This window comes from Diospyros lotus, chromosome 3, assembly GCF_014633365.1.
Source record: "Diospyros lotus cultivar Yz01 chromosome 3, ASM1463336v1, whole genome shotgun sequence".
Classification (NCBI taxonomy): Eukaryota; Viridiplantae; Streptophyta; class Magnoliopsida; order Ericales; family Ebenaceae; genus Diospyros; species Diospyros lotus.
Genome location: NC_068340.1, coordinates 6,043,719 through 6,115,807, shown reverse-complemented (window position 1 = coordinate 6,115,807; position 72,089 = coordinate 6,043,719). Strand labels below are relative to the sequence as shown.

Sequence of the window (72,089 nt, the reverse complement as noted above, 5' to 3'; positions counted from 1 at the left end):
CCCCATTAATGAACCTCCATAAGCATTTGAAAACTTTTAATGCAAATATTCACATTTATAATGGTAACACCTTGTTACTCATATAAAAGAACTTAGGGGGCGTTTGATACGGGATAAGTTTTTAAATTCTCGGGATTCATAATTCTTGGGAATACTTTTGGAAATATTTGATTTTCAGGATTTATGCAATTCTATGTTTGGATAAATTTAAATATTTTCAGGAATGTTGAGTATTCTTTTTTGAGAATTTTATATTCTTATGTTTGGTTTAAATGTAACAATCTTGGGAATTCATGTTTTTTTTCCAAAATTACCCTTATTTAATTTTTTATTTAAAAATAATAAATTTCTTTTACTATATAAAATAGTGAGACTCACAATATCTTTAAAAAATAAAAAAAAATGTTATTTTTTTACGCATTATGTATATATATGCATGTGTATATATATATATATAATATATATACATAATATATATGTTTGTATGAATATCTACTTTAATATGTATAATATTTTATAATAAATAATATAAATATATTACATATATATAATATATAATATATTTGTATGAGGTTATAAAAGGGTAAGGGGTGTTTTAGTCTTTTTATTTGTTAAAAACATTCTCAAGTCCATAGGAAACTTGGATTCCCAACCCCCCTATGGAAATCTTTTTGTGGGAAACTTGCTTTAAAATTATTCTCAGGAATCCTATTTCCTAGGATTCTTTTTATAAAAAAATTATACCAAACATAGGAATACAGATTCCCAACCTAACATTCTCAAGAATCTTAAAATTTCTCCTATACTAAACGCCCCTTTAAAGAAAAGCTCAACCAAAGTATAAATCATCAATTCATGGAACCTCCCTAAGCATTGGACGTGAATGACACCATTGTGGTGAAGATACCCAATTACTCCCCAAACAATAGTCTAGAGTGCCAACAACATACTTATGAGTCAACCCTTATTTTACGTGAAAATTGGTATTTATAGTGTCAACCCTCAATTACTAAGCAATACAACTCAGTAGAGTAATATTGGTCAATCGAAAATTGTGAAAAATGCCGTAAAGCACAACTCTGTAAAATATGAGGAAAGGAAATAGTAGCTAACTTTGTCCAGACAGTACATAGATTTTGATGTGCTAGATAGGACGTAGATCGCTCTTACTCCCTAAAGCATCTATTGTTGCTCTCTATTCATAGAAAATAAACCATAGCCTGCATAACCAAATGATTAGCAATCTGCCAAAGTCTCTTACCACTCTACTCTGTCGTATACTCTCGTCTCCTATCGATGCAAAGGCCATCCAAATTTCTTCAAACGACGAAAGAAATAAAACACTTAACGGGAATAGGGACAATCGAGGAAAATATGGTTGTGTCGCTTCGTTGCCTCTGTAACGCCTTGTTTCCTGAGCGCGTTAAAATTCAGAACGTGTCGACGTTTGATTTCGGCCGACCGTGATTCGTTTTGGGCCGCGGTGAGTCAATCCAAAAAAATATCGAGAAGGAAGGAAGAAAACCCCCCCCAAAGTTCCAAGCGTGTACACCAGAATCTTTTACGTGGTTCGGTCAGAACGATGCCTAGTCCACGGCCGCCATCTGATTATTCTCCCAGAGTGGCGGTATCTGATTATTCTCTTCTGTCCTTCCTCCTTGCTCCTCATGGCCCCATTTATTTCCATTTTTCTTGAGGGACTTTTACAATCTAGATAATATATAAAAATACAGTGTTTGTATAATGGGGGACAAATAGTTCTTACCGCCTTCGCAAGACCGGGAGTGGGATCCTCATTACGAGGGGCATGGGCTGTTACAGATAAAGTGATCGGACCCTACCTCTGACTTCTCAGCAGCTTTGCCGCTCATGCGAGCTGGAGGTTTTAGGCGAGCGACCTGGATGGTCCAGCGATCTGGAGGATATTTCAGGAGCTCGTTAGTCGATTGCTCCGAGCTCGTTGGAGGATTACCGGGAGCTCGCCATACGCTCGCTTTACGAGTTCCGGATCTTTGATGGAGGCTGGACCTTCCTTGACGAGGTCGTCCGGGCCTTCTTGGCCTTGGGTGATTGGGCCGGTCTATTGGACCGAGTCTGGCCCATGCGGGGTGATGCGGGAAATACATATAACAGAACGATTCTGGGATAATTATTATTTTTTTCAATACTACTAAAATTAAACTAAATCATTGCTCTTATCCATCCCAAAATTTTCAAACATCTATCTCGAAAGAGAATCATCATAAACATTAAATACAGAAGGTAGAATCGAACCTAATATCTTAACATTAATCATAAATTAATTCTTACATTCTCATTAATCATAAATAAGGTACATCATCATTAACTATAAATGAGACTATACATCATCATTCCTCAAAACGTTAAGAATTTAAAGTGCAGAACTTAAATACATGGGCTACATAACATACATTCAACTTATCATGCACTTCACTAAGTGTCATTTCATGCGTCATTCATTCTCGTTTCTACTACAATTTCCATCTGGAACGTTTGAATATTCCAGGGGCAAAACCCAAGTTAGATGATGAACCATTTAAGTAAGGGAACAAAACATTTAATATTCATGTATGTATGCAATGCACATAACTCTTATATTTGGATCGACTGCATCTTAAGATTACCTGTCATTTTTACAGTCTCCCTCTCAGACCGGGGTGTATGGGTACATTATTGGCAAAGTAACGGAGCCAATACCTAATCTTAAACCCATGCAACATATGATTATGAATCTCATCATGCTCAAATGCATATTTCATATATCAAACATTGAAATGCAATCTACATGACATACTCACATCAAGACATGATAACATGATAAAATTATTTATATAAAATTAGGTTTTGGGGTCGAACAACTTACAAATCAAACATTTTCATAAAACTAAATCCAATTGAGAAGTACTACTTACCTTTTCAAGCTTATCAAGCTACCTCGATACTCGCGTCTTGCCTCAAAATACGTGCATCGCCTCGATTTGCGAGCCCGACCTCGATTTTCATGCCAACCCTCAAAAGTTGCACCAATCCCTTTATCTTGAGCCCAACAATCTTATAAATTATATTTAATCACTAAGTATCTCAAAACATTAATTTACTTATTTTTTATGCATTTTCTTCCATTTTCTTTTCTAAAAATTCAAATAAATACCTTCGGGACTATTTTCTCCAATCTTTTTTCACAATAATTCATTAAAGTCTAAGAACATCAAAGGAAAATTACTGGACTTACCTCAAACCCTCGTTTGCATGCAAAACGAGACTAATCGGTACAAAAATCGAGATATCGAGAAGTCAAACACCAAATCTTTTTGCACAAACCCCCATAAAATATTTTTCTAGAATTTCTGAGATTTTTTCCAGCCATCCATGTGCCTGCACACACCCTCATGCGCTAGGGCAAGTGGCTGCTCGTGAAAACCAGCGCGTGTGGCCCATGCGCCGGTCGTCTTCTCCAGCAACGGCTAGCTCGCAATGCTGGTTCTTTCCACCACTTGGTTCTCCCTTTTCCAGTTGATTAACATGACATGCCTAGATGCTCCAAAGGATGGCCGGAACACATCCGATTTGCCGGCTAAAGGCTCCGTCCGCCCGTCCGTCTCTCAACTCCGGCGAGCCTTCGAACACTCTTCAAACCCTCACCAAAACGCTTAAAAGTTTCCAGAACTCATCTTCTCCTCATGGGCAACAAAAGTCCCTTAATTTTGACTCCCAATTTGAAGCTCCAATTCTTCCATTTTCGGCCATCATGGAACCCCTATTTATAGGCATCTTCGATACTTCAAATGCCCGAGATCGGCCAACTCATGAGCCTTAGAGCATAAACCTCCCCTAGTTCGACCTCGAACGAGCCTTATCTGATCGAAATCGCCACTTGCAGGCTTGCGACCAACCGACCATCATTCTAGTCGATTTTTTCTCTAAATCTAGCCACCCTGGTGGCCCTTGTCGGCCATGATTTGACCCAAAGGTGTCCCCAACCAACCCTCGTGGGTTCCCAGTGGCCAGTTTTGGCCATCGCCGACCGACCATGTGCTGGTCGAATTCCCATTGGCTAAGCTTTTGCTTAATTGCATTTTGACCCTTCTCACTTTTGGCTTTCTCATTTTAGCCCATTTCACTTAGCCCTTTAACATTCCATAATTTCACTTAAGACCCTCAAGTTCTAAAACATCAATTTGACCCTCGAAGATTCCAAAAAAATGTCATTTAGACCCCTCTCTATTAATTTCAGAAAGTTGTACTTAGGCCCTAATATTTGTTTTGGCCGTAAACCCTTTTTGTTTCTTCCTGAAACTACTAAATGGTTGTTTCTTATGAAAAATCGAAACCCCCTCAAGCTTTCATTGACTTCCTGAAAGTCGCCTATAACAATTCGGTTTTACAGCCTAAATGACAACTGCATTTTAGCTGCAATGAAAATCGTTTCGATTATGTTTTCTTTTAATACCATAAATCATGCCTTGAAATGCTCGTCAAAATCGAATCATTTTCCTTAGATATCTCGATTCCATGGCACTCCCTACAGTCGATTCGGTACTTATAATTGCTATCAAGCCAATTTTCGATATTCTAAACTTACTTAAATTACATGGTAACCTCATAAAAATATGGGTTCTTACAGCCTCCCTTCAACGAAAACATCTATTTGAAAAAAACAATAAAAGTTAATACAATCAAAAGTAGATAACCACTCTTTAATTGCTAATAAAAAAAATAAACATATGTGAAGGAATACCTAAACTATGCCATACTAAACTATATCAGGGAACACCTGAGCAGTGTATCAAAAGACCTTGCAACGCAGAACGAATAGAAAAACACCGCATTCAAAACTAGCAACCACCTCAATTTATCCCTATGCCAACCCTAGGAAAACTAGGCATTTGGTATTGAATAATGTCCAGAGATGGTAGAGAAGCTATCTCTAGCCATACCCAAGAACCATCAGTAACGATTGCTAAGACTTGCATGTCAATTGAGATATCCAACTATCGAGGCAATTGGTGAGAAAAAAATATCTATGAGCATTCCGATGCAACTGATCATGCCACAAGAAGACTTTTTGACCATTGCCTATCTTCCGTCCTAATTTATACCTTATCGCATTACAGAGTGAAAGAAATTTCCTCTAGTTCTAGAGGCACAAGTAAGACATCGAAAGCAACCAAAAATAGCTATCTTTTACTCGATACGTGTGAATCCACTTAACCTATAACAACTCATTGTTACCTAAGAGCAATCACCAAATTAACTTTGCAACGAAGGCTTGGTTCCAAACAAATAAAGGTTTGATACCCAAACCCCCCTATTTTTTTAGATAACACACACCTCTCCAAGCCTTCGCCTTTTGAGAGCAGCCTCATTGACACTCTATAGGAAGTTACGCACTAGTTGTTCAAGTTTTTTGATCACATGCTTAGGCAAAATATGAAGACAAGGGCCAAATATAAATATATGGTGGTAAGGACAAACTGAGCAAGGAGGAGTCGACCCCAAATGATAACAATCAACTGTGCCACAGACACACTTTATTCTAAACCTCATATGTAATGGGCTTACAATTCCCATATGATAACTTAGTGGACAATAACAAGTCATTTGCAAACATGAGCATCACCATCATCTGCTTGCATTTATAATGAAACTAGAATCCAACAGACTGAGTATACTGACATACAATGCCATGGAAGACCTACATTCCGAGAAAAAAATAGGTAAGGCAATAAGGGATTCCCCTACCTTAAACCTCAACCTCCAAGAAACAAGCCATGCAATTACCCGTTAATTTTAACAGAATAACGGGAAGTCATAATGCACTCCTTTATCCAATCATAAAATTGAGAGAAGTATGTATAGATGAATATGTACATGTATGTATACGCATATAGGTGTGTGACTATAGGCATGAACATAGAAAATATATGTAAAGTTCTTTATGAGAATTTATTCGTAAAGAAATGGCTTATTAAAAATGAGTTTGCAAGTGATTTTGTTTGTTATGAGTTTGTAGATGAGAAGTTGGACATTCAGCAGAGGGATCAAAATTATACTCTTGTCCGTACATAAACATTTTATCTATTATCATTTTTTTTAATTTAAAGTTAGAAAATTATTTTTCACATTTTTAATCTTCCAAACCCTAGAAAATTGAAATGGAGAGCCCAAGTTTAATTTCACACAATCCCGTGTGCTTTAGTTTTTATCAAAGACCCAACACCCACGTATATTAATTAAGTCAATAACCTAAATAAAGTATTTTATATTAATTTAAATTTAAATATTTCAAAAGAATCCAAAATACCAAAAATATATAGAAACATGGAACCCGGCTCTTTTATTAACTTAATTGATAGATGCCTTTCATAAACAAAAGTAAAATATTGATTTTTTTTTTCATTTTTGCCAAGTTATAGGTAATGAAATGGGAGCCGAGTGAAACTATGATTTCATCCTCTGTGGCACCCAATCTGTGATGCACATAAATGATTTGCAGATATTGTTTCAATGTTTTCGAAATATTTCTTGTTTTTGAAACTCCAAAAATATATATAAAAAAATGTTTTTGATTCATTTCTATAGCTCTAAAAATATTTCAGATCGTTTCATAATAAACTAAAAAAATATCAAAAATATATTTCCGTCCACGAGCGCTAGTTTGTCTCCGACCAATATATGTTAATTCTCATTTGAGGACCTAGGCTGCCCTAGTTTCTACTCTCAATTTCTTCCATCATACCCTTATCATCATTCCCCCTTGTCGTTTGGTTGCTTGGTGTCATCATCAATTCACAACTCCAATTACTCAATGTTGCCATGGATTCACAAACACGAAACAATGTTTTCCTTGCTCGATGCTGTCGTCTTTATCTAACACACACGAATCGATTCACAACTCTAATTGCTTGGTGCCACCATTGATTCACAAATACAAATTGAGATAAGTCATTGTCAATTTACAAACATAAATCGACATTTCCATCCTCGTTGTTGTTGTTTTTGTGCAACAATACATCACAACTCTAATTTCTCGGTGCCACGTCTCCAGGCAACACAAATAATCAATTCAGCTTAAAAGGGTATGATTTCTTTTATTTTTCTGTTTTTTTTGGTCTGTTTCTTGCTATTATTTTGGGTGATTCCCATATTGCTCCATTTTGGCCTGAAAAGGTTTGATTTGGTGATTCATGTTTGCAAGCTAATGATTTTGCTTTCATTGTGATAATTGGATTGTGTTGTTATAATCTTTTAGAATGATTTGGAACCTGTTTTTGCTAAGATTGTTAATTTGAGGCTACCCCTTTTTTTTCCCCCCTAATATAGGATTGTTAAACCTTATAATTTTATGTTTATGTTTATTTAAATACATATTATAGTATTTATGTTTATATTTATTTGAATATATTATGAAATTTATGTTTCTTTTTAAATTGAATATATAGCTATTTGTTATAATTTTTTATTAAAAATTATATTTATAAAAAATTCTTTATACTTTATTGTTTATGCTTTTTTTACCTACATTTCTGTTTACTACTTTTTTTAAAAAGTTATTTTTTTTTTTACTTCATATAAAAAATATTTTCTCTTCTTATTTCTATTTTCGTATAACTTAACACCTCATTTCAAATTATTGATAAAAAAAATTAATCAAAAGTATGATATGACTATTTAAATTTAATATTATAGTGATATTTAATATTAATATTTATATAAATATATAAAATATTAACATAAAATGTCAATAAAAATATCAAACTTCATGTTTAAGGAGTAATTTAAAAAATTAAACAACCGACTCTTAAAAAGACAAAAACGCGCGTGACGCACGAAATCATAGAAATTGAAATTTACCCACAAGAAAAAGCTAGTTTTCTTGAAAGGCATCTTATCTTTCATTTCACTTCACTCGTATCTTATTTTTCATCTTTTCCCGAAGGAGGAGGTAGCATAGTGCCGGTGTTTGTGTCTGTCAATTCAGAACATAATTTGGAAGCTATCTTTCCCCATGCCATGATATACTTTTTACACACTAATTACAATTGCAACCAGGAGCCAACCTGGAGTCTACCGTTTTTTCTTTTGTTAATAGTAATAGTGTCACGTTCTGTGTGACCAGGGGCGGAGCTAGCATAGGCCCAGTGCAGGCCATGGCCCTCACTGGGCCTTTGCCCTCCATTAATTTGGCCCACATTGGGCCTTGGCCCTCCATTAACCTTAGCCCTCCATTAATTTGGCCCTCACTGAGCCTTGTCCCTCCATTAAATTTTGCCCTCACTGAAAATATCTTTTGGCTCCACCCCTGTGTGTGACCCTTGAGTGATAACACTAAAGATGCATATCAAGAATTAATGTTATGTGATTAATTTGAGATAGGACTGAGACGGACTTCACCTTACGATGTTCAAGTGGCGAAACTAAGAGCGGACACCACCTCGATTGTTGGCTTAAGTGGCAGGTACTGAGAGTGGACACCACCCTAGGTGCCTTTGAGAGATAGCGTTATTGCTTAGGTGGAAGTTGATTTTGGGGATAGTGTTTATTATTTTGTGGCCAGGGTTGTGTTGAGATCCGAAATGCTTTTGAGTAAGAGCATAATTCCTAACATGATATAGGGGTGATATCTGGGTTCATGCGTTGAGGTTGTCCTTCTTAAGCAGGATAGTGTTATGCTAATGTATCGATGAGGTTGTGTTGCTTTTAGAGAGATTGCATTTTCTCCGATTAGAATTAAGTATTATGTGAAATTCTCTAAGGTTGGAACATGTCGGGATTTGTCGATTTTATTCATGATTTGCATATATACTTGAAAATATTTTTGAACTCTCACTTAGATGTTTCATCATCTAATTTTGGGTTTTGTCCCTAAAATATTCAAACGTTCCGAGTGAAAATAATGACACTAAGGGAAAGGGCATTATCGAGATGTAGCCGTTGATTTCGTTAGTAATTGTTAGCATATATTTTGTCTATGCTCGAGGTATTAGTAGTTTTTGTTGAGAGATGAGTCTCTATGTATTTTATTTTGAAGATGTCATGTCAAACGATAGTTTGCATTTTATATTATAAATAAAGGAATTACGATTATATATTACCGAGGTTTCGATTCTGCTTCCGTTAATGTGATGTTATTACTAATCTTAGCTTATTCCTTTAAGTTGATACGCTGAGATAGTAAATTGGGATTGTCGAGGTTTGAATTATATTGAGTATATGTTGAATGATTGTCGGAAAAAAAAAATATCCCCGAAATTCCGAGTTAACGCATGTTTTGGAAAAAATGGGGTGTTACACTTTCTCTCGCTCTCTGCTCCCATAACCTCTCCGTCCCACCATTCTCTCTTGCACTCTTTCTGCCTGACACAAGTGACACCCCCATCTCTCTCTCTCTCACACACACACACACACATTTTCTCTTTCTCGTTCTCTACTCCCATAACCTTTCTTCGATCATTACCATTGCCTGCCATCGCCGCAAGCTCCACCGCCCTCCACCGTTGCCATCCACAATGCTTCAGCCGATGATCACGGGCTCATTACATCTCACTCTCACTTCGCTCTCTGTTGGTGGTCTAGTCGTTGCAACGCTTCCTCTGCCTCTTTCTCGCTCTCGGTTTAGTTCATTGCAAGTCGATCTCTCTCTTACTCACTCTCGAACCTTTCACTCTTGATCTGTTCTATGGTCGTTGACTTCGGATAGCTTGGTGGTCGGCGGTCGCTATTGTGTGAGTTGCCCAATGCCCTTGTCTTTCTCTCGCTCTCGCTCATTACCACTATAAGTTCTTTTCTTTACTGCTCTATTGGGTTATGAGTTTTAGACTTATAGGACTATTCTATGGGTTTGGTTTAGATATGTGCTTGTTACTCTACTTTTGATCAATATTGCATCAAATCGCGAAAACTGTACCAGACTGCACCAGAATTTGTGATGTAGTTTGGTGCGATTGTTGCGGACCAAACCAAATCGTGCGGTTTGATTTAATGTCAAACCGCACATGCGGTTTGGAGTGTTGAAAATAGCCTAAACCGCCCAAACCACACCGTGAGCACCTCTATCTAACACACATGAATAGATTTATAACTCTAATTGCTTGGTGTCACCGTTGATTCACAAACACATACTCGGATAAGCCATTGTCAATTTACAAATATAAATCGACATTTCCATCCTCGTTGCTATTGTTTTTGTGTAACAATACATCACAACTCCAATTTCTCAGTGCCACTGTCTCCATGCAACACCAATCATCAATTCAGCTTAAAAGGGTATGATTTCTTTTGTTTTTCTTTTTTTATCTATTACTTGGTATTATTTTTGGTGATTCCCATATTGCTCCATTTTGGCCCGAAAAGGTATGATTTGGAGATTCATGTTTGCAAGCTCATGATTTCAATCGTGTTGTTATAATCTTTTAGAATGATTTGGAACCTTTTTTTGCTAAGGTTGTTGATTTAAGGCAACCCTTATTTTTTTCCCCCTAATATAGTATTGTTAAACCTTATAATTTTATGTTTATGTTTATTTAAATTCATTATAGTATTTATGTTTCTTTTTAAATTGAATATATAGCTATTTGTTATAATTTTTTTATTAAAAATTATATTTATAAAAAAATTCCTTATATTTTATTATTTACTCTTTTTTTTTTACCTACATTCCCCTTTACTACTTTTTTTAAAAATTCAATTTTTCTTTTTTATTTCGTATAAAAAATATTTTCTATTTTTATTTCTGTTTTCATATAACTTAACACCGCATTTCGGATTATTGATAAAAAAATAATCAAAAATATGAATTGACTATTTAAGTTTAATATTACAGTGATATTTAATATTAATATTTATATAAATATATAAAATATTAATACAAAGTGTCAATAAAAATATCAAACTTCACGTTCAAGGAGCAATTTAAAAAATTAAACAACCGACTCTTAAAAAGACAAAAATGCGCGTGACGCACGAAATCATAGAAATTGAAATTTACACTCAAGAAAAAGCTAGTTTTCTAAGAAGGCATCTTATCTTTGATTTCACTTAACTTCACTCGTATCTTATTTTTCATCTTTTCCCGAAGGAGGAAGTAGCATAGCGCCGGTGTCTCTGTCTGTCCATTCAGAACATAATTTGGAAGGTATCTTTCCCCACGCCATGATATACTTACTTTTTACTCACTAATTACAATTGCAACCAGGAGTCAACCTGGAGTCTACCACTTTTCCTTTTCGTTAATAGTAGTAGTACTAGTAGTGGTAACTAAACTACATCGTCCTTGATTAAAGCCACCCAGCCAGCTAGCCTGAGGAGGACAACATGTCCCCCCTTACTTTTGGGTTCCATTCCAAATATTATATTTATAAATCAATTTGATAAATAATGTTAATTTCAAATAAAATTATTATAAATTTATTTATGTTATATAATTTATGCAAATTATTTATTAATTTTTTTTTTATAAGTAAAGCATTTTTCTATTTGTAATTGCAAGGCGACAACGTAAAAAGGGCTACAAAGGGTGATGTGAAAAATGAAAAAGTTGCTACCGACGACGAGACTAAAAGGAAAAAATAGTGAAAAAAGCAAGAAAAAGGGGGTTTGCTGAATTAATGGAATTCCACCACATAATTGTACCATCGGAGCAGTGAGTCTTCGTCTTTGTCTTTGTCTTCGTCGTTGTTTTCTTTTATTCCCCAGAAAAATTAAAGGAAGCCCACTCAGGTCTCTTAGAAGAAATCGGTTGTTGGGCTGTTTCGTAAGGCCTCCAATGGCTGAAATTATGATCTTTTAAAGTCATCATGTGGGAAACTAAAGGGGTAATACTTGGTGAGGATTTGTTATCAATAATTACAAGTTACATAGATAGATGATTATGGTTTCAGAAAAGACGTCACTACTAAAAGATCTTAGCCAACCATAATTAAAATAATTATATTTATAATACTATAATTATTACTTAAAAATATAATTATTATAATATTATACTTAAATTAGTAGAATAGATATATTGAAATAATACAAGATTGCGTAAAGAAAAAATAAAAGTACAATAATATATAAAGAGATGATAAAACTACTTAAAATAGATTCGTTGGCTCACCGAATATTCTAAATGCTAATTAGTGTTTATTTTTCAAGATACAATAGTTTACAAATTGAGAAATTAGTACAAATTTTAAAATCTTATAGTGAAATGAAACACTAGTTGAATACTGTTAAAATTAGAAAAAATTTAAAAATTTTATAGAATAATTCTTTTGAGAATTCTATATATATCCTTCTTTAAATTAAAAACCCTCTATAAAGAAGAAGAACTGACAAAGAAAAAGAGGAGGTGCTCATATGGACAGCTCAACTGATCACAGCTAGGGGCACAAAGTGCCTCCAATATGAAGTTTGGGACAAGAAAATAAGGAGGGGGAGGCCGCTACTGAGGAGCGGGCTGTTTCCCTTTTAATAATATAATTTAATATAATATAAAATTATATATTTATATATATAATATAATATCTTATATTATATTAATTAAATAATAATTACATGATATTTTAATATTATTAATTTTAATTAGCCACCTTACACAGTATGCGCATAGTATATGCATGGATAAAGATATTTGTACAGAAGGGAGTGTACAAATAGTTTTACAGAATTATGAAATGACCAAATTACCCTTAATTTATTCAACCCAACACATTCTCTCTCTCTCTCGCCTCACTTCACCTCGGCTCTCCTCTGTCTGTCTCTCACGCCCGCCTCTGCACCTCACCATCGCCCTCGTCGCTTGCCGATCGCCGCTGCCCACTACACCTTGGTTGGTTTTAGTGGTCGCCGGTTGCTAGAGGTTGCAACGGTGAGGCGACGAGGAGGCGGCGAAGAGGCGAGACGCAGAGGCGAGGCGACGAGATGAGGCCAGGGCGAGGCGGGCGGCAAGAGAGGGAGAGAAAGAGAGAAGGGGTGAACAAATCCTGATATATCATAATTTATCGCGTCTATAAAGGGGTTCTGTGAACTCCTTCTGTATGAATAGCGCGACCCATGCATGCATAGTCTACCCTTATAGTTCATAGCGTAGTATATTTTTTGTATTTTTTTATTTTTATAATAATATAAATTATATATTATAATACATATGTCTTAAATAATTTTTTATTTACTCAAATATCAATTTGAACATGTGAATATTTAAATATTCTAAAGTTTTCAACAAAAGAGAAATTACATTATCTCTGAGTCTCAGATACATAGATAGATTAGCAGGTAATTATTGAACAGACGCAAGCTGAGCTAAACTGAGCTGGGAGGAAGAGGAAGAAAGATGTGTACTAGTTGTCAGTTGAGTCGTCTATCAAGACGTTGGCTGGCTATTTACAGTTTTACCGACAATGTGGCTTAATTGCAATGGTTGTGCGGTTCAATTGGGTCCTCTTTGTATGAAAGTTAAAAATTCACTTCATGGTTATAAGCCAGCCGACTGTAACTCCTCTCCTCTCATCTCAAAGTACTTCATTGTCTTGGGTTGTGAACATGAAGAAGCTTGTTGATTTCTCCTCCTACCCTCCAAAATCTCTCTCTCTCTCTCTCTCTCTCTCCTTCCCATCACTTTGCCTTTGTCGTCTCGTTCCTTTACTCTATGCATTCACTCTCACTTTGTACATTATTATATGCATGAAATTAAAAAAAAAAGGGCGTATTTCACCGCTTCATCCTCCAAGGTGATGGCGAGATATGGTGAAGTCTATCCAAATCATCATCCCAAGTTCCCAACTGTTGATATCTTCTTCTTTTTTTTTCCCCTCTTAATCTCATTAACTAAAAAAGGAGACCCCATATTGCACATCTAAGTAAATATTGAAGTTTTATTTAACTGAAAATAAAAATATCTTATTAATATATTAAAGTAAAACAGTCTATTAAAGTATTTTGTTAAATGACCATCAATAGTAAATTTTTTTCCCTCCAAAACTTGCATCAAATTAATTGCAGTAATTAATTAATTATTAAATTTACTTTAATAATTATAATAAATTCATTTATTATATTATAATCTTGATAATGTAATATCTAAATAAATCTATAAAAAATTATTTAAGGTAGATAAATATTTGAATTTTTTAATACTAATTAATAATTAACTTATAATATTTTCAAGACTATCGAAGAAATCAAAATCTATATTTTTAAAGTTTTATTATCATTACATAAATTAAATTTTAAAATTAAAAATTAAAAATTAAAAAATTTAAAAGAATTTTTAACTAGCATTGAAAAATCCTTGGAAAATTCAGACATATAAAAGTTTTAATTTATATTTATAAATAAATATAATATAATAAAAAAAATACTTCTTATAATACTAATATACCCACTTTGGCATTAGATTAGATGTAGCAACATCAACATTACAGAGTAGAAAAGTGGAAAAAAAAAAAAACGTTAAAAACGTATTTTTGTCCCCCAACTCCCCCTTAATCACTTATGCTCCTTAAGTTGAAAGAGGATTGATTATATCCCTCAAGTTGCAAAAAAGGGATTTAGTACACCCCTTAAATCTCAAAATCATATGCATAACATACACGCATTTGGATAAAATTTTATAATAATATAATATATATTAATAAATTATACATAATTATTTATCAAAATTTTATATTCATATATACATACACATAGTGCACAGTAATTATTAAATATATATATATATATAGTGTCGGTCGCCACATCTTCCTTCATTGTCAATCGTCATCTTCCTCTTCTTCGTCGTCGGCCACATCATCTTCTTCTTCTCCCTGCATCACTGTCGACTTTGGTCGCCGACTTGTCGTCTTTAATGGCAGCTTTCTCCCTTCTTCTTCTTTTCCCTTTGACCTATCAGCCATTGCAAACCCACAAATAGGTTAGGGATGGGTTGACAAACTGTAACATCTCAAAATTTGAGAAATAAATAATGACTATTAATTTTGATATTTAAAGTCTTTATGGAGTATTTGAAAAATTAAGAGAAAATATTTATTTGTGTTATTTTGAGAAAATGGGTAAATAAGATAATTAATAATTCTTGTATTATGGAGACTATTGGTTAATTGTGAGTTTAAAAAAAATATTAAATTATTTAGAGATTTAAGGAAAAGTAATAGTTTATGTTATTTTGAGGAAATAGGAAATGTTGAATTATTTAATGGTATGTGGAAATAATTATTTATTGAATTAATTTAAAAAAAATATTTAATTATTTTATTTTTTATGGGTAGGAATTATTTGAAAAGAGTTAGTGGAATAAGTGAAAAAGGGAGTTAGGGGTGTAACGCCCCGTAAATGAAAAATTAATTTAATTTTGGATAATTAAATTTAAAAGAAATATTAAAATAATTTGTTGTGATTAAATAAAAAATAAATTATGTGATTTTAAGGAAATAAGAAATTAAAATAATTAATTTTGTTATTTTAGAAATTTCTGAAATTTAAAAAAAATTGGAATAAAATCAAAATGTGTGATTTTTAAAAATTTCGGGCAGTACTATAATTAATATAGGGGGTGAGAGTGTGATTTCTGGAAGTTAGGGTGGTTGGCATGATTTTGGAAATGAGACAAAATATCACTTTAAATTTAATGCAGGACATTATATGTTAAAGGTGAGCGTGTGGCACGAGCGATGCGAGGGCGTGCATGCGAGGGGCCGGTTGCGGGTTCGAAACACGGGGCGCGCGTGCGAGGCCGAGGCTTTGGGTTGATTTTTAATCAGCCTAGGCGTTGAAACGACGCCGTTTTGTCAATGAGGCGGTGGCCTCCAACGGTTGGCCGCATGCTGCCACGTGGCACCCCTCCCTCCACTCGTTTTTGGCCGATTTAATGCCCAATTTCGGGCGTTTCTCTTGCATATGAACAGCAGCAAAAGTGTGGGAGAAAAACAACGTGCGCGACAGGAATTTAAGAGATTTTGGGGGGCCAAAAATTCAGATTAATTCAAGTTTAATTCAAGGTTTAATTTGACAGGTATGTAGACAAGCTAGTAATTAATATTCTGTACGGTTGAAATTTTGTTTAGAGCCCAATTTTATTAATTTTGTTAATAATTGTAATATTGCAGTTAGTATAACTTTGACCGCGTTTGGTCAAATTGAACCTAAGGCTATCTTCGGAAAGGCAAGTTCTATATACCCTCATTGTTGATTCTTTCGTTATCAATTGATTTGACCTCCCTTCGTTGGGTTCGACTGTTAATAAATTATGAAATTTAAAACGATTTATTTTAAAATTTAATTTATTAAATTGGCCTCGAGGGTTTTATTCGTTGGTTGCCTACGGGGGGTTTGTGCTACCCCCAAGCCTATGGGAATGATGTCGTACTCACCCGGGGCTAGGTTCATAGCTGTCGGGTATTATTATTGGATTTTTGGTTATTTATTGGCTAGAGCGGTTGTGCAGTGGGAGCAAGGCTTAGCTGTTCGGTGATGGTGTGACTGTCGTACGATCTATCTTAGACCGTCAGATGGTCTCTCCTAGTCACGGATCGCTGACCGGTGTCAGGCACTGCTGACTAGCTCTGCCGTTATGTGATTATAATATGCCTGATTATGTTTTATTCTTGTTGCATGGTTTGGTATGCACATGGGTACGGACTGCATGTTGGGATTATCATGATTTGGTTATATTTGATCACAGACATTCTAGATTGGTCAGGTTGCATCCAGCACGGGCATATGCATCGCGTGTGATTTACTATATGGGCGGAGCGTGGCCTGATGCCCGGATGTATGGACGCCTTGTATCACGTTGATGCTCATTACGCCTTGCATTTTATATGCATTGCATGGTTACAAGTAGTATTTAGTTCTTGGACGAGAGTACCGTTCCGAGGGAGCCTATGGCTCGGCTGTCGGGAGTACCGGCAGGGATACGGGTGACGGGAGTACCGACCCGGGACAGTGCGCACAGGTTTGTTGGAGATCTATGTTGCTTTTCAAGGAAGCGGCAGGTTGGTATGGGACTTGGGTGCCAGGTATCTTATGTGGGCTCCAAGGACCGGTATGTGTTTTCATTATACGACACTGTTGCATTGTTGCGTCACATGGCTTGTGTGTACATGTGGGTTTATATTTGGGGTGATCTCCTCTTCTATTTCATTTACAGCCTTTATTTTCATATAAACTTGCTGAGTCTTGCGACTCACCTTACTTTCCATCATTCCAGGTAAGGGTAAAGTTAAAGTCGAGGGCGAGGACCGCACCACCTAGCAGCCAGCCGTGTCGGTAGGGTGTACAGTTTGCTGCCCCCGTCTTCTCTGATATTTTGTTAGGAGTTCTGACTCTCATTTTTAACTGTGCCGGGTTGTCTCTTGTATTTCCTACTCATTGGCACAGGTGTCTGTATATTTTTATATACTCTGTGACCGCTGTTCCAGCGGGGTACTTGTGGGCGTGCATGTATATTGTTTTACTTCCGCTGTTGTATTTTTTGTATGTATGCATGCCAGGGTATTTTTGTCTTATGTCTATTTTTCTTCCCTCCATGTAAGCGCTTTCGTTCGGATAGACCGGGTGGTTGGGATATCCAGACGGGGGTGCTTACAAGGGGTGTATATGTTAATTTCTAGAAGTTATGGGGTTTTAAATGTAATTTTTGGAAATGTCGTGAGGTTCCTTTAAGATTAATAAGGCGTGTATATATTATAGAATAAGCAGCAGCTGGCAGCGCGCGCAAGGAGGCAGGTGTGGTCGCGAGATCGAATGGTGAGGCAAGCGCTTGCGCTGGAAGGATTTTGGCTGAAACGACGACGTGTAAAACAACGACGTTGTTTTGGGCAAGGCGGTGGGCAACCACCAGCTGCCACGCGATATGCGCTGATCCACCTACTTTTTTCTCTTTTTAAGTTGCAAATTGAGGGTGAAATTGGGCATTTTGAGCAGCAATTTCTGGGGAGAAATTTTAGAGAGGCAGAAGCTCAAGCAAGCGCTGGAAATGAGGGAAATTTGGGAAAAATTCAAGATTAAACTTGGTTTAATCAAGGTTTAATTAGCTAGGTAAGTAGAGAAATATGTAATAATCATTTTGTACGGTTGAAATTTTGTTTTGGGTGTGATTTTATTAATTTTGGGAGTTATACTATTTTGTAGCGTGTATTAATTTGGTGGCATATAATCAAGGTTTAATTAGCTAGGTAAGTAGAGAAATATGTAATAATCATTTTGTACGGTTGAAATTTTGTTTTGGGTGTGATTTTATTAATTTTGGGAGTTATACTATTTTGTAGCGTGTATTAATTTGGTGGCATATAAGCATAGAAACACTGTAAATAGCTAAATAGAGGCAAGTTTTCTTCCACTTTTGCGATATTTTTCTATTTTGTGAACCCCTCGCCTTCCCTTAATTCGTTTCGATTTTGCGTATTAATTATATGAATTGAGTATGTCATTGGCATGATTTAATTTAAAATAAATAAGAGATTCATTGGGGTTTTATTAGCGGTGTGCCTACGTGGGTAAAAATTATTAGAAGTGGCATATGTTTAAGAATTTTATACGGCTAGATTATTCATATTACACGGTTAGATCTACTTAATGGAAGCTACGATTTTATTTATTGCCAAGAAACGTTTTACTTCGTAGCAGAAGTGCAAGAAAAGCAAGAAATAACCGTGTAAAGGCAAGCTCCGAACCTTCTTCTCCTATTCTTTAATTTCTGTGAGAATCTCTGTGGTTTCTCGTATTCTATCCCATCCCTTACGCTAAATCGACGCCTAGCATTATTTATTGAGTTATTATTCATTTGGTATGATTTAAATTAAATCCGGGACTTCTAGAATTTTATTTATTGTAAACCTACAGGGGTTTGTACTATCCCCACTCCTTTCGGAATGATGCTGGACCCAACTTGGAGACTAGGTTCTTAGGTGTGCGGGTTTATTTATGGTTCGGCTAGGGCTATCGAGCAGTGGAGCAGTGGTTGATTGTTTGGTGACGTTGGAGTAGACTATCGTACGGCCCTGATGTGGACCGTCAGGCGGACACTCTTAGTCATTGACCGTTGACCGATGCCAAACACTAGTGACTAACCTTGCCATTATGTGATTTATTGCATGATTCGATATGTTGTATTACTGTTCATGATTTGATATACACATGGGTACGAGATGCATGTTGGGATATTCATTTATTGAGTATGTTTGGATATGGACATTCTAGCATGGTTAGATTGTATCTGTCATGGGCATATGCATCGCGTGTGATTTACTATGTGGGCGGAGTATGGCCTGATGCCTAAATGTATGGGCGCTAGTGTATCAAGTTGATGCTCACTACGCCATTGCATTTTTATGTGCATTGCATGATTACCGACAGTTCAATAGTCTCGGACGGAAGGATCGTTCCGAGTGAGCCTACGACTTGGTTATTCTACAGCTCGGGTGTCGGGAGGACCGACGCGAGCATTCGAGTGACGAGAGCATCGACCCGGGACAACGCGCATATGTTTGTAGGAGATATTTGTTGCCTTTCAAGGCAACGACATGTTGGTATGGGACTTGGGTGCCATGTGTCTTGTGTGGCCTCAAAGACCGGTATGTGCTTTCATTATATTGTACTATTGTATGGTAGCGTCTCATGGCTTGTATATGCTTGGGGGTTAGTGTTTTGAGAAGAGTTTATTGGTTATGTTCAGCTTGTAGCCTTCCTTTTTTTTTTATGCTTGCTGAATCTCTCAACTCACTTTGCTTCCCATCATTCTAGGTAGTGGTATCGTGGGTCTAGGGCAAGAGAATTAGCATCTAGCGGCAGAGTCGGTATGGTGTACAGACAGTTCCGTCAGTCCCCGTCAACTCTGATGTCTGAGTATGATTTATTCTATTATTTTTACTGTACCAAGTCATTCCTCGAATCTCGTGTATGTCGACACAGGAGTCTGTATTCATTTATTTATCTTGTGACCACTGTGCTAGCAAAGTACCCGTAGTGCATGCACATGTGTGGCTTAGCTTCCGCTGTATTAATTCTTATGTATGTATACCAAGATAGTTCCTGTCTTGTAATTCATTCTTTCTCCTCCCGTAAACGCTCCCGTTCGAATAGCCTGGATAGTTTGGATATCCGGATATGGGTGCTTACACAAACTCTCTCTTCTTTCTATAATAAAGATTGTGAGAAGAGTTGTAGATGAAATCCGATTGGTTTCATCCTATGCTATGTGTATATATATACACATATATACACAGTATACACATTTCATTTATAGAGTGAGGAGAGTATCATTTCATCTCTCACATTTCTCAACTGCACATGATTTAACGCATGGTGTTGACGAAATAATGAGATATATAATAAGTTTAAAATTAAAACTTAAAAAATGTAATAGGTCTATTGTTGCAATTTGAGGGGCACAATCAATCCCCCTCAACTTAAGGGGTATAAGTGGTTAAAAGGAAAGAATTCAGAGATAGAAATATGTTTTTTAGCTAATTTCCACTAACTGACCACCCATGGCCATGGGGGCCATATGAATGATTCTCTCGGCCCGCTTTTGCATTTATTTTTTAAATACTCGGGAACTTTCCTCGCTTTAATATATTCCCAAATGATTTATTTTTTCATACTTATTTTGTTAATTTTTTCACAAATGAAAGGCAACAAACATTGGCAGGTATTTGACGCTTCTGAGTAAACATTGCAGTCATTTACTCAGCCCAAAAAAAAAAAAAAAAGATTAAACAGTGCAGTAGGATAGGCCTAGCTAAATAAGACGACAAAAATTAAGGTAATTGGGAGAGATGGGTCTACTTCTTGTTAAATAATTCTAATACCATTCGCTACCATTGGATCGCATGAATCACATAAAAATTAACATAATTTGGTCTTAGCAGAGCTATATAATATAATGATAAAAATTCACTCAATCAATGATAATGAACTTTTTCAATGAAAAATACTATAAATTCTCTCGTGATACAAAATTTCCAACGGATGACTCAATTACAAGCAATTTATCTTCTACATAAAAACTTTCATGTATATAAATTATAGTCAATTTTGACACTTAATAGAATTAAAAATACACTTTTTTAAAAAAATTAACTACACTTTGATAATTCATTCATAAATCATCGACTACATTTCAAAAATTATAAACATTTTATTTTTGAAGTGTACAAATTGCAATACCGTAATTAATTACTGTCTCCCTCAGATGGCATTGCTTCTTATCTGACAATCTTGATAACTCAATTACACCCTCTATTAAATTACTGGGATGCGACCACTCAACGTTAAAACTGATAAGCCTATTTGTAGACAAAAGCCTCTTCACATTATTCCATCCCCATTCGTCCTTCAATTTGGTTCTACATTACTGTTCAGGTTTGGTGTCCTTGAAACCAATTTCCACCTAATTAAGTATTTCAGGAGTTACCCTTTAAATTGCAGGATGAAAAATCTCAACCCCCTGCGTGCGTGCGTGCGTGCGTATTATGGCTTCCGCATGGCACTGGGTCATGCCAGATCACCCCTCCCCTCCCAATCCCAGGTGTTCATTCTGTGGCTCTACCACTTCAACAATCCCTCTAATATAATGCCATGTTGGCACGTGCTCTTAATTACCAGAATTTACCAGCATCGCAATTATGTGAGCATGTGATTAATTTGGGATATGGCACATGCTAAAATGGTCTCTCTCAGATACGCAAACTCCTTTCTCATCAACCTCATTCTGTGCTACCAAGAATCCATGAAAACAACCACACTTAGACTGGGTAAGGAAGTTAAAGAAAATTAGCGACGTGGACATGGTCAGTTGACACGCTGAAATTATGTAGTACATTACATTATTCCAGATATATATAGAGGGAAAAAACGAAAAAAAAAAGTGGGGGGGGGGAATCATGCTATACTTTTTACAGGTGCTTAGAAGAAGAGAGGATACCTTTACGGTATAAAGACCATCAACTGTATGGTTTAGCGGCAGGAAGGCAAAGCACGCCAAGTGTCAGCAAGAAGCATGGCCCTATCACGCGAAGTAGTAGACAGTTGCTGGAGTATAACACTCTTCACATGTGCTGCAGACGTTTCGCCAGCCCGAGTGGCAAGTTCCAGGTAAACTACAGCTTTCATCATCTCTCCCTCCTGTCCATGTAGTTACATCAGAAACGCCCATCAGATTACAAAAGTACCCTTTAGAACGTGCTTAATTCAGTCTAATAAAACTCATATTCGTATTCTTAATTAGGAAGCCCCCAAGTTTAAATGTGTCCGTCACATACGGAAAAGAGACAAAGTCCATGCTCAAGCTGAGCTTTACTATGACCACGATCTGCAGCCCGCTTCATCCATTTCTTTGCTTGCCGATGACTCTTTACAAAACCTTCACCAAAAGAGTAGCATAATGAAGCATTATACATGGCACGGATATAGCCACCTTCTGCAGCTCTCAGGTACCATTTTGCCTGTTCCAAGTGAAAGTTATCAGAATGAAAATTCCAATAGACAAATAAGAATACCGAGAAGTTCATCCCCATCATTAGCAAAAAGCTATGAAATAAGATGTTCATATAGTATAGTGGTAGAAGTAAGGGAAGTGAGAAGCTTTGCATACTGCTTCTGGTAGATTTTGCTCCATCCCTTGACCTTGATGTAAACATAGAGCTAGTTGGTACTGTGCACGAGTATGACCATTAACAGAAGCTTGACATAACCATTTAATAGCCTCCTTTGGATTTGGTTGTTCAGCTGCAAGTGCAGAATCAGTCATAAGACTTATAACCACTAGTAATAACAAACAACAATGAAGACTACTAAACCCATTAACTACGAGCGTGTTTCATACTGCCAATTGATAACTTGATAGCATCCAATACAATGCACATCTCAACAGATAAAATGAAGACCTTCTCTGGATTATTATACACCATTATACAATATCTCTATTGTATGTTAAATGGTGAAACAGGAATAAACTTTAAATGTCAGGTGGCTTTCCTCCACGCTAAACTAATTTCACACACCTCCTAAGGAAAAAGTAGGTGACCATATTTGTTGCGCACAAGGTTGCAGCCTTGGGTGACATGGTGGTCATGGTGTTAGCGGCAGTGCAGTTACATAGTCAAGGCACTCAAGTGATGGTAGCAGAATTTGACGGCGACACTACAGCATGCCAAGACAGACAGTGCAAGAACCCCCACATGCTTGAATTCTGAAATGGCAATGCGCAATTACAGGTCCAGACACCCTTGACTACAGCTAACGTCCCTCTTAAAAGCATACCAAAAGCTTTCATTAAACCAATAAAATTGCGATCCCTGCCAAGTCCACCCACTTGAGACCCCTTACATGCCTGAACTCTGGAATGGCAATGTGCAATTACAGGTCCAGACATCTCCGACTGTAGCTAAATCCCTCTTAAAAGAACATCAAAAACACTACAGAGTGACCACTATGTTCAACAATATGTGATCAGGTTGCATTACAGTAAATTGCAGGTAGATACCCGAAAAAGAGCAGCTCGAGAGAAACTACAAAGACAGCAACTATCCCTTTTTCTAATCAGAAACATGTAGGACACGGGTTTTTTTCCAAAACCAGAATCTTCGACTCCAAGCAAATTGTGAACGTTTGCGTTTGGAAGATAACTTGGTAAGTGGCTCAGTTTGGAAAAACAAGTTCCCTACTTTCACCGGTTCCGAAAGTCGAAAAACTCGCGCAATACACGCAAAAGAAAAAAACAACATAGAAGCAATAAATTTATAACCAAAGTTAGGGTTTTTATTTGGGAAATTTCACCTTTCAGGTACGAAATCCCCAAATTGCACTGGCCAACGGGGTCACCGAGCTCCGCAGCCCTTCGATAAAGCGTAATCGCCTCCTCCCTCTTGCCCATCTCCCAGTAGACGAGTCCCGCATCGACCATCGCCAGCGTGGAGCCACGCGCCGCCCCTTTGAGGAACGAGTCCAGAGCCTTCTGGAGATTGGGCCGCACACCGCCACGGCCGTGCTTGAAGCGCTTGCCCCAGCGAAGGAACAGCATGGCCTCCCTCAGCGGCCGGAGCGCGTCCCTCCACGACCGGCACACCAACGACGCCGTCTGCAGGTTCAGATGGGCAAAGGTCGCTGCGATCCTCGCCATCACATCGTACGGCAGCGCCGAAAAGTCACGGTGATCCGAGCGCTCCGACGAGAGCGAGGACGAGGAACAGGAAAAGGGTGTTGACCAAAGGCGACGGTGATGGACGGGGTACTCTTTCTTGATGGGTGGGAGGGCGGTGAAAGGAGAACCGTCGGATCGGGCAGGCCATGTTCTCTCCATGTGCAGCAATCGCACCCGGAGAGCTCCGTTGCAGGGAGGGGGAGAGTGAGGTACTTCAGTGGATTTCCTGAGAAATGTTGAATCGCGTGATGAGTCGTACACTTTGCCTCGCGTTTCGTAGGGATGCGGTGAGGTGAGGGCCAGCCCCAATCCAGTAGCATTAGCCATTAGCCATTAGCCATTAGTCATTAGCCATTAGTCATAATTTTTGACTAATGTTCTTTGATATTTTTTAATTATTTGATTTTAATAATTTAGCCGAATGCTTACCCGTCTGTCACACTCCCATCACATGCTCTGCAGCAGCCTCAGCCTGTTTAAGAGTGAGAAATGGCTTTTGCTAAATAAACATTTGTTCTTTAATTTGTTAGAATAAAATTAATAGAGACCGTGATGAAGCTCAATATAAAGTGAATATACTAAGATTTCTGTCACCCAATGGCTAGCAAGCATGAGCAAGTAACGACCCAACCCAACTACACAACAAAACAATTATGCCAAGCAGAACTTGTATCAGACAGAAGGCCCAACAAGGAGCCAGTAGCCACCACCAAAAAAATACAAAATAAAACACCTATCAAAAGCTTTATTATCCTTACCATTCACGCCATTTGCAATCTTCCATCAGTCAGTGATTGCCACAGCCCATCGTTTACGATTGTCGCCGTCCTCATTCCGGCACTGTTCATCCCTCCTTTTAGAAGATTCCCTTTCCTCTAAGCCAAGTCGTATTCTCCATCATCGTCTGAGAGTCGTTCCTCTTTTCTTGCCGTCAATCATCTCCGGCACCCCTAACCCCTTTCTATGCTTCACAACCAAACAACGTCCCACTTCACTAGAAGAAAATCCCAAAAAAACAAGGGAACGTGAGAGCACAAGGATGGTGGAAGACTGGAGCCCTAGTGAAAAGAAGACGCAAATGAAGGTTAAGAGCAAAAACACTCGTCCAAACATAACCAGAAAACTCAAAAAGCAAGGTAGAATTGAACCAAAGCCCATGGAATTGGAATTGTTGTGCCTGCAAGGGGGTGGAGGTCATCCGGCTCCCAGAGACAAGTAACAGTTGGACTATGATTGCATACGGGTTATAGGCTACGCTACAAAAACTTTTCGAGAACGTCGTTTCACGCTTTTGAAACATTTTCATTTTTAAAATGTCAAGAAATATTTTTAAGCTATTTTAACAATTTTAGAAAGTTTTCATGATCATTTTTATAATATAAATAAAATATCAAAAATACATTTTTATTTTGAAAACTCATTCTCATCTACAAATAGAAATGAATTTTTTTTTTTTATATTTAACTCAAAATTTTTAATTTTTCCTAGAATGTGTTTCCAAAATTTATTTGAATGATTTCTATTTATTTTAGATTGAATAACTATTTTTTTATAATTTTTTATGTAATAATTGTAACTCAAAATCTTTGTTTATCTGGGATTGAGTTTATTAATTTGACCGTGACTATGATTTCGAATTTGACTGTGATTACGATGTTGTCAAAATTCAATTTTATTTGAAATTTATCTCATCTGGAGGAATATTCTTATTCATCATTTTTTGATCAGGATATAATTTACTTTGTTTATTCATAGATGATTTTATATCTATAAATAGGTGCGTATGTCACATGAAATCAAACACAAAGTTTATGTGTCAATATCACTTTTGTATTATCATTTTTGGTTAGTGATATTTTCTTCATTCTGCCCGTAATTTTTTTTGATTTGACTTTTTCACATTAAATTCTGTATTCATGTGTGGTTGATTGGTTTGATCACGGTTTGTATTTAATTCTATTTCGTAATAAATTAATATCAAAACCGTTGGATCAAACCATCCATTTGCAAGATCCTAACCGTTGGATCTGGAAAAAAGAAAAAATTCAACAGCAGCGCCAACAGTGTCTTCTTCTTCCCACGTTTGGGTTTTAAGAAGCAGCAATAGCCTGCCACCACCGTCGCTTGCGTTCACCACCGTCGACCCCCATAACCGTCGTCGTCGTTGCCGCTGCCTCTATTGTTATATCTAAAACTTTTACCCCTATCGTTGAATCGCCACATACTGTCATGAGGCCTTCTTTTCTCGCGCCATTGGTCGCCATTGATCTCCCATCGCTAGCCCTTTTTTTGGTTTCTTGCTCTATCTTCGACTGCTCGTTTCTTCATCGCCATGCTACTTCCGTCGTCGTTTGCCATTAATGCCTCATCTCTGGCCGTCTTCTTCACCGACCAACTGCTACCTTCGTCCATCATCGGCCATCCTTGTGTCTCACTGCCAGCCGTCCTTCTTACCCTCCATTACTGGTCTTCTCTTGCTACCTTCGACAAGTCTCCCTACCTCCATTAATGTTCTTCCACTGTTGACCATTAAAGAAGCTCAAGCTCACCCAAATCTCACCCAGATCTAGTCCAACCCATCGGATCTGACCTGCCATCCAAATCCAACAGATTTGACCTTTAATTTCAGATCTAATTTTTGCTTAGATTTTGTCCAAATTTGGTATTTTTAATCCATTTTTAAGTTGGGTTTATTATTGAAATTATTTGATATTATTTGGAGATATTTAATGGCTTTGTTGAAATACGATATTTCTTTATGGGACCGGAATATCAGATTTTCGCTATGGCAAGTTAAGATGCATGCAATTTTGGCACATATGGATTTAGACGATTCACTCTTGGGATTCGAAAAAATGTCACAATCATGGAACATTGAAGAAAAACAGCATAAGGATCGTAAGAGTTTGTCTCAGATACATCTGCATTTATCGAATCAAATTTTGTAGGATGTTTTGAAAGAAAAAATCGTTATCACTCTATAGTTGAAACTAGAACAACTGTGTATGATGAAGAGCTTAACCACTAAGTTGCATTTGAAGCAACGATTATATTTTCATCGAATGGCTAAAGGTACTTCTATTGAAAGTCATTTAACAATTTTTAAAGAAATTATTTCTAATTTGGAGGCCATAGAGGTTAAGTATGATGATGAGGATTTGGCTCTAATTTTGTTATGTTCTCTACTGACCTCTTATTCAACTTTTAGAGACACCATACTATATAGTAGAGATACTCTTACCCTAGATGAAGTTTATGATGTTTTATTCTCAAAAGAAAAAATTGATAAACAGTTATTGGGGACTTCTAAGAATCAATGAGAGAGTTTTTTCATTAGAGGTAAAACACGTGATAGAAATTATAGTAGTAGAGGAAAAAGTAGATCTAAGTCTAGGAACAAAGAAGAAATTTGTAATTACTGTAAGAAGAAATGACATATAAATAAGGACTGTTATAAGCTACATAACAAACTTAAGAGACAGGAAATTGACCAGAAAGGAAAACAACCAGAAAGTTCAGGTGAAACTAATGTTGTTGAAAATAACAATACTAATGAGAAACTTATGGTGGTTACTAATAATGGTACTAAACCTAGTGAAGATTGGATCTTTGACACATCATACACATTTCATATGTCTTCTAATAGGGATTGGTTTTCGACATATAAAACTCTGAATTCTAGTAATGTGTTGATGGGCAATAATTCTTCTTATAAAATTGTTGGCATTGAAACTATCAAAATTAAGATGTTCGATAGTATTGTTCGAACTTTAACTGATGATAGACATATTCCCGATCTTAAAAGAAATCTTATTTCATTGAGTACTCTTGATTCGAATGGGTACAAATTCATTGGTGAAGGCGGAGTTATCAAAGTCAGTAGAGGTTCTCTTGTTGTGATGAAATGTACGAAACAATACAATCGATTATATGTCCTACAGGGTTCTATCGTTATAAAAGATGCTTCTATTTCTATTTTTTTCTTTATTTGATATTGATCTCACTCAGTTATGGCATATGCGTCTTGGACATATGAGTGAAATAGATACAACTGAATTGAACAAAAGAGGACTTCTTGAAGGGCAGAGTACTGAAAAATTGGAGTTTTGTAAGCACTGCATCTTCGATAAGCAAAAGCAGGTTAAATTTACTAAAGGCATTCACAATACAAAAGGTATATTGGACTATGTCCATTATGATCTCTGGGGTTTGGCCAAAGTACCTTCTGCAGGTGGCGCCAAATATATGTTGACTTTCATGGACAATTTTTCTAGAAAAGTCTGGGTATTCTTCTTAAAGTAGAAGACATAAGTTTTTGCTACTTTCAAGTAGTGGAAGACTATGATTAATAAACAAACCGATAGATAGATCAAGTGTCTCCACACAAATAATTGTTTAGAATTTTGTTCATGTGAATTTAATGATTTCTGTAAAAAAGAAGGAATTCTAAGGCATTTAACGATTTCAGGTACGCCACAGAAAAATGGTGTAGTCGAGAAGATGAATAGAACCTTAATAGAAAAGGTATGGTGTATGCTATCTAATTCTGGTTTATCGAAGTCTTTTTGGGCCGAAGCTATTTTTATGACATATTTTCTAGTTAATCGGTCCCCGTCATTTGCTATTGATAAGAAAACTTCAGAAGAATTATGGTCAAGTACTCCTGTAAATTATTTTGATTTGAAAATTTTTGGATGTCCTGCATTTGTTCATGTTAATAATGGAAAATTAGAACCAAGGTCTAAACGATATCTCTTCCTTGGTTATAAGTCCGATGTTAAGGGTTATAAGTTATGGGATCCAAAAGCGTCTGAAGTTGTGATTAGTAGAGATGTTATTTTTGATGAAATTGTTATGTTTCGTGGTTCGTCTGCAAAAGAAACTAATCCTACAGGTCACCGGATTTCTGATATTCAAGTGGAGCTTGAAATCGACAAGAGTCAGACATCTGAGCCGTCGTCATCATCTCAAATTAAGTCAAACCTCAAGTCAAGTATAGAAGCAAGTATCAGTCTATTAGATTATTGTATTGTTAAGGATAGACCTAGAAGAATTATCAAAGCTCCTTAAAGATATGCTGAAACTGATCTCGTTGCATATGCTTTGAATGTGGTTGAAGATATTTACTGCATTGAAGAGCTTTCCACTTATTCTGAAGTAGTTAGTTGTCTTAAATCTGGGAGATGGATTACTGCAATGCATGAAGAGATGAAATCCTTACACAAAAATGGTACTTGGAAGTTGACGAAACTACCCGAGGATAAGAAAATAGTTAAGTGCAAATGGACATTCAAGAGGAAATAAGACACACCAGGAGTTGAAAAGGCAAGATACAAAGCCAATCTTGTAACGAAAGGATACAGTCAGGTTCCAGGTGTGGACTTCACATACGTATTTTCTCCAATTCTGAAACACAGTTCCATCCGGGCACTACTTGGTATTGTGGCTATTCAATATCTTGAATTAGTACAGTTAGATGTTAAAACAACGTTCTTACATGGGGAACTTGATGAGGATATCTATATGCAACAACCAAAAGGTTTTGAAGTTCCAGGCAAAGAAGACTATGTGTGCTTGTTGAAGAAGTCTCTATATGGCCTGAAATAATCATCGACAATGGTATAAAAGGCTTGATTCCTTTATGATTAAGCACAATTTTAATAGATATAGTTATGATAGTTGTGTCTCTTTTAAAAGGAACAAGAATAGGTCCTTTATATATCTACTTCTATATGTCGATGATATGTTAGTAGTATCGAAAGATAAGAATGAGATAGAGAGATTGAAAACTCAGCTCAACAAAGAATTTGAGATGAAAGATTTGGACGTAGTAAAGAAGATACTTGGAATGCAAATTTCAAGAGATAGGTAAATTGTATCTAAGTCAAAAGGGATACGTTGAGAAAGTTTTGACTAAATTCAATATGCAGAAAGCTAAACCTGTGAGTACTCCGTTAGCTGCACATTTTAAGCTTTCATTGAGCTTATCTCCTCAATCAGATGATGAAATTGACAAGATGTCGAAAATTTCATACTCCAATGCAACAAGTTGTCTAATGTATGTTATGGTTTATACACATCTTGATTTGACTCATGTAGTGAGCATGGTTAGTAGATACATGGCTAACCCTGGTAAAGAACATTACAAGTCAGTCTAATGAATTTTTCGATATTTACGTGGTACCACTAATGCCTGTTTATAGTTCGAAAATACTAAAGATGGAGTTATTGGTTTTGTTGATTCTGATTTTGCAGGTGATCTCGACAAAAGAAGATCACTTACTGGATATGTATTCACCATTGGTGGTTGTGCTATCAGTTGGAAGACTACCTTACAGTTCATTGTTGCCTTGTTTACTACAAAAGGCAGAATATATGGTAATTACTGAAGCAATTAAAGAAGCTATTTGGCTAAAAGGGTTTATGGGAGAAATCAGTGAAGATCTTCATGACAATACAGTTTATTGTGACAGTCAAAGTGCTATTTTCCTCACTAAAGATCAAATGTTTCATAAGAGATCGAAGCATATTGATGTGCGATATCATTTTATTCGAGATATTATTACTCGTGGTGAAGTTATTGTAAGAAAAATCAGCACTCATGACAATCCTGTAGATATATTGACCAAGTCATTGCCTATTGCAAAGTTCGAGAATTGTGTGAATTTGGTTGGTATTCGTTAGGAATATTGATTCTTTATGATTTCGTTGGAAGAAAGAATTCTGAATAATTCTATTTGTAGATTTAGAGTCAAGGTGGAGATTTGTGATGATTGTGACTCAAAATCCTTGTTTATATGTGATTGGGTTTCCTAATTTGACCATGTCTATGACTTCAAATTTGACTATGATTATGATATTGTCAAAATTTGATTTTATCTGAAATTTATCTCTTCTGGAGGAATATTCTCATGTATCATCTTTTGATCAGAATATGATTTCCTATGCTCATTCATAGATGATTTTAAATCTATAAATAGATGTTCAGGTCACATGAAATCAGACACAAAGTTTGTGTGTAAATATCATTTTTGTATTACTATTTTTGTTTAGTGATATTTTAATTTTTTTGCCTGTGATTTTTCTTGATTTGGGTTTTCCACAATAAATTCTATGTTTGTGTGTGGTTGATTGGTTTAATCGTTATTTGTATTCGATCCTATTTCGGAACATTTTATATTGAAAATTATATTTATAAAATGGTCCATATTTTTTCTTTATTTACACATTTCCTCCGTGTTTTCGTTTCTTACCTTTTTAAAAAATGATGTTTTTTTTATTTTTATTTTATATCGTATCAATTTTTTGTTTCCATTTTCATGCAACGTAGAAGAAAGGCGATTGATAATCAGCACTATCTCTCAAGAATCATTGATTTTACTAAATTGAAAATTATTTTTTAAATTAAATTAGTATTTTTTAATAATAATTAAATTATTATATGATTAAAATCATCAAAATATAATTTAACAATTTAGGCAATGGTTTTAATTATAATAATTAATAAATAATAAAAAAATATAGTATTAACCACGCAATAACACTTTTTTTTAAGTAAGAAAACAATGATTTATTTTATTATTTTTTTAATGAAATCTTGGAAGTTATAGATTAGTATGCCGGAAGATAAAAGAACTCACGTCATTTTCATTCTTAGAAAGATTCTACAATTGTAAAGTTATGCTATTTTACTTTACAATTAATGAAAAACCCAAAATTTACTTAACCCCACTTAATATTTATAACTTGTGACATCTAATCTTTTATAATTTTTATTTTCAATAATGTTAAGAATCATAATTGATGATAACGATATTATCAGTTATGTGGCATCTCCTCACTAGAAAAAACTAAAGAGATCATGTACTATTGTGTCCTTTACCTAATATCTCTTTCAATAAGGATGTTGATGTTTTACTCTTATATTTTGTTTTGATGATGAAAAATACATTAATTTATACCTTAAGTCACAAGTCAAGTATATAGTTTTCAAACAAAAATCAATTTCATGTATTTAGTTAAAATAGAGTTATATTCATATATATATGTATCTTAAATGGAGCTTTACAACAACTTATATTTATTTTGATGATAAAATTTTGATATTTTACTTTTGCCTTTGATATGGTTTTGATGATGAAAATTAATTATATTTTGATGATGAAATTATTTTGTTAATTATAACACCCGTGAATTTTCAAAAGACTCAAGTGTAATTTACCTTGAGCCGTAAGTGAAGTTTTTAGATAATTTGGGGATTATAGTGTAATTTTTAATAGTTATAAACGACCAACTTGACTACAGGGAATGCCTCGGAATGTAAATATTCTAGGAAAAAGATATGTCATTGATGAGTGTTTTGAGATGTAATTTATAACATAGAAAACAGTCATATCAGATACGGTATCTGGTACAACTACGAGTTAGCCTGAGAGATCGAATGACGGTAAGGGACTTCTAGGAAGTCAAAAGAACCCTGAGAAGGTTCATATTGTGCATAAAGAACAATCCTTAAGTGGTCTTGGTAGTAAACAAAAGGGTTTACGATCAAAATGTATATTCGGGCTTAAGTGTAATTTCTTAATCTTGCCCAAGGGAGGTCGAAATGATGTTATTCCTGAATTTTTTGGGATGAAATGAAGAGTTTAGAACTTATGGATTTTAATGGAATTGTTGGAAAGTTCAGGAACTTCAAGGAAAAGCTCAAAATATAAAAGGGAAAAGTTGAGAGGGCTAAAGTGTAAATTTCAGAACTTGCAGTATGAACACTGCCATGGTCGGTGGTTGCCTTTCCCAGCTCCAATTTTGATCAAGGGAGGCTACCAGAAAGGTCACAAGGGCTCTAGGAGTAGGCCTATGGCCATCATAACCAACCCTTGGTTAAGAATTGGCCATGGTGATGGTCGATTTGATTGATTTTTTGACCGTGAGAAGGCAAAAATTTCAGCCTCTGTAACCTGCCATTTGAGGCACATCAAGGATTATTCAGGGCAATCTGAAGCAAGATAAGGCATTAATGACTAAGGATTTGACAGGAATGGACGTATTGCGGCTTGAAAATGGGTATAAATAGGGGTTAGTATGGTCGATACTTGAAACATTTAAACTAAAAAATTCGAGATGTTTAAGCTTGAATCAAGTGTCATTGATAAAAGGCTTTTGTTCCTCATGTTTTGGAGATCAATTCTAGAAAGTTTGGAAGGGTTTCGTGTTGGTTTAGCTGGGTTTTGAGGGCCGAAAAGTCGAGTTGTCGCTGAAGCTGAATCTTTAAACAGTTGAAGAGAGGCCTTTTGGTGATGGTTTCAGGCCAAGGAAAGCACCAAAGTGATAGACTGGAGGTGTAGATTGTCATGGGAGGAAAAACCAACAAGCGCTAGTAGTCAGGGCTAGAGAAGATGACTGGTGCACGTGCTGATCATTATGCGCAGCCCACGCATTAGCGTGTGAGGGCGCATGAGGCTAGAGGTAATTATGGAATTTCTTTTATATTTTTTAAAAATTATTTTAGGGATTTTAGTGTTGAAAAATTTGGGAAAATGTTTGAATAAGTATTTATTTTTGAATTTTCGAGGTAAAATATGAAGAAAATGATTGGAAATTATGTAAAAATTGAAAAAAAGATAGATATTTATGTTTCCTTTGGATAAATATGATGTCTAGGGGTCGTTAAGACTCAAAGTTGAGAGATTGTAAAATTTTTGAAGACTGGGCACAAAAATCGAGGTTAGGCATGACTTTTGAGGCATTCAAAGTTTTGTTCAAGGTGAATGGTTTTCCCTGAAAACTTATATATGTTATGTTTTGCCTATGTTAAGCATGTTGTTCATGAAAGTTACTAAGTTATATGTAATTTATCTGCATCTTGACATATTTGTATATGTATTGTTGCATCGAAAGTTGTAGTATTTGATTCAGCATGATATTATTGGCATATCAATACTCGCATTGAGATGGGATGTCGCCCTGATAGTGTAGCTGTAATTTCCCAAGGGTGTTATCGGAACAACGTATAGGAGTATCTTGTTGCCTTGTGTGTATGTCTAGATGATTGCCTAGGGTTCCATGTCAGGCTGGATTGTTAGGGAAGCTACACTAGGGCATATGTGTTTTCATGTTTTTGCATCATGTATTCATGTAACTATTTTAGACCCTTACTAAAAGGTTCATCTTCTAATTGGACTTTGTCCTTGAAATATTCAAACATTCAACTTAGGACTTGTGGCAAGGGCAAGGAAGTGGTTAAGATGAAATGTCACAAAATGACGTGTCCTATGGGTTTGGCAAGTTGATCCTATATTTTTCTTCTTCATAAAGATTCAGATTTATTTTAATCATGTTGAGAAATTTATGTTCTGCTGGTGAGAAGTCTTGTTAAATGTGTTGGTTCCTAATGATGGCAAATATATCCCAAGAGATGGTGAATTGGGATTTGTATAAATTTTCGATAATTTAAAACAATGGTTAATGGCAGAACACTATGTTTCGAAATAAATCTTTCTGATAAGTAGATTTCGAAACCTACTATATATGTTTCAAAATATACCTCACTGTTATAACTTGTTTCGAAATATAAAATGTATGTTTCAAAATATACTTTTTTGTTTTGCTTGATTCAAAATATTTTACCTTGTATTTCAAAATAATGATCTTTGGCAAAGATGATTTATATAAGTAAGAGTATACCAAAGGTTTATTTGAGATCAAAGATATCTTTGTATGTATATGTATAAGCTTATGCTCAAGAAAACTGTTTTAAACTTTGATAACAAATCTTATGAAAGATTAAGCAATAATCAATAAGTAAAAGCAAAAGATTAAGTGCACACAAGATATATAGTGATTCGGTACCCCACCTAATCCACTACCTTCAAACTTACCCACTTGAAGGATTTTTCAATCCCAATCACTTTTACTAGTGATCAACCACAACAAGAGTTTTACCACGATTCATCCCAAAACCTTGTACAATGAGTTTTTACGGGCTCAACTCAAAATGATTCTTACATCTGGACAAGCACTTCGAGATAGCAAAGAGTGGGAGACAAATTCTTATGCCCATTTTGAATATTTTAAAAGCACTTACATTCAAATTCAAATTTGAATCTCATAGCATGGAAAATGTATTAATAAAATGATTGAGAAGCATTTTGACAAAGACAAAAGTGCAACACACATGCATCTCAGTTTTGAATGATCTATTGACAAAAATATCAGAGGTTTCGAAACATAGAATAAAGATTGCGAAACATACTTCAAAAATTGACTTCAAAACATATGCATCTCTGATTTTTAAAAGCTCTACTGACAGAAATGTTAGAGGTTTCAAAACATGACATATAGGTTTCGAAACATAGTCCAAAACCTGATTTGAAACACAAATGTATTACATATATAGATGTTTCAAAATGGCATATACACTTACAAAACATTGAAAACCTTTTCAGAAGGGGTTTCTAAACATGCATAGAAACATAACAGATTTTCCGAAGGATTTACTTGATAGTACAATTCATAGCATATATACATTACAACATATTTACATTTCTTTTAAATAAATGTCCACATTTTCTTTTATTTATATTTTACCTTTCATTTACTTTAATACATAAATGTAAATAAGCAAGTATCCCCTATTCGGATTCAATAAAATATCTAGAAAATCAAAATCCATAACAATAAGAAAGTAGAATTTTGGTTTTAGTACAAACTCAAGATTTAGCAATATTACCATATCTAAAATACATATTTTCTATTTCTTAAAAAATTCATTAAAAATCATTTTAATACTAATGAATGTTAGCTATCAAAATACCGGGAGATAGTTTTCCAAAAAGAAAACATTTTCTTATATGTCTCCTTATAAGGTGCTAACCTTCTAGACTTAGAAAAAATAAGATTTTGCAAATCTCGATACTTGGAATTCATTTGGTTTTCATTTTTACAAAGTAATACTTGATATTAAAATCGATATATGTTGAAAACCATAACCTTGACACATGATTTAGGGATTAAGCCAATATATGTTTTTTATCATCAAAACTAATATAAAAAAGTTAAATTGAAAAATGTACTTAGTTGTTACTTTCGAGATATGGTTTTCCATGTATTTTGTTTAAAGATATGATGTCATACTATGATACGATTTTCATGTTATGAATAAAGTCAGTTCGATTAAGTACCATATCATGTTTCGATTCTTGTTTCTGCATTTATAATGATATGTTGGGGATTTTATTTGAAATACGGTACTTGAGGTGTTAAGAAATGTATCTTGAAAAGAGAATGTATATTTTTATGTTGAACCCCAGTATAGCAATACGCTTGAGAAAAGCAGGATGTTAATGGTTGTTAACTTGATGCTTCAAAATACTTTTATATGATCTATTAAGTACCAAAATAAAAATTAAATTCATCATGCAATCCAAATTAAGAAAAATCTTGTGATAAATGTCTTGATGGCATTTGAAATATTATGTTTTTATTTGATTAAAAATGTGCAAAAAAATATTGTGATGGTATTTATAATATTATGTTTTTATGTGCAAAAAATATTGTGATGGTATTTAAAATATTTTTTTTGTATTTGATTAAAAAATATTGTACAATTTTTTTTTTCAAAGAGCTTTAAAAAAAATCCTAGTGCTGTTGACGCCCAAGTTCAAACCCTCGCCACCAACCGCACCCAGGCTCTTATTTGTGCGCACAAGACAACTCCATTTGCAACCTTCTCACCTATAGTAAACCGAATCTTAGTTTTCTTTGCCAAATTTGTTGTCTAACCTCCTTGAATCTATCGAGCAATTTTCACTAAATTGTTGACTAACCTTTGAATTTTTTTTGTATTTGTCAACTAATTTGTTTCATCTGTCGACATTTTCTTTCATTTGACACCTCAAATGGCTAGTTTTTCCACTCACCCAAAGTGTTCTTCCACTACCAACAACAAGATTCTTGAAATGGGTCTCCAAACACTATAAATAGAGATAAAAAAGATGAATCAAGACAACTAAGAGGATTGATTTCAAGCTTTGAAGTATTTATTTTTTCAAGAGCTTAATTATTTCATTTGTTCTTCATTTTCCTCTCTAAAGGCTTTGATTATCATTTTTATTATTTTGTTCAAATCTTATGTTTATTTTGAGGGATCTCTTATAACTAAGAGTGTCTATTCTTAGATCTTCTCTTTTGTGTCATTTTTTGTTTTCCTTGCAAGATTGCTAGAGAGCCTATATAGATTGTAAGAGGTTGTATTTCCTAATTCATTGCTAAAGGGCTTGTTTGTTTAAATAAAATGTTTCATTTTCTAACTTGTTGCTAAGGGCTTGCTTATTTAAACAAGAGGATGTAAATTCCTAACTTGTTCCTATAGGGCCTATCCAGAGTGTAACATCCCGAAAATTTAGATAATTAGCGATTTAAATTTCGGCATTTAAAGTGATTATTGAATATGTGAGGAATTAAGAAAAAACATTTAATTCGTGGGTTTTAGGGTGATTTATTGAATTATGTAAACTTTATATTAAATTTGGTATGTTGTTGGAGGTAAAATAATTATTTGGGGTTATTATTTGAAAACTTTAGAGAAATTAATTATTTATGGTATCTGAGGTTACTATTGAAATTTAGGGAGAATATTATTTTTGATGTTTTGAGGAAATGAAGAATTAAGGCAATAAATTTAAATTAATTGAAAGCCATTGTGGAAGTAATGAAGTGAATTAAATTAGTGGATTTTGGGACAATTGGGGCATAAGTTAAATAATGGAACTTGGAGGGGAGAAAAATCAGCTTAAGAATTAATTAGGTGATTTATTAATCACAAGTGGCAGCAGGTCAAGTGGGCGTGAGTTCGAGTCTTCGGAAGGGGGGGGGGGGGGGGGGGGGGGGAGGAAATTAAGCTGGGTTTTGCTCCCAGCAAGGCGCCGAACGGCGCCGTTTCGAGGAAAAGGCTGCATGGCAGCCATGCCTCGCGCGCGCCATGCATGCGGACACGCGGTCACACGGCCACATGGCCCTCCTGGCCACGCCAAGTGGCGGCCGCTGGGCTTTCCCTGTGCCTTTGTCCTCTACACCTCTTCATTCCCTAATTTTGATGCAAAACAAATCTTGGAAATTGAGGGAATAAATGTAATGATTATGCTTTGTAATAAGGAGCATTGCAGGGAATAAATGGAGGGCCTTTGTAAGGGAATTTAATGATGAATGGTGCAGCGAATAGTTCAATAGAATTGCATTAAATTGAATTGAGGGTGTCAAATTGGAAGTATAAATAGGGTGTAGAGGTGTACAATTGGAGAAGGAATGGAGCAGTGCTCGTGAGCTTTAGGAGGAGTTTTGCAATAAGGTAGGATTAATATTAGCTTATCATTAATTAAGTTTTTAAGTTAATCAATTAACGAATTGATTTGATAAATTAATAGGGTTGGGAATTAATGAAGGTAGTGTATTAGCTAAACTAACGGATTAACTTAGTAAAATAATTTAGTGAAAATTCATTGGGAGATTTTAGTAGAATTGCTGCTATAGATCTATTTAATTAATTTGAAAATTTTGAGAGTATCGACGTTACGCTATTGAGTTATCGACAGCTTGAGGTAGGAAATCTACTTAAACTAGTTATTTAATAGGTAAATTATTAGAAGTACGATATGTTTTATTATAAGTTTCTGCGGTTAAAGTCTAGTTATTTTAAAGTCATGATCTCATTATTTTTCAGCAAGAGTTTGATAAGGACGAGAATCGATCAATTGAAGGCAAGTTCCTCTTCCTCTTTGTTTTAATTAAGAGGCAAGATCTCAGTTTTCTTATTAATATGCAAGTTCAGTTTCTCCTTTTTTCTCAAGTTCACGCTTGCAAGTTCAGCTCCAATTTTATAAGTTCTGCCTTCGTTGCTCGAGTTATGTTTAAATTTCAAGGGTGGTTCTCTATTTCTTGCTATGGCATGACCCTACCCTTTTAGATTGCAAGTTCCTATCACTATTTTGCAAGTTCTTCTCCTGTTTTGCAAGTTAAATTCATCTTCCCTCAAGTTTATGTTTTAAATTGCAAGATCCATATTTACCTCTTGTTATTGCAAGATCTTACCTCCTAATTGCAAGCTATTTCCTATTTTACAAGTTATTTCCTATTTACTAGTAAATTATCCCACGATCTACATTTATACTTATTGAGTCTCCAATAAGGTTTTGTATCACCCCATCTTTTTTTGGGAATGATGCTTTATTGTGGACATGCAAGGATTTGATGTTGTCTTGTATGAATGTTGCCCTATTACGTCGTTAATTGCATGCCAGTTATATATGAGAAGTTATTGCGATTATGCATGTTATGATAATGCATGAAGCATATGCATGAAAATGGTTTTTTTTTTTTTTAAAAATATGTAAAGGCCTCAAGATATGCGCAGCGGACAAGTTCACAGGATATATCCACAGAGAAAGTGTTGAACTCAAGTTGGACTTCGGTCCCATGTTTATAGTTCTAAAAAGTATTGCATATGAGCATGGATGCATGTATCATCAATTTATTATGTGAAAGTACCTTAAATAGCATTCACATCTCTTTTGGCTTCTTGATACCCATGACTCTTATGCTATTTTCTTCCACTTATACTTGCTGGGCCTTGTGGCTCATGTTTGCTTGCATCATTCCAGGTAAGAGTAAAGCTAAAGTAGAGGACGACCCAAGTGAATCAGGATCCATGGGGTAGCAGTGTGTACAGAGCCGTCTCAACCAAAGATCTTTGGGGGTATTGTGGGGGTGTGTAAAAATTAAGTCATGGCTGTTTATGTCTCAGATTGGACCCGAAGGGATATGGTGAATTTATGAGCCCTAGTGTGGTGTTTAATATTAAGTTTTGTTTTGTTTTTGTTTTTGTGAGTATGGGGGCACCATTATGATGTATATGAGTAATAATTTAAGAGTGTGTCCTCCGGGGCGTGTAGTGTTCTAATGGGTTCTAGCTTTTATGTTATCTTGTTGTGGGTCCTTGGTTAGGGGCACCTACAATTGGTGGTATCAGAGCAGGGTTTGGGACAAGTCTCTGTACACATAAGAATGTGTAGAGTTAAGGGTATTTCTAGCAAATAGATGTAAGACTATGTGTGAGCTAGTGCAAGGAAGTAAGTCAGTAGCCCTGCATGAAACTGAGTTCACTTTCTTAGCCAGATTTACTCTAAAGTTAGTGTCGACTAAAGCAAAGAAAGCTATGAAATTCTAGAGGGGCTTTTTATATAAATAATTGCTAATAGATTTTATGATAAAATGGCAGGATGGTTGGAAATTTTTCTGAGCAGGTCCTGGTAGATCATTGGGCTAATCGAATTAACTCAAGGGAGCCAGACCCCGAGGAGGGCAATTATGAAATACTGGCTAAGATGGAGGACATAATCGAAGACATACCACCTAGCTACAGCTAGTGGCCTGGCTTAGTGCAATTTGAAATAAATTATCTGGTAAGTGTTCTGGAAGGGGAACTAAGGACAGTTGCCGAGTGGATTCAAGAAAATGAAGAGTTTATCTTATTCTTCCATTCTTGCGAGAGGATTCGCCACTAGTTAGACGAATTGAACGAGGAAGTAGACGAAGAAGAACCCATGGAAGACTTAGAAGAAGAAGAAGACCCTAGTGAGGATGAGGCAGAAAAAAATGTGGTTGAAATCAAAGTTGAGGATGACCCCCCCTGAATTCGAACATGACAATTTTGATGACGAGATGGATTTGGAGGAAGCATATAGTGATCACGAGGGACCTAATTTTAAGTCCGAGGATGAGGCCGATGCATGGATCTAGAGGGCTGCCAGTCCTAAGGACACTTAGTAGTCGTAAGAGTTTTGTAAAATATGGTATCAGTAGTGTTGTATTCCAAATGTTTTGAGAATCTATGAGAAATTTGCTTTACTGTTTTGGATTAATGATAAGTTGAATTTAAGTGAATAAGAACATTTTTAAGTTGAGGTGTGATTGAAGATAATGTTGGAAAGTATCATAACAAGTGTTACACAATCGATAGAGTGCATAGACTAAATACTCAAAACATGATATTTAGTCCATAAGTTCATTACAGATACAAGAGATCAAACCATACAAATACTCAAAAGAAAAAGCCAACCCATAGAACTAATAATGTTACTGACGCTTAGTGATGACGCTGGTTGCCAAATATGATAAGTCCTACTCATCGATGTCGTCAGAAAGTGGCATCTGACTATTGCTAGTGTCATCGGGATGAGGCAGAAAAGTGGCCTTGGGAAAGCTAGGGAGCGAGGCATTCTCAGGGATGATGGGAAGATTGGAACTCTAGGTTGGGTTTTGGTCAGATTGTAGAAAAGGCCAACCTAGGACAGGTTGGGGATATGCAGGGTAGGGCGCAAAGAGTAAATCTTGTAAATAAGTTAGATAAGCTTGCAAATCACTAACCTGCTGCTGAAGGGTAAGAATGTGGGATACACATCCATAGACAAGATCTTGAAGCCGGGCTTGTGCTTCAAAGAAGAGTGTATCGGCAGCCCAAAATCGGTCACTAACCGGAAGCAGAGCTAGGAAGTTAACAGCATTCTGACAGTAAAAACATCACGAATGGCGGCGAAACGAGTAGTACCATCCTCTCGACGGAAGTAAAGAGAACAGATGCACTGGGGATTGCATCCTCTATTCAAGACTACGCAAGCACCACATCGAGATCGGGGTCGTGGTATGTTACACCTTGGCATGATAGATATGGATCTGACTAAATCTAAATAAATCAAGATATGGGTCAGATCTAATTAGATGGGGCAAATCAGATGAGTCATTGGATGGGTCAAACCTGAAGCGAATCAAGTTGAACCTGGTCGGATCGGATCAGCCCAGATCTGGCGTCGGATCTGGGAAAACCAGGCAGCAGCGTCGATGGCCGGTGGAGACGACAATGGTCGCGATAGCAACTGAAGAAGTCAAGCGACGGCCGGATCTGGTCGACGGAGGGTCGTTTGGGCTGTCGGAGATGGCGAACGATGACTAGGGGAGCGGAGAAACTACACGATGGCTCGCGGCCGATAGCGGAGCAGGAGTTGGAGTCGGTTGCAGGGGGGTAACAGCAGCCGTCAGAGATAGTAGCGACACTAGAAGGCAGCGATGGCCAGTGGCTGTTTCACGCAGGGTCAGTAAAGGAAGGAAGGAAGGAAGGAAGGAGGAAGAAGAAGAAGAAGAAGAAATAAAAAAATATATATATAATAAATTATCCAAAAAAATTAATAAATAAATAGTTTGGGGCTTTTCGTGTATTTATAGTCCCGATCTTATGACTTGAAGCATGGGGCAACGCAAGATTCGAACTAAAATTCCATGGAGAATTTGATTTTTGAAATAGGATGTGGTGGTGTTTGAAGTAAGATGCTTGTTGTTGTCAGAGGATCAGAATGAAACACCCAGCAAAAGTTATGTTCTTAGTAAGACTTGTGAGGAGAGTCAGGGAAGAATGATCTGTCAGATATAGGTAGAACTTGTGATAACCTAAAGGACCTGGCTGCGTGAGTGGGTAGTTACGCTAAGACACCGGAGTGAACCACCAACGTAAAGTAGTGGCAATCAAATGACCATCCTCTATCTAATGTTAATATTACCAAATACGCCGAATCAGACTATAACATAAGTAGCAACGGGAGGCATCCCTAATTTTGTCATTGATGTGGTGCAATTATTTACCTATATGAGAGATCCAAAATTGTATGCTAGACTTGTGTCAAATATCAATGCTTATGTCATAAATGTAATCTGAAACGTTCAAATATGGGTGGAATGACGCAAATTGCACAATAATTGTGTAAAGACCTTTGTTTATGCATGGTGGTGTGAGTTGTATATGATCATGATATTTTTTCGAGTAAAGTTTATGATGGGTAATTGTCTCCTCGGTCTCTGAGCAAGGGCACTACTATCGCTGTGCCAGTGACGTCCGAGCAGGTTAGGTGTGTACTGCCATGCCAAATGAGGTAGCGCATGATCAATAGGATATTACTCATGGCATCGATAAACATATTGACAGGCGCAAGTAAGCCTAAGAACTGTTGGTGTTTTGTTTGAGCTTATGCATATTGATATGGAACTCTTCATAGGAATTCATGATGTTAAAAAAAAAAAAATGAATGACGTGAACGTGGACATTCATGTCAGCGCATGGTATGCAATATGAACTTAGCCGAATGGTCAAATGTACAATTATGAATATGTGTCGTTCAAACCTGTAGAAATTGAGATGGGCATATAACATAAAAAAAAAAAAAAAGAATACTTGTAATAACTTGTGACAGGAAGTGGATTGTATGTGGGAGGCCTTGTTATGGTTAGTTGTGGTAAGTCCTTCGTGTTGCAATGTCCTATGGTGCCGTGACTGAAGTGTTCAAGTAATAAGCTATGCTTGGTCTTGGTTATTTGATTAGTCCAGTGTGAATTTCGAGGACGAAATTCAATTAAGGGGGGAAGAATTGTAACATCCCGAAAATTTAGATAATTAGCGATTTTAATTTTGATATTTAAAGTGATTATTGAATATGCGAGGAATTAAGAAAAAATATTTAATTCGTGGGTTTTAGGGTGATTTATTGAATTATGTAAACTTTATATTAAATTTGGTATGTTGTTGGAAGTAAAATAATTATTTGGGGTTATTATTTAAAAACTTCAGAGAAATTAATTATTTATGGTATCTGAGGTTACTATTGAAATTTAGGGAGAATAGTATTTTTGATGTTTTGAGGAAATGAAGAATTAAGGCAATAAATTTAAATTAATTGAAAGCCATTGTGGAAGTAATGAAGTGAATTAAATTAGTGGATTTTGGGACAATTGGGGCATAAGTTAAATAATGGAACTTGGAGGGGAGAAAAATCAGCTTGAGAATTAATTGGGTGATTTATTAATCACAAGTGGTAGCAGGTCAAGTGGTCACGCGCGAAGGTTCCTAGCAGTGGGCGCGAGTTCGAGTCTTCGGAAGGGGGGGGGGGAAGAAGGAAATTAAGCTGGGTTTTTCTCCTAGTAAGGCACTGAACGGCGCCGTTTCGAGGACAAGGCCATATGGCAGCCATGCCACGCGGGCAGCCATACCATGCTGGCGGCCTCACGGCCACGCGGCCTTCCTGGCCACTCCAGGTGGCAACCGCTGGGCTGCCCCTGTGCCTTTGTCTGCCACACCTCTTCATTCCCTAATTTTGATGCAAAAAAAATCTTAAAAATTGAGGGAATAAATGTAATGATTATGCTCTGTAATAAGGAGCATTGTAGGGAATAAATGGAGGGCCTTTGTAAGGGAATTTAATGATGAATGGTGCAGAGAATAGTTCAATAGAATTGCATTAAATTGAATTGAGGGTGTCAAATTGGAAGTATAAATAGGGTGTAGAGGTGTACAATTGGAGAAGGAAGGGAGCAGTGCTCGTGAGTTTGAGGAGGAGTTTTGTAATAAGGTATGATTAGTATTAGCTTATCATGAATTAAGTTTTTAAGTTAATCAATTAGCGAATTGATTTGATAAATTAATAGGGTTGGGAATTAATGAAGGTAGTGTATTAGCTAAACTAACGGCTTAACTTAGTAAAATAATTTAGTGGAAATTTATTGGGAGATTTTAGTAGAATTGCTGCTATAGATCTATTTAATTAATTTGAAAATTTTGAGAGTATCGACGTTACGCTATTGAGTTATCGACAGCTTGAGGTAGAAAATCTACTTAAACTAGTTATTTAATAGGTAAATTATTAGAAGTACGATATGTTTTATTATAAGTTTCTGCGGTTAAAGTCTAGTTATTTTAAAGTCATGATCTCATTATTTTTCAACAAGAGTTTGATAAGGACGAGAATCGATCAATTGAAGGCAAGTTCCTCTTCCTCTTTGTTTTAATTAAGAGGCAAGATCTCAGTTTTCTTACTAATATGCAAGTTCAGTTTCTCCTTTTTTCTCAAGTTCACGCTTGCAAGTTCAACTCCCATTTTATAAGTTCTGCCTTTGTTGCTCGAGTTATGTTTAAATTTCAGGGGTGGTTCTCTATTTCTTGCTATGGTACGACCCTACCCTTTTAGATTGCAAGTTCCTATCATTATTTTGCAAGTTCTTCTCCTGTTTTACAAGTTAAATTCATCTTCCCTCAAGTTTATGTTTTAAATTGCAAGATCCATATTTATCTGTTGTTATTGCAAGATCTTACCTCCTAATTGCAAGCTATTTCCTATTTTACAAGTTATTTCCTATTTACTAGTAAATTATCCCACAATCTACATTTATACTTATTGAGTCTCCAATAAAGTTTTGTATCACCCCATCTTTTTGTGAACATGCAAGGGTTTGATGTTGTCTTGTATGAATGTTGCCCTATTACGTCGTTAATTGCATGCCAGTTATATATGAGAAGTTATTGCGATTATGAATGTTATGATAATGCATGAAGCATATGCATGAAATGGTTTTTTTAAAAAAAATATGTAAAGGCCTCAAGATGCGCGCAGCGGACAAGTCTGCAGGATATATCCACAGAGAAAGTGTTGAGCTCAAGTTGGACTTCGGTCCCATGTTTATAGTTCTAAAAAGTATTGCATATGAGCATGGATGCATGTATCATCAATTTATTATGTGAAAGTACCTTAAATAGCATTCACATCTCTTTTGGCTTCTTGATACCCATGACTCTTATGCTATTTTCTTCCACTTATACTTGCTGGGCCTTGTGGCTCATGTTTGCTTGCATCATTTCAGGTAAGAGTAAGGCTAAAGTAAAGAGCGAGCCAAGTGAATCAGGATCCATGGGGTAGCAGTGTGTACAGAGTTGTCTCAACCAAAGGTCTTTGGGGGTATTGTGGGGGTGTGTAAAAATTAAGTCATACCTGTTTATGTCTCATATTGGACCCTAAGGGATATGGTGAATTTATGAGCTCTGATGTGGTGTGTAATATTAAGTTTTTTTGTTTTTGTTTTTGTGAGTATGGGGGCACCATTATGATGTATATGAGTAATAATTTAAGAGTGTGTCCTCCGGGGCGTGTAGTGTTCTAATGGGTTCTGGTTTTTATGTTATCTTGTTGTGGGTCCCTAGTTAGGGGCGCCTACACGGAGAGATACAAGGATTATAGTGAATTGATTGAAAAATCCTTAGTGAAGAGCTAAGGTAGTGAATTAGGCTTAGTTTAAGCCGAATCACTATACATCACTTGTGTCTTTTATGTTTTTGTTCTTGTTTTACTTATAGCTTCAAGCAACTCTCTAACGAGTATTAAAATTTCATTTTTCACCAAAATGATTTCAAACTTCAATCAAATTTTTAAATAACCCAATTCACCCCCTTCTTGGGTATTAGTGCCATTGTTATACAAATATAACATATGCGACACATGATTGATAACATCGTCATCAGTCATAACTCCTAACATTACTTTTTTGTTTTTGACAAATATCCCCCTTGACATAAAGTCAATAGCCAAAAAGAACTAAATTCATGTATTACATTGAAAGTGAGATTTAGACAAACTTGGTGACTTAGAGTAGAATTTTCTACTCTAATTTATTAGGTAACCATCGTCCAACAAAGATCAAAGACCATAATATTGCATTGAAAGTGAGATTTTTTGGGTTGATCAAAGAGAGGATGAAAATTATCGTTAGAGGATAATGAATTTTGGGTTGCTATGCATCCTTATTACTAAGTAATAAGACTAAGATGTGTTCTTTTGTTAGACTTAAATTCAAGATATAAATCAATGGATTCAACCCTTGAATCTTAATCTTGAAGGATTCAAAATAAATTTAAAATATTTGTTGTTATCTTAATCTAATTTGATAAATTCTCCATCAGGCCATAGTTACCGAGTTCACGAAATCTTGGAGATTGAGACCAAACATCCCATCTCATCTAGCTTAAATAAGAACTATGACTTCCCATAGGTAAAAGACCATCTAATTTATCTTGTTCACTACATACTTGGTATCTCTTAATGACTTGAGATAGAAGACTAAATTGAGAAATTTAACCCTGTTTCTTTTCAAGATGCTAATGTTAAGGCTAATCTCAGTGATTGATTCCAATTATCATCAAATATTTATATAGAATTTTATATAGAAAACCTTTGTGTGATGAGCTTGATGTTAAACGTGTTAATATACCTTTTTCAGTTCTTGGTACAAGAATTTTGTTATGCTTGTATGTATACTAAATTAATTCCAAGATGAGATTTAAGTTTTGGCTTAAATTACAATATCATTGGATTCAAGTGAGCAAACAAATCTTCTAATTTCTAAAGTCATCTTCTTCTCTCTTACTTTTAAGACAATCAACTAGAAGTGATATCACTTAGTTTCAACTTGAGAGAGCTTATAAGAAGTTTCAACTATGTTTAAGAAGTGTTTACGTATCTCTAACAACTTGAATATAGTTTCATCTATGGCCACTATTTTCCTTGGTTACTTTCTCAACTTGGGGCGCTTAACCAATTGTGTCCTTAAACTTCAAGGGGGACCTATTGTGCCCCTCAAGTTCTATATTGAACCTATTACACACCTCAAATTAGAATTTTGGACCTATCATGCACCTTATTGTCCAGTCAGCACCACGTATGAAATCATGCATGGTTGAGAAGGGTGAACGATGAAATGGGTCTTTATCTCTTTTTCTCTCCCTCATTCTCTTCTATCGTCATTCTCTGGTCTCTCTCTCTTTTATTCCTTTCTTCCACCAAGACCCACCAATGCCACCATCATTGTAGTCGTTGCCGCTGTCGCTTTCTCCACTCATTTGTCATTCCAGCTGTTTGCCTCCAGTCCCCACCCTTGTTTGTTGTTGGTGTCCTTGCGTCTTCAATTGCAGCAACTTGGCTTATTCTTTAATTTTGCCTCTTTCTTTTGTTCTTCTCCCATTCAATCTCTTCTTTATTCTTCGATTATCCATTCTTCCTTTCATATTATATATCTACATGCATGGCCACATGAGTCCTCCTCCAACTCCAATTCTCATTCAATTTCAATTCTCCTCCACCATTGCCTCCAATTACCGATGCCTAATTCTTTTAATATATATATATATACATATAGATATATACATAATATATATACATAATATATATACATAATATATATACATACAAAGGCAGTAACCAGAGGTGAATCGTTGGAACGATGAAGAAGTGGAGAATGTAGAGGTGTTGATGGTGGCGGTGGCCACAACAATGACGATGACGACTGTAACGGGGGTGGCGATGGTGGGTCTTAGTGGAAGAGAGAGATAGAAGAGAATGAGACTAGAGGATGATGATGGTAGAAGGATGGAGAAATAGATAGAAAGATGGATGGTGTGAAAAAATGGTCCATTGCCACGTGGTAATGTTTTATTTGTTGTTGTTGCACAATCAACATACAGGCCATCTCTAAGGCTTTGATTTTTTATTTTGTCAAAGCGTGTGTATGTCACGCGCACACATTTGAGATTTTAGGGCTGTAATAGGATGAAAATTGGAACTTGAAGGGCATGATAGGTCCCCATTCAAGTTCAGGGGCACAAATGGTTAAAAACCCAAAGTTTAGGGGTGTAATTGTGCCTTATGCCCTTTGTAATTCTAGGGAAGATAAAGGTTCTTACAAAAAATAAATTAAATGTTGCGATAGATGTACTAAATGGCCAAAAACATATCTTTTCTTTTGAATTTTTACGTTTTTTTCTTATAGAATTCTAAATTCTTCGTGATTCCAAATATATTTCTGAACCGTATAAAATCACTTTTAAACTCCTAACCAGCAAGTGATACGCACGCATGCTGACATGATAGTTTTCTAGCATCTCCTTACCTTCTACTCTTTCTATTCAGCATATTTTTTTTCTTTTCCATCTCCTTAACTCTCTTTCTCTCTCTGATGTCTCCTTAACTCCTTTTCTTTCTCCGATCGTGTCTTTTCTCTCTTCAACATCTCCTCTCGCATCTCATCTCTCTCTAGTTTTTCCTAAGTTATTTCTCTCTCTTCAGCTGCATCACTTCAAATCTAACGGTGGTTCCGGTCTACTTCTCCTATCCAGCTCATCTTCTTAGCTCTCTCTCTTTTTTTCTCTCTCTTTGGCATCTCCTCAGCTTCTTTTCTCTTTTTGTAGTCATTTTTTTCAAAAGACAAGGAAGAAGATTCTTCACAATTGGCGATGTGTAGAGTTCAAGTAGTTTTAGCTTTAGTCTTCTCTTTCTTCCTATTCCTCTTCCTTTTTAGATCATCATTTTCTACTCTTAACTGTTCTAGTTGCTTGAGTAAGAGCTCTATAACTTTGTCAGATAGAGAGAGAGAAATAGTTGAGGACATTACAAGAAAAATTATTTTTGGAGACAAAATTTAGAGTTAATAACCAAAATAATCCAGATTTCTTTTAGAGACGATTTTAGAGACAAAAAAAGTCCAAAAAAAAAAGGCTAGAAGCTATTGACATCTTTGATTTTCTATTCACTCATAATCTAGCCTAGTTGACCCGATCGTGATATCAAGGGAATGGACATTTTCTCGAAAAAAACTCTAGATCCTATGTCTAGAAAATGCATGTCATTTTCTGCCATTCCTACTTTCTTGATAGTTACATCATATTAAAATAAAAAGGTTGGTTCATTCTAGGAGGCTAGTTTGAAACACGGACTCGCTGCGGTTCATTCCGTCAATAAATCAAAGATGGAATTAGTGATGAAATTTTTTTGTCTCCTAACGATTTTCAAATTAGAGATGGAATTTTCCGTCTCTGGTAGTTTTTTTCATAAAAAAAATAAACAATAAAAAATGAAAAAATTTACATCTCAGAAGTTTTTCTAAAATCGAATATGGAAATTTTTTCATCTCTATATTTTGCATGAAATCAAAGTAAAAAAAAAAATCCATCTGTAATAGTTTTTTCTATTAGAGATGGAATTTTCCAGTCTCTAAAGTCTATTTGGAATCAGTGACAAAAACTTTTTCGTTTTTAAATTTTGCCTAATATCAAAGATGGAAAAAAGTCTATCTCTGATAGTTTTTTTGTAAGAAAGGAAAAAATTTTGTCTTTGAAGTTTTTTTGAAATCAAAGATAGAAATTATTCCATCTATAATTTTTTCCTGTTCTCAAAGATAGCAAAAAAAATTTCGTCCCTAAATTTTTTTGTCAAAGATGGAAAATTTTCATCTTTGATTTTAGAGACAAATTGTTTTTGGTTTGTGGTGGTTATTTTAGTCAGAGATGGAAAATTCTACCTTTAATTTGAACATAAATGCAAATTAGAGATAAAATCTAATTGTAAAATACGACATAACATGATCCAATCGTAGAATATCAAAGTATGTTCCCACATCTCTTACTCCTTCCTTCCACATCCCATTTCAAATTTTTCGATTCCTCAGGTAGTCGCTTCTAGAAAGGCATTCCAACTTCAGATGTGGGTGAACTGGGTAAGAAAGGAGTTTGACTACTGAGATGGGAACACAACTTCCACGAGCAATTTTATCCAACTAAACCTAAAGAGGTAACTGTGGCTGATCTAGCAACATTGGCTCAATTACAAGGTGAATCAGTGAAGAAATACCTTGCGAGGTTCTGCCTTCATTATTTTCTTCGACTTAATGTAAATACTTAATGTCCTCCAATTTTAATTTTTGAGTATTTTGGTCACCAGATCAAGGCAATTTCGATGATCGATTCCGATTGTTGGAATTTTCCACGGACAGTGGCAAGCAATGCCCTTCCAGAAATGTGTAACTTTTTTTAAAAAACTTAATTTTCAGACCTATTAAAATTCGACTGTTAAATCAATTTAGTTTTTGGATATGTTGGTCACCAGATCAAGTTTGTTCTAATGATTGGTTTCGATCATCATAACTTACCATGGATGGTGGTTGGCGATGTCTTTCTAGAAAGAAGCAACATTTTTAAAAAAAATAATTTTCAAATCTATTGAGATTTGACTGTTAGATCGTTTTAGTTTTTTGGGTATGTTTGGTTATCAGACCAAGTGAATTCCAATTATCAGTTCCGATCATTGGAATCTGCTAAGAACAATGGCCAACAACTAGTAATTTTTTTTTAACTCCGTCTCTAAAGTCTAAGATGAAAATATTTCCATCTCTAATTCAAAATAAAGATGAAAACAATTTTGTCTCTAACTTTAGAGATAGAATTTTTTTTATCTCTAAATGTAAAATTTGACTAATTTTGAAATTGATTACACAACCAAAGTAGAGGTGAAAAAAATTTCTTTTAGATGGAAAAATTTTCATCTTTGAATTAAAGAAGGAAAAAAATTTCATTTTTAATAGTGACAGAACAAAAATATTCATTGCTAATTGTTTAACGATGATCCTTTTAGAGATAGACCAATATTCATCTCTAATTTCGTCTCTAAGACATTATAGATAGAATTTTATGGGTATAGAGATAAATTTTTTTCATCTCTAAACCCCATTTATTTTGTAATGGAAGACACCACTAGAGAGAAATGGGAGACGTTGAAGGAGATGGAGAGAAAAGAGATGCAGTTGGAAGAGACGTAGTTAGAGAAATAGGGAGTTGAGGAGCCGTGGGAAATAGAGAAAGGGAGTCGAGGACACGTTACCGAAGAAAGATAAAGAGTTGAGGAGAAGTCAGAGAAAGTGGAAACACTGGGGAGAGAGAGAGAGATGAAGCTGAGGAGAAGTAAAAAAACTATCATATCAACGTAAGTGCGTATCGCTTACTAGCTAAATATTTAAATGAGTGATTTTAGACGATTTAAGGATACATTTAGAACTATAAAAAGTTTAAGTTGCATTCTCTTTGTTGTTTTCAAGTTATTTTTAGTTTTTGATTTTCTAAAATAATGAAAATACATTCTCTTTATACTTTTAAAAATGTATTTTTGAAAAAAAAAATTACAAATAAAACTGAAAACAACAAAAAGTTAGTTTGAGTGTTTTCATCCAAAATAAACTTTAAACTTTAAACACATTTATTTATTCATATTTTACTATTGTAATGGAAAAAAATATTACAAAATTTATTAACTTTAAAATGTATATATATTTTTAATAATATATTAACATTAAATATTTCTAATTTACTGAATAATCAAATTTGTTGAATAAAATATCATTAAAAAATTACTTTCAAAATTTAAAAAAGAACACGTTTTCTAATTTTTTGTTTTGAAAAATAATTTTTTAAAATGACAAAGAAAACGTATTTTTAATTTTTTAAAATTAAATTATAAAAATAAAAAATTAAAAATAAATTCAAGACTTAAAATTAAAAAGTAAAGAGAACAAATTTTATAAAAAATATATATATAAAAATAAGAACAAAGATATGCTTTTAGAGTACTAAATTGCACAAGATTAGCATTTGAATGATGTGACTGCATTTGCAGAGGTGATATATATATATATATACACATACATACCGGAAGGTATGAAATAAAACACATGGTTTGGTGGGTTAATATGTGATACCGGTAGGTTCATTATCACTTTTCAACCTCTCCTTTTCTTACCATGTCGTTGACACGACGTGATTACACAATGTAACATTGTTTCCTAATGGGAGGGGTGGCCAAATTACGCTAATGAGCAACTGGTTAATTGTCAGATTGGTTCGGTTAGTTAAAATAATAATAATAATAATAAACTGAACTAGTGAATATAACATCTCATAAGAACCCACGTCCACTGCCAATCTGTACACCACTACCCAAAAGCAGATGCCAACTAAAGAGCACGTGAATGTGAAAGAACAAGACACAATCATACAAATATGAAAGGCCCAAAATAGCTGAAGTTGACCAAACCTTCATTTGGGTCTTTCAGGCCCATTGGACCCCCCATTGACAGCCACTTTTCTCCCACTTCATATCTTATTAACTATTAACATTTAGGCCCGTTTGATAGTAATTTCTTTTCAAGAAAAATGTTTTTTTTCCATGTAATTTTTCACTTGTAAAGTGTTTGAGAGCCATTTTTATTTTTTCAGACAACTCATTTTCTCATTTATGGTCACTGATGAGTTTTTCCTTCAAATCATAGAAACGAATTTCCTTGGGGGAGGAGCTGCAATTTTCTTGGCAATTGAAGCAGCCAACCCACCACTTGGCCCAGAATAGAGGATGGGAAAACAGGGGATGCGGTCATCTCGATTATCCTACCTGTTGAGGGTCAAGCTAAGGGCTTTCAAGTCAAGATAGAGAGATGATCGAGGAGAAGCCTTGAGAGTCCCAGGGACAAGGCATGCATGGTTTGAAGACGAACCGACTGGAGGAGACTGCTGCTCGTGCGGAAATGGCAGAGGGGTAGAAAACAGGGGTACGAGTTCGGGAAGGAAAATGGAAGCTCCAGCTCCTCTGGAGCTTGTCTCGTTGCTTGCCTCAAACAAGGTCTATGAGAGGTTCCTGGGGTCTTCAAAACCAACTCAATTTATTAGCAAAAGCCAAGGGATTTCTCATTTCCGACAAGAAACAGGCAGCAGTTTCGCAGAAGGCTGGGAAATAGCGGAGAGAAGAGGTCCAGGGAGAAAAAGCAAGGCTGGCGAAGGTTCTAGGGGAATCTGAGGAAGGAGAAGATGGCCGAGTATGGAGCTAGAGGGAGCAAAAGGAGGCGGCTTCATCGGATTCCTGCCCGTCGTCGTCACTGCCGGCGATGGTGAAGGAGTTGCCGGTTGCTATGGGGGGGTGCTCGGTCCCAAGCTCAAGAAAATAGTGGTGGGCCACACCAATTTTTAAACTATTTGGACCATCCCTTAAAGCATGGCAGTGGGAATAAAAAATGAAAAATAAATTAATAAGTTTGGAAAATAATTTTTTTTTAGTTTTGTGCCTCCAAAAGATGGAGGCACAAAATTAAAAAAAGCAGTTTTACTAATTTCAAAAATTACCTAACATTTAGGTGAAAACAAAGGTGTCTTCAAAATTTGTAAATTTTTAACTTTTGGAAACAATAAAATTAAAAGTAAAATTAAAACATAAAGCATTTGAAAAAAAGTATAATAAAGACGACGGTAATTTTTAGTATGGATGCAGCCTTGTAATTAACACAATCTCCAGTGTAATTCTGTTTTGGGAAATTCTATTCAAAACTTGAAAATTTACTCTTCAAAACTCATGTCCCATCAAAATTTTCAATAATTTTAATATACCTCTTTTACCCCCACAACCCACAACAAACTCTTTTCTCCGATCACCTCTCATCCCCAGTCATCACCTAAATATATAAATACGCACTCTCGCATACTTATATATATATATATATATATATACACACAGTATGGCTGCGGCCATGACAGCGGCAACCATGTAACCAAGCGCACACACACATATACACTCACACACCAATACACTCACACACCTATATAAATATATATACACACACTTATATATATATATAGACAAGTTCCATGGCAGCCACGACCATGGAAACCCCCGCACCTCGCACCGGTGCGGGGGTTTCTGCAATCCCCGCACCGCGAGGTGCGGGAGTTTTTGAAATCCCCGCACCTTGCAGTGCGAGGGTTTCAGCAACCCCTGCATCGTGAGGTGCGGAGATTTCTAAAATCTCCGCACCTCGCGGTGCGGGGAATCAAGCCTTCCCCGACTGCTGGGAAGGCTTGATTAAATTTATTTTATTTTAATAAAATAAAATAAAAAATAATATAAATAAATAAATTCTAAATATCTGTATTTTAAGTAATTATAAATTAACTAATTTTAAATTTTAAATCATTGTAATTAAGTGTTGAATTTTTAATACTTAAAAAAAATTAAAATTTATTTTATTGAATTACTTAAAAATATGCATATTTAAAAATCCTATCATCATTTAAAATAATTTTTTTTAAATATATATATATCTTTACCTAATTCAATAAGATAAATTTAAAAATCCTATCATCATTTAAAATATATTCTTTTTAAATATATGTAATTATAAAAAAAATATATTTTAAATGATGATAGAATTTTTAGATATGTGTATCTTTAAGTAATTTAATAAGATAAATTAATTAATTTTAAATTCTTTTAAGTATTAAAAATTCAACACCATGATTTAAAATTTAAAATTAGTTAAATTATAATTACTTAAAATCCAGAAATTTTAAAAATTTTATTTGTATTATTTATTTATTTCTCCTCATGATCATCTCAATGCTGCTCCCCCAAATTCCACGATCACTTGCTTCAAGCAGTCAATGAGCTCTTCCCTTCTCACAATCCCCTTTTCATCCTCCTTCGCTCGAACCCCAACCCTCCAAACTCCCTCTATGAACTTGGCATCCGTCAGCTGATCCGCCCATTTCGGCATCCCAACCATGGGCACCCCGAGGCTCAGCCCTTCCAGCGTCGAGTTCCAGCTACAATGCGTCACAAAGCAACCGATGGCCCGGTGCGCCAGCATCTCTAGCTGGTTGCACCATGTCACGATGAGCCCCTCTTCCCTTGTGGATTCGATAAAACCATTAGGCAGCTTGTCAAGCTCATTTCCCCTCACCACCCAGATGAAGTTCACGTCACTGTCCTTCAGCCCCCATGCCATCTCCTCCATCTGCTCGGCCGACAATGAAACCATGCTCCCAAATGAGACGTACGCCACAGATTGGCATGGCTTTTCTTCCAGCCATTCCATGCACTCTCGCCAAGCTGCTTCCAGAGGCTGGCCCCGTACCCTCTGTCATCCTCAATTCTTCTATCCAGTATGCTGATGGCACCATTGGACCGATCATCTTCACCGACCATAGCTCCAACACTATTTTCGCCACATTAATTAGATACCATAAAATTACACGGATAGAATTAATTCATTAATAACCAATATTGAAAAGTTAAGGTTATGGAACGAGGATTGGCCGAATTATTAAGGCTAGCTAACGGTGAAAAGATTATTACCTCCGATTCCAATGCTTCAAAGGTGTTGTCAAACACCCAGTTAGCCTGCTCCAAGTTAGAGAACTGGCTTAGTTTCATCGCCAAGTAAGTAGGGTAGCTTCCCGGTGCCTGCAGGAAAGACGGAATGCCGCGGGATTTCAAAGGAGGAAGGCCGGGTAGTTGCAGCGACTGTTGTTTTTGTTTCCCAAAGAGGCCCAAGGCTATGGCGAAATATTCGGGTTTATCTTCATAGGCTTCGGCCCGGGATTGAAGTACCGTCTAAAATACCACCCATTGGCAGCCCATTAAAAGTCGGGCCATAAGCCCTTAATTAGGCCTTTGGAGGAGAAATGGGCAGAGCCCATTTGCTCAAGGCTTAAGGAAGCCCAAGCCGAGCCCAAGCCCAAGCCAAATGGCCCTTTGCAACCGTGCCCTAGCACCACCATATAAAAGGCATCTTTTCTGCCTTCTTTGCCCTCATTTGACGGCCTCTCTCTCTCTCTCTCTCTCTTCCTCTCTTTGCTCTCCCGATCCTTTCTTTCGATGGCTGAGATCCGTAAGCTGGTTCTTTCTTTCTTCGGTCAGATCTCATCCTTTTGGAGTGATCTTCCTTTCCGTTGGGAAGCCCATGGTCGGTCGGTGAGTAGCCTCTATTTACTTGGCGCGACAGATCCGCTTGAGGTAAGCTCTCGGGTACTGTTCTTCGTCTCATATCTTTGTGATCGTTCTTGTTCCTTGGTGGATCTTGTGGTGAACGTTACCTGTGTGGTTTTTGGGAGAAGATTGGTGTTCTGGCTGAGAGGGTTTAGGGCTCCGATTGGGGGGTCTTGTGTGGCTTGTCCCTTGTGAGCTTCCGTGAGGCTTGGTGTCCCTATTTTGGTGTTACCTGGGTGGTATAATCTGGACTAACCCAGATCTGAGCCTTGACAAGTTATTTACAGGGAGTTTCCCTTGCTCTATCGTAGTCTTGGCTGGTTTGTTCGATATCTATTTGTTTTGATTATATATATTGCTCTAACCTCTTTTCTGTTTTGGACTAGTTGTCTTCCGCAACAAATGGTATCAGAGCCTTATGTGTCTCCTGGGTTGTGCAAAATCAAACCCTAATCGAAAAAGCCCTCTGGTTTCTTCGATCGATTTTTTCACAGTAAGTGGTTCTAGGGTTTACTTGAAACCCGAATCGGTTAACTCCTATTGCTTTGTGCAGTGAATGATTTGGGGTAAACCAACCCCAGATCTGTGATCATCAGTCCGAGTAGCTTCGCCCTGACCGACGCGTGCCAGTCTACACTTCGGCTGGTAACGACGCGTGTAGTGACAGACTTTGGCGCGTGAAGGTTGGTAGGCTCGAGAGATCCGACTCGATTCCATTCTAGATCTCTCTCTTGAGATCTAGCTCGATAAATTTTGTATCAGCTTTAGTTATTTGTTCTGCTGTTACTGTTCTCAAATTTATTTTTTTTTGCCGATACATTCCTAGTGCATTCTGATAATTTACTGTGTGTGATATCAGTTATTCTTGGCTGTGTGCAAATCTATAATACTGATTACTTTGTAAATCAGTCTTCACTACTCTATTTAGTCCTGATCAGTTTTGTTTTATTAACCTCTTGAGAATTTGCTGCCTGAATTAATTTAAAACTGTGTGTTTGTATTAAATTTAATTAGGCTGCATATTCTGTGTGAAACTCATATACTTAGTGAGTATGACTACACACTTTGAACTAGGGGTTTTCAATGGGAAGGGGGACTTTTCTATTTGGCAACAAAAAATGAAGGGAATTTTAGTACAACAAAAGGTATCTAAGGCCATAGATGGTAAATACCCTGAAGGTACTAAAGAAGAACAAAAACTAGAAGCTGATGAATTGGCATACACTTCAATAATCTTACACCTCTCTGATTCAGTGTTAAGAAAGGTAAGAAAACTTAACATAACTAAAGAGCTATGGGAAAAACTGAAAAAATTATATGTAAAGAAGTCTACACCAAATAAACTCTATTTGTTAGAAATTTTTTTCAGTTTTAAGATTGACCCCTCTAAGGATCTAGATGACAATTTAGATGTTTTCAACAAATTAGTTCAAGATATCACTAATTGTGGTGAAACAGTATCTGAAGAATATAAGGTTGTGATCTTATTAAATGCAATTCCAGACATCTATAAAGAGGTAAAAAATGCCATTAAGTATGGTAGGGATACCTTAACACCTGAAATTGTTATATATTCTTTAAGAAGTAAAGAAATGGAACTTAAACATGAGAAAAGGCATGGTGAGGTCCATATGATGAGAGGTAGGTCCCAATTTAAAAATCAAGAGGGAGGTAGTAAGAAAAAGGGTAGAAGTAGGTCCAAATCCAAAAATCGAGGAAAGGGGAAAAAGTGCTATGGGTGTGGTAAGATTGGGCACTTTATTAAAGATTGCTATGCAGAGAAAAATAAAAATAAAGAAAAGGGTAAGGATCAAGAAGAAGCTAATGTAGTAACCTCATATGATCCTAGTGAAGTCTACATGCTCTTAGATTCTGATTCCACTGAAATTAATGTTGCTGCAAAATCATACATGCATGAATGGATCTTAGATTCAGGAGCATCATTTCATGTTACATCACAAAAACATTGGTTTGAAAACTTGCATGAATCTGAAGGTGGGCATGCCATAGTATGCAGTAACTTAGCATATAAAATCATTGGGGTAGGAAACATCTCTGTTAAGTTAGACAATGGCTATGTCTTAAATTTAAAAGATGTTAGATATATACCTGAAATGGCTAGAAATTTAATTTAAGTTGGAGAATTAGAAAAGAGTGGTCTTACTGGAAAAATTGAAAATGGGGTGTTAAAAATGTTTAAAGGATCAATGGTAGTATGTAAAGGGGTAAGGAGAAATGGGATCTATGTATTAAATGCTGAGGTAATTAATAATCTAGGATCCCATATAGCATCAATCAATCCTAATGTCACTATCAAGTGGCACAACAGGTTAGCACATGTGAGTGTTAAAGGGCTTAAGTTGCTAAGTGATAAAGGTGTTTTTGGTAAGGACTTTGTGTCTAATATCCCTTTCTGTGATCATTGTGTCCTAGGAAAACATCATAGGCTATCTTTCTCCTCTAATGTTCATAGAGCCTCTAGAGCCTTAGAATACATTCATTCAGATCTTTGGGGGCCAGCATCAAAACCCACATCAGGTGGTAATAGGTATTTTTTGTCTATGATTGATGATTACTCTAGGCGAGTTTGGGTTGTTCTCTTAAAAGATAAATCAGAAACTTTTAAAAGTTTTAAAAACTAGAAAACTCAAATAGAGAATCAAACTGACAAGAAAATAAAATACCTTAGGATTGATAATGGCTTAGAATTTTGCAATTCTGATTTTGATAACCTATGCAAGGAGTATGGAATTACTAGGCATAGAACAGTCCCCTACACTCCTCAACAGAATGGAGTAGCTGAGAGGATGAATAGGACACTCTTAGATAAGGTTAGGTGTATGATGATTAGTTCTAATATACCTAAGTCATTATGGGGAGAAGCAGTTATGACTGCATGTTACCTAGTTAATCTTACTCCTTCAGCTGCATTAAATGGTGATACTCCTTATGAAAAATGGCATGGAAAATGTGCCAACTACTCAATTCTTAGAACCTTTGGTTGTGCAGCCTTCACTCATCAAAATGAGGGAAAATTAGAGCCGAAAGCTAAGAATTGTGTTTTCTTAGGATATCCTGAAAGAGTCAAAGGGTATAGGCTATGGGATAGAAACCAAAAGGGAATAAGAATCATTGTTAGTAAAGATGTCACATTTAATGAATCAGAAATGCCTTGGACAAAGCCTTGTGGTGACAAAATTAATGAGGACAAGAGTCCTCAAGAAGAGTTGAAAAACTCAAGCACCCAAGCCCCTATGAATTTAGATCAGGTGGAGAACACTTCTTCAACCTCTAGTGAAGTAGAAAGTCAAAATCAGCCTGAAGTAAATGAGGAGAGAGAAACAGTAGAAGATTTTCAAAATGACCAGCCATCAGTTTCTGATTACCAACTAGCTAGGGATAGGGAAAGAAGATCTCATAGGTTACCTCAAAGATTAGCCTCAGATTTTGAATTAGCTTATGCAAGCTATTAAGACCTAGCTAAAAATGAGCCTAACACATATGAGGAAGCCATAAGAAGTAAATACTCAAAAGAATGGATAGAAGCAATGAAAGAAGAGATGAGTTCCCTCAACAAGAACCAAACTTGGGAATTAGTCCCTAGACCTAAGGATAAGTCCATTGTAGGTTGCAAGTGGATTTATAGGGTTAAGGAGGGTACAACTGATAGAGAACCAATAAGGTTTAAGGCTAGGTTAGTAGCCAAGGGATTTACACAAAAGGAAGGGGTAGATTATAATGAGATTTTTTCACCAGTTGTTAAGTACACTACCATTCGTGTCATGCTTGCATTAGTTGCATATTTTGACTGGGAACTTGAACAACTAGATGTAAAGACTGCTTTCTTGCATGGTGATTTAGAAGAAAAAATCTTTATGTATCAACCCAAAGGTTTTGAAGACAAAAGAAAGCCTGATTTTGTGTGTTTCTTAAAAAAATCCTTATATGGTTTAAAACAGTCCCCAAGACAGTGGTATAAACGTTTTGACTCCTTTGTTAAAACAATTGGTTTTAAAAGAAGTGAGTTTGATCATTGCTTGTATTTTCAGCACAAAAATAATGATGACTGTGTGTTTCTTTTACTTTATGTTGATGATATGCTTCTTATTGGTCCTGATGTCAAAAGGATAAATAGCATAAAATCTGCATTAGGTGGAGAATTTGACATGAAAGACCTAGGAATGGCTAAGAGAATCCTAGGTATGGAAATTGAAAGAGATAGGTCAAATTCTATGTTATTTTTGCATCAAATAGCATATGTGTTAAAAATTTTAAAAAGATTTGGTATGCATGATAGTAAATCAGTATCTTTGCCTTTAGGAAACCATTTCATATTATCTAAAGATAAATCTCCTGATAATGAGGAAGAAAAGGAATATATGAATAGAATCCCTTACTCAAATGCAATAGGTTCTGTCATGTATCTCATGGTATATACTAGGCCAGACCTAGCCTATGCAGTTAGTACTCTCAGCAGATTTATGACAAACCCAGGTCCCTATCATTGGGAAGCAGTGAAATGGTTATTAAAGTATTTAAGAGGCACTTATAATGTAGGATTAATATATAAGCATAAGTCTAATAATGTGATATTAAAAAGGTTTACTGATTCAGACTATGCTGGTGATAGAGATAATAGGAAGTCCACATCATCCTATGTATTTACTTTGTGTGAATCATGCATTAGTTGGAAGTCTCAGCTTCAACATATTGTTGCCCTCTCCACCACTGAGTCTGAATACATTGCTGCTACAGAGGCTATTAAGGAAGCTCTGTGGTTTAAGGGATTGCTAAATGAACTATGTGTTCTTAATGAAAATGTGACTGTTTTCTCTGATAGTCAATCTGCAATTCATTTATGTAAAAATCCTGTTTTTCATGAACGCACCAAACATATAGATGTGAGACTGCATTTTATTCGTGATATCGTATCTCAAAACATTATTAGATTGGAAAAAGTGCTTTCTGAATATAATCCTGCTGATATGGGAACTAAAATTTTGCCTGTGGCTAAATTTAAAAACTGCCTAGATTTACTTAACATTGGCAAAATTACTTGATAGTTGCTTATGCATCATCTGCATTATGTTGCATCTTGCTGTACATGTTTTTGTTTGTGTTTGCTGGCCTCTTTGGGAATCAGGTGGAGATTTGTTGTTTTTGTTTCCCAAAGAGGCCCAAGGCTATGACGAAATATTCGAGTTTATCTTCATAGGCTTCGGCCCGAGATTGAAGTACCGTCTAAAATACCACCCATTGGCAGCCCATTAAAAGTCGGGCCATAAGCCCTTAATTAGGCCTTTGGAGGAGAAATGGGCTGAGCCCATTTGCTCAAGGCTTAAGGAAGCCCAAGCCGAGCCAGAGCCCAAGCCAAATGGCCCTTTGCAACCGTGCCCTAGCACCACCATATAAAAGGCATCTTTTCTGCCTTCTTTGCCCTCATTTGACGGCCTTTCTCTCTCTTCCTCTCTTTGCTCTCCCGATCATTTCCTTCGATGGCTGAGATCCGTAAGCTGGTTCTTTCCTTCTTTGGTCAGATCTCATCCTCTTGGAGTGATCTTCCTTTCCTTTGGGAAGCCCATGGTCGGTCGGTGAGTAGCCTCTATTTACTTGGCGCGACAAATCCACTTGAGGTAAGCTCTCGGGTACTGTTCTTCGTCTCATATCTCTGTGATCGTTCTTGTTCCTTGGTGGATCTTGTGGTGAACGTTACCTGTGTGGTTTTTGGGAGAAGATTGGTGTTCTGGCCGAGAGGGTTTAGGGCTCCGATTTGGGGGTCTTGTGTGGCTTGTCCCTTGTGAGCTTCCGTGAGGCTTGGTGTCCCTATTTTGGTGTTACCTGGGTGGTATAATCTGGACTGACCCAGATCTGAGCCTTGACAAGTTATTTACAGGGAGTTTCCCTTGCTCTATCGTAGTCTTGGCTGGTTTGTTCGATATCTATTTGTTTTGATTATATATATTGCTCTAACCTCTTTTCTGTTTTGGACTAGTTGTCTTTCGCAACAGCGAAAACTCATCATCATCTAGCTTTAGCGGTAGGCTAAGCTCGCCGCTATGCAACAGGCAGAAAATCGAGCAGACTGCCGCCGAGTTGGTGGATAAGGAGGCTCCATGGATGCCGTGTTCCCTGGCCACGTTGAGAGCCCAAGGAAGAAACGAATCATAAAGCACGTGTTGCGAATAGACAACAAGACCTTAGGGTATTCACCAAATACGATTCAATCGGAGATTAAAGATAGCAATAATAGAAGGCTCGATATCAAAACATATACAAACTGAAACAAAGAACAAAAATGAAAAATAGTAAAGGGAGACGAGAATTTTTATCGTGATTCACCTTAAAAGAGACTACGTCCACGTTGAGCTCTGGTGAGAAGAGATTATTGCACTAAGCACAGAATCAGAGATTACACCTGTAATACCCAAGAACTTTGGGTTATTATTTTAAAGGAAAATTGGAAATTTGGAAAAATTAAGTATCTGAAAAGCCCGAAAAATTTGCCGAATCAGCCGAAAAGAGTACCCTAAGGCTTAAATGTCTAAGGAAATAGGAATGCCTCTAGCAAGAATCTCGAGGCATGATTTTTAGGACCGAAAGAAATGCAATCGGGAATAATTTTTGGTACAATAAAAATGCAGCTGCCATTTAAGCTGCAAAACCGAATTCTCGCAGGAGACTCCTGAAATGATGATGGAAGCTATGGGAAGCTTCGGTTTATCACGTAGAACAACCCTTTAGAGGTTTCAGGAAGAAACGAGTAGGTTTAAAGCCAACACGGAGAAATGGGCCTAAGTGCAATTTTCCAAAGTTGCCCAAGGAGGGTCAAAATGACATTTTTTGCAAAAGTTTCAAAGAGGAAATGAAAAGATTGGAACTTAAAGGGCTCAATTGAAATTAAGGAAAGAGTAGGGGTTGTGAGGAAATGGGGCAAAATGGGAAAAATCGAAACTGAAGGGCCAAAGTGCAAAAAAAAAAAAAAAAAAAAGAAGAAAAATTTGGCCATGGCTTTTGACAGTGGCGCACAATCTCTAGCCGGCTGTTTCAGGCAATGGGTTAGCACGATGGATGGTTGGGGATCTCATAGGAGTCATCATGAGCCGACAACGGCCACCGGAGTGGCCGAAATTTCGAGAAAATCGGCCAAGAAAGCTGGCCGAAAATGGGAGATCTGCAACTCACATTTGCAGGGAAATATTAGTGCTTTTAGGTCGATCTAGGGGTGGTGGAGACTCCTAAGGCAATGGGCAAGGCATCCAAGGCCATTTGAAGCTTTGAAATCGCCTATAAATAGAGCTCGAAGATGGCCGAAATTTTTAAAAAAAGAACCTTCAAATCGAGGGCTATTTTGAACAAATTGAGAGGCAAGGATAAGGGGCTTTTTTTCCCATGGCTTGAGGGTCGTATCTGGAGCATTTGGTGAGCATCGGAGCAGAAACGAAGCCAAATCGAAGCCTTGCCGGAACCCTAGGCGGACCGCCTGGCTGAGACTTCAAGGCCTTCGTTGACCAGCTTCCGGACCTTCTTTCGAGCCCATTCAGGTACCATTGTGATTGAATTGGCCTAAGCTTCATTTTGGTATAGATTTTGCATTTTTTCGGCAAGCCGTAGCTGGAGAAGATGACCGGCGCGTGGGCCCCACGCGCCAGTCTCACTCGTCCTAGCACGCGCCAGCTCGTGTGGACACGTGCGGGCTTGGTTTTTTGTGCAATTTTTTTAAATAGTTTAGAAAAATAATTTAGAATTTCCTATGTAAAAATATTTGGAGAAAAATAAGTGTAGGTATTTATTTTGGAATATTAATAAGGAAAAATAGAGAAAAAGGCAAGAAAATTGAATAAAAATAGTTTTTATTGATTATTTAAACAAATATCTTGCCTAGGGTGCTTTGGGAAGTGAGGTGAAACATTTGGTGCAAATTTCAAGGTTGGCACGCAAATCGAGGTAGTTTGCACACTTTTCGAGGTATCCCGATAACTGTGAAACGTGAGTAGTTTTGTCTCTATAACCCATATATGATATGATTTCTTTTCTATGCATGATATTCTCACATGTTGTAATCATTTTCGTCCATATACTGTTGCATGGGAAAACGTGATATATGCACGACACAATATTTTTGTTATATTAAAACTCGTGCATAGGGTTGGGATGTTACCCTAAGAGTGTAGCCGAAATTCCCCTAGGGCAATTAAAGGAACAACGTTAGGTTTATCCTGCAGAGGTTCGGGATTCTGTATAGGGTTCTATGTCGGGCCAGTAGGCCTGGGAAGTTACATTATGGGTATATGTTTATAAATATCCATACATCATGCATCATTTATTCATGCTTATCTAACCCTCACTTAGAAGATTTCATCTTCTAATATTGGATTATGTCCCTGGAATATTTCACGTTCCAAGCGAGGCAAGCAGTCGAAAAGGCAAGGAAGTGATCGAGGCATGATCGTGATGGAGATTTTGTGGGTCCCTTGTGAAACTAGGACTATCTATTTTATTCAGATGTATTGTTTAGATTTTAATATTATTGGTGATGTTATGTTGGGTGAACGATTCGTATGTACCCATATGTGTTGTGTTTTTGAAGTTTCTTACAAGTTCTGATTTTGCTTCCGCTTATATTTAAAGTGTGTCATTCCTTTATTATGTTTGGGTGTGTCATTAAATAAAAGTTATGTTGAGGATTTATTGTCGATTTATGTTTGATGTAAAAAAAAAAAAAAAATCTTAGCATATATTAATGCCCTGGAAGGCGGGGTGTTACAACACCCTCAAAAACCCTTACAATCCCTTTGTACAAACAATGATTCGAAAAACAAAAAATGCCCAATAATCACAAAATAGAGATTAAAGGCAAACCTATCGAACCATATAATCAAAAGAATCTATATAGAGTATTTACAGAGAATAAAAAAAAAGACCCACCAGAAACCTAAGCCTGAAGCCAGCAAGAAAACCCTTCTGGATGTTACCCTCTTCTTTCCTCTCTTATTTCTTTTGATTTCATCTTATTCGTCTGACCGTTCACATCCCGAGGCATGAGATTAAAAGCGATGATGAATGGCTGGGATCACGCCTCATAAAGCATGGATGAAGGGCTGAGATCAAATTGTGTAAGCACGAAAATTATTCCAACAGATATGGCAGTCGGGTAAGGAATCCAAATAGGCGAGAAGGTAATCGGGTGAAGAACAATCAGGTGCTATCAAGGAGCTGTGGATGGTTGCCACGTGTTGCCATCCAACAGTTGCCAAATGGCAACCTGCGGTTACAGCACGTGGCCTTTCAATCTGCTAATTCCAACGACGTCGTTTGGTGCTTCACAACCAACACCACGCAGTTAACTGGGAAGCCAGAGCTTTTGTACTTGGCGATGAGCTGAGACAAAGTTATGGAACCATTGGACTTGAAGGAATTTAGGTAGATCCATTACAAAAAAATTGATTTTTTGCAATGATTTTTAAAATTTTCGCAAAACATGGCATTTTATGATGGTTTACAAACTGTCGCAAAATACGTTTTTAGAGGCGATTTTTTTAACATTTTACGGTGATTTTTCAAAATCGTTGTAAAATTCATTAAAACATTTAATTTTGTAGCAATTTTTAAAAAATCACGTCAAATTTAAAAAATAATTAAATAATTAAAAATAAAATTGAATTTAGCGATCGTTTCTCAAAAATCGCTGCTAAATTAAAAAATAATTAAATAATTAAAATTAAAATACATTTGTTGCGATTTTTCAAAATCACTGCAAAATTGACTAAAAATTGAATTTAGCGACAGTTTTTGAGAAATCGTCGTTAAATTAAAAAATAATTAAATAATCTAAAATTAAAATTAAATTAACATTTGTGGCAGTTTTTTAAAACCGTCACAAATTTTTTTAAAAAATTTAATTTAGCAACGGTTTTTCAAAACCGTCACTAAATTAAAAAATAATTAAATAATTCAAACTTAAAATTAAATTTACATTTGCGGCGATTTTTTAAGACCGTCGCAAAATTCATTAAAAAATTTGAATAATTAAAATTATTTTAATTAAATAATTAATATTGTCAAATTATTAAAAAATTAAAAATTTGCGGTTTTTAATTTTAATTATTTTAATTAAATAATTCAAATTAAAATTAAATTAACATTTGAATTTAAATGTTACTTTAAAATTTGAATTTTACTTAATTTAAATTAATTAAGTAATTTAAAATTTTAATTAAAATTAAAATTAATTTAAAATTTTGAATTTTTTAGAAGAAAATAATTAAAAATTAAATTAATAAAAAGAAATATAAAATATTGAAAATAAATTTAAAATTTAATTTAAATTAATCGCAAAATTAATGAAAGATTTTAATTAAAAGAATAAAAATAAAAAGAAATTTAACAAAATTTTAATATATAGAATTTTAATAATTTCAAAAAATATATAAAATCTTTTTTTTATTTTTTAATCAATTAATTTATTTAATTTAATTCAATTAATTTATTCCTTTATTGTTTTAAAAAATAATAAATTAATTAATACTTTTTAATTTATATTAAAAAATATAAAATATAATTCTGAAAAATAGTGATTGGATTGATATATAATTTATATGCGCAGTTAAATAATAAGGGAGTTTGACAGATCAGACGATTTCGCGTGCGCATGCGCACAAGAGAGGTCGTAGATTTGAGATCGAGGAAGGAAGGTAAATTTTCAAATCGCCACATGGCGCGCGGACATGCAGCCACGTGGCTGGGCCGGTCCAGGAGGGCGCAGGCGACTGGGAGAAATTAAAAATTTTAATTTTTTTTATTTTTACAGCGGTTATAAAATAGCTGCTAAAATTAAAAATTTTAATTTTGATGGCTGTTCAAAAACTATCATAAATCACTAATTTTACAGCTGTTTAAAAACTGAGACATCCTTGCTTCCGGCTTGGGCAAAGCTGGACTCGTCAAAACCATCGGGGATGGGCTCTACGCAGACGTTTGGAGCGCAGATGGAGCGGGCGGTGTAATGGGTGGTGGCCAAAGTGGCTTTGACGCCTCTGAAAGCCAAGGGCTTTGCGAATTGGAGGAGAGGGTTGATGTGGCCTTGGCCTGGGTATGGAATCAGCACCACATGTGCATGGCCTCTTCTTCCATCATTCTTAATTTCCTCCATTTTCCGTTCTGGGTTTAATTTGCTGCTTTTGTTTGTTCAAGATTTTCCTATTTATAGGCTGTTGCTGTGATTCGTCGAGAAGGAAGCACTAAAAGATCTAGCAGCTTACGTATATGTGCGGGCGTGCGTGTGTGACGTGGAGTTGTCTGCCTAATTTTAGGTACGATATAAGTTGATAAGTTTTAAGTTTCTTTCCAGGCACTTCAAACTACAAGCCAATGGGTTGGTAGCCTTGTTCGTAGGTAGTTTGGCTTGTATGTCTCCTCAAATCTTTATCATTGCACGTCAAACATCTTTTAAGCAATTTATAAAAACTTTGATCAATTACTTGTGTAGCGTAAATAATCAAAGGAAGAAATGAAGAAGAAAAAGAGAAAATGAAAAAGAAAAAAAAGAAAAAATAAAGAAAAATAGAGAAAATTAAGAAAGAGTTTCTGAAAAATCCTAAAAAACTTTAAAAATTAGTTTGGGGCTAGAGAAGTATGCACGAAGCCAATAAATTGACCAGACACGCATTTCAATGTTAGAGCACATATTTCAAGGAAGCTTCAGAAGCTAAGTTAAGGTGAGTAAAATTTCTTAAAAAATTTTAAAAAATCAGGATAGTTATTGTAACATCTAGAATTTTGGAAACAAATAACTATTATTAATTCTGCTGTTTGAAGTAATTAATGAATGTTTGGGAATTTAGAAGAAAATAATAAATTAGCTTGCTTTGAAATATTTATGAAATTATTAAATTAGGAGTTATATAATTTCTTTGCAGCTTTTAGTATCAAATCGACTGTAGGGAGTGCCCTAGAGCTTAGATATTTAAAAAAATGATATGGTAGTGACAAACGTCTCGAATAAAGAGTTATGGTATTAAAAGAAATTGGAATCAAGATAATTTTCGGAACAGTTTCGATTTAGGCCAAAAAACTTAATGATTGTAAGGGACTTCTAAGAAGTCCACAGAACCCTGAGGGGGTTTCTTTTTATTGTGACGATCAACCCTGAGGTGGTTTCGAGATGAAACAAAGGTCCCGTGAGGGCGCAAAAATAAAATCGATCTTATCGAGTAAGCTTAGATTATTAATTTTGAATTTTTGATAGTTTAATCCAAATAAAATTTTTATTTGAGGGTGTAATTGTAAAATAGAATGGTTTAAGCAAGATTAAGGATCTAATTTATGAATTTATGTGTAATTTTCATGATTTTAAGTATATAATAAATTATATAAATCATAATATAATATAAAGATATATATTATATATATGTGCGTGTATATGTGGGCGTGAATATTGGGCATGAAGCTGTGGGTGAAGGTGAGAGAAGAATTAAATAATAATATATATGTAAAGCTTGGTGTCATGCATTTGTTGAGACAGCAGATAGTAAGTATTAAATAATATAATAAGTGAAACTAGGATATGCTATGTATGTGAAGCAGCAACGAGGAATTAAAAGCGGGTGGATTTCAGCTTTCAATTCAATTTAATTAAGGATGAAACTTCATGCACAAGCCTATGCAATTTTAAGGAAATTTCACTCAAGTAAATGGGGGAAAGAAATAAGGAATGCGTGGCTTTAAATAAGAAAAGGTTGGTGAAAATAATAATTACAAAGCATGCAAACTGTGGGCAAATTCATGGTATTGAATTGGGAATCAGTGGGAGTATAAATAAGAGCCTTGCTTGAGAAAGAAAGGGGAAAGAGAATTCTATTGAGAGAGCGAGCAGCAGTTAGGGGTGTGCAAATGATTATAATCGAATCAAATCGGCCAAAAATTACTAACCGAATCGAACCGAATCGGTTGCTATAACCGAACCGAACCGACCGACAACCCAATATAACTGAACTAACCGAAACCGAAAATAACCGACTCTAAAATAGGCTACCTGAACCGAACCGATAACCAAAGTTTTGCCTATAATAATAACCGAACCGGTAACCGATCACTATATAACCGAACCGAACAGGCCGGTTCGATTGATTTGTTCGGTCTAACCGAACCTTTGAAATCTATTGAACGTGGATTCCTACCCGATCACTATAGAACATTTTATGTAGGAAGAAAGCATAAAACAAAGTACAAGTGTCAAACAAGTTGGTTCACATAAGAAAGCATGAATTGTACTCAAACTTCTATTCCAAAAAATAAAGCATGAATAACTATCTCTAATTTGTAAATTAAATTGTTCACAGTGGCTATTTTCAGTATTTTGATTACTCTAATTGTAAGTAAACAAAGCATGAATAAGTATCAAATGAACAAAATACAATTTCAGGAAAAAAATCACTTAACATCAAGGACCTAAACCCATACCATTGCACTGCAGTTGTAGTCCAAATTTCTTGAAAAATAATGCATTGACATTGAGGTTGCTAAGACCAAGAGGCAAGAGCTGGTAAATTAACCACTCTATTTTCCACCACAACAGCACAACCTGCACAAATTATATCATAGTTTCAAAATAAAAAAAACTAGTAAAAAATAATGAGTTATGCTAACTAATGAATGCATTTTTGAAGCTCAATAAATAATAGAGAAGTTTTTGTGTAGTTGTACAAGTTCATCCAAGTAATGTACTAATGTAAATGGACTGGAGGCAACAACTTTGGGTGTGCTAACGATTTTTCAAAATAATCAAAATAAATACACAATCCTAGGTGATGAGTGTGCTAATTATTGTCAATTTAAAAGACAACGTGCTATGTTCTATCATCATCCAAAATAAGCAAAATAAATAAATAAACCCAATACAATATATGTATTGTATTGATTGAGAAAAATCACTTATTAGCAGCATACTTAAACTAATTAACTTGATCAAATTGATTGTCTATATATTTGCTGTTCCAAAATTTATAGCATGAGAAACTAACACAACACGTGCACTATCATTGGAATTCAACAAAGAAAACATATGGAAAGAAACAACTATCATTTTAGCAAATCCCATGCCATAATTTTTAGGATTAAGTGAACATCACAAATTATGAAAGGAAATAAACAAATTGAAATCAAACATATGGAACCCTAATGCTTGTTCACAACCAAGTCAGTAGGATTAGATTAAAAAGATGAGGGCACAGTGGGGTATGATGAGGCAAGGCATAAATTAGGTTAGGTCAAGGATTCTAAATATCATCCTTACCTTGACCCCAATTGAAAAAAAAAAAAAAATAAGGGATTTCTTGAACTTGACTTGACTATAGTATGGTGAAATAGCCTTTGACTTTACCCAATCAGTGTGGGCAAGGTTAGGTCTCTGCAAGTTCAAGCCATTTTTCCAACTCTACTTCCATGTTTGTCTTCTGGACGGATGGCAAAATTAGGCACCAACTCCAATTGAATCAACATTTTTTTTTTCTTATTTTAGCAAGCATTATGTATAACTATGGTCAACTAACTAAAACTGGGCCACAGTTGATGTAAGCGCCCAATATTAGCAACACTGAGTTATTTTATCTAAAACATTTTTATATACAACCCAAACATGAAGGGGTGTACCCAAGCAACACAAGGGTAAAATGTAGAGGTTTTCAGGATGAACTTGGGGACGGGTTTGGATTGAAAACTAGATGCAGAAAATGAACATTGTAAATTCCTATGTGCTCAAGGAATACCAAAAAATTTATAGTGTCAACTTTGTAACTGTAATCCACCAAGAATTGTCAAGTAACATACAAAAAGTCAACTACTTAGTGACCCTAAGGTACTATGGGATTCGAGAGAATAAAGGATCAAAAAGCAAACAAGAAGAGGATGAATAATATTGTTTATTCCATAAGTTTGGACTGATTTATGTTCAAACTTTGTTAAGCGGTGACCATTTTTTATGTGGAGTAGTAGGAAGATAATGATGAGAAAGACAAAGATAAAATGTAGGGAACGAGGAAGAGGGAGAGTGTCAAAAACCATGATTATCACACCATAGATAGACAGAAAATAAACATGCATATATGTGGAGAAAACAAATTCTATAACACAACATTCAATATATAAACATAAAACCAACAAAAAACTTAAAATCTAATAAATGAAAGAGGTGATACTAAGAGAATAAGGTCTTGAAGAAATACAATCTCTAATGTAAAGATTAACAAGGTCTGCATTACCTTCTCACAAAAAAAAAAAAAAAAGGGTGAGCAAATCAAACTCATGTAAAAAAAGTGAATTACACACCTCAACTAGCGAAAAGCCTTGGTAATTGCATAATACAGTACAAAATAAGAAGTCATAATTGAAATCCCATCCTAAAGAACCAAAAAGCAAATTAGGTACATGTAAAAAATAGGGAACCAAATATGAAAAAAAAAAGTGCA

General features: G+C 35.7%; 1 protein-coding gene and 1 pseudogene across 1 annotated transcript; both read right to left on the bottom strand.

Annotated features, from left to right (window-relative positions):
- Nucleotides 1–21,727: 21,727 nt before the first annotated feature.
- On the bottom strand, nt 21,728–24,484 carry LOC127796177 (F-box protein At1g70590). The gene is made up of 4 exons (XM_052328190.1): nt 23,779–24,484; nt 22,595–22,728; nt 22,263–22,445; nt 21,728–22,125 (listed from the first exon to the last, which is right to left on the bottom strand). Exons 1-4 carry the CDS (start codon nt 24,467–24,469, stop codon nt 21,958–21,960), a joined length of 1,176 nt encoding a protein of 391 aa, XP_052184150.1. The 5' UTR covers nt 24,470–24,484; the 3' UTR covers nt 21,728–21,957.
- Nucleotides 24,485–55,249: 30,765 nt separating this feature from the next.
- Nucleotides 55,250–67,780, bottom strand: LOC127796441 (UDP-glycosyltransferase 74B1-like; annotated as a pseudogene).
- Nucleotides 67,781–72,089: the final 4,309 nt, after the last annotated feature.

Excerpts from the sequence above, each read along its gene's own strand:
- LOC127796177 (XM_052328190.1), bottom strand. The coding sequence starts at position 24,469 with ATGGCTAATGCTACTGGATTGGGGCTGGCCCTCACCTCACCGCATCCC. Across the intron at positions 22,729-23,778 it reads GGGGATTTCGTACCTGAAAG|CTGAACAACCAAATCCAAAG; the intron begins GTGAAATTTCCC and ends CTGCACTTGCAG. Across the intron at positions 22,126-22,262 it reads ATGGACTTTGTCTCTTTTCC|GAGGGAGAGATGATGAAAGC; the intron begins GTATGTGACGGA and ends CTACATGGACAG.